We start from the raw sequence: 72089 nt of genomic DNA, 5'->3' as shown, positions 1-72089 counted from the left end.
GATACACAATTCAGCCAAAACAAACAAACAAACAAAAAAGGCTGGAATTTTGTCATTTGCAACATGGATGGAATTGCAGCTCATGATGTTAAAATAAGTCAAATATAGAACAAAGATCGCATGTTCTCACTCAAGTGTAGAATAGAAAAGATCTCACAGAAGAAAGTAAAGTAGTGGAGGAAGAAAAAATTTGACCAATGAGTTCTAAGTTATAGTCAGACAGGAGAAAGAAGTTCTGATGTGTTCTCTACAATGCCCAGTATCTTTCAAAAAAAAGTAGAAAAACAGATTTGAATATTTTTATAGCAAAAACATAACATGTGTCAAAGACAACAGATTGGTGCAAATTTGGACACTACACAATATCGACATGTCCCAAAACAGCACACAATCCAATGTGACTATACAAATAGTGTGTGTCAGGGCCCAGCACAGTGGCTCAACTGGCTAATCCTCCATGTCCAAGCTCTGGGATACCATACGGATGTCAGTTCATATTCTAGCTGCTCCATTTCCCATCCAGCTCCCTGCTTGTGACCTGGAGAAACAGTAGAGGATGACCCAAAGCCTTGGGACCCTGCACCCATGCAGGAGACCTGAAAGAAGCCACTGGCTCCTGGCTTTGGATCAGCTCAGCTCCGGCCACTGCAAGCCATTTAGGAATATCCACTTAGTGGATAGAAGATCTTTCTGTCTCTCCTTCTCTCTGTACATCTGCCTCTCCAATAAAAATAAATAACAACAACAAACAGCATGTATCAACCAAAGAACCAAACAAACAATGCCAGGTGGCCACCAAGAATTCCAGAACTGAAGTGGCTCAAGCTCTACCTCCTGATCTGGCCATCACCGCACCACCACTGTGTATTTTGAAGATGTATGTCCTCTGGTTTCTCTAGGGATCATATACATCTTTCACCTTTTTTTAGTAGAAACTCAAGAACACTCTTTGGGTTCAAAGATTTTAGTGGAAACTACACAAAGGCTGGAAATATGAATTATTCACCAGGTCTGAATGATTCTAATAGTTATAAACTTGCTTTCCAAAGGACCACGTGCATAGCAAGTGGCAGGGTCGCCAGGCAGCCCTCAGAAGAGCAAAGGGACAACAAGGGCACATGGCCTGCCTCTGACAGCACCTCTCAGTCTTACAACCATCCCTGCCTCTGTTCCCCAAGCTCACACACAGCCTTCTCCCCAGGACTGCGGTGAAGGGTGCTGAGAGAACCGTGGCTCTTTTGGAAAAATACAGATCAGGCGTAGAGGCTGGGCCCTGCAAGGAAGTTGGGGGCTTATGAGGTCGGATTCCTTTCCTAGAAGTGGGGAGGGAGCGTGTCAACTGTCTTAGTCGGGATTAAGTCCAGCTGTAAGAGAAAAACCCCAAAGTCACAGTGGCTTGGTGCCGTTTCCCACAATGGAATGGATTAAGTGACAGCAATGCCTGCCACTGACCGGATGCCTGCTGTGTGCCAGGCGCCACCCCTGATGCCTAACATTTCATCTTCACCAGAACCTAACAGGGAGGGTAACCTTTTTACCAACTAGGGGAAACTCCAAGAAGAAAGGCAACTTGCCTGAGGTCACAGAGCCTGCCTGACCCCAGAGTTCTTCAGGCTCCTCCAACAGCCCCTCAGGGGTCAACGTGTGTCCCCTCCTACCCCTCCCTGGTGGGCACCCATCCCCAGCTGGGGATGCAGGGCTCACTGCATGTCTTCCCAGACTCGTTTCCAGAACACATTGCGCTCAACTGGTGAAAATTCAAACCCCAACGTGTTTCCCACTCATCACCCCACACCACTCTGCCTGTTGACAATTTTTTTAAAGACCACAGAACAGCATGTTTGGGTTGTGCTTCTGGTTCACCAAGGACAACTCATCAACACATCCATGTGCTCGGCTATGGGACCTACACCAAGAACATCCACGGCCAGAACCCTAGCTCAGCAGGACACAGCTCCAGGCGGCCCCTGCCTCTCCCGCTAGGACCACTAGCTCCAGCAGCACCTGCAGCTGGTGTGAGCTCTCGGTGAGCTGCAGCCCCAGTGTCCCAGAGGAGCGTGGTGGCAAAAGAAAAAAAAAAGCTTTCCAGATGTGAGCACTTGCAAGCTCCCCTGCCACATCATGCTACCTCTCACTGCACCCTTTCATGTGGTTCAGAACTGCCACATTTCACACTGGAAGTCAAGTCAGAGACAGCAAGTAATTTGTCTCATGTCACACAGCATAAAATGAATGATAAGACTCCAACACAGGGCTTCTGTGAATCTAGCTTGCCCTTGTTCCCAGGCAGTCCTGTCTCCACAGTGTGCCCTCGTCCCAGTCCCTGCTGTCTGCAGTCAACTTAAGCCAGGGCTCACCTTCAGGCGCAGGTGCCAGAGATGGTGACCAAGGTGGGGAACTAGGGTCTGTGGAACAGAGGTGCCCAGAGAGATGGAGGCAGGAAAGAGTCCTCCTTGTGGACAGATACATAGAAGGCTTGGAAGAGCTTAGTCATCTCACTAGACTGTGGACACAATGCAGGAAGAAAACCTACTGAACAGGCCAGGAATAAGGGAACTGGGTCAGCAGCATGGTTCCTGCCATGCCAGAAACAAGGCAGGGTTGAGCTAGATTTGAACAGGGCAGAGAGAGTAGCAGGCAGCCAGGGGCGTGGACTGTAGCACTCCGTGGCCTGTGTGGACTGGAGCACTCCGTGGACTGCAGCACTACGTAGCATGTCTTCATAAACAGGTCAGCTGTCCCAGTCTTCCACATGCTCCACACTGTCATGCAGCCCTCCCCTGCCACCGCCACAGCTCAGTCCGTGGAAGTGCACACTGCAAGAGCGCTCCCCAGGCTGCTCTCCCGCTTCCGTGCAGCTCAGCACGACGGTAACTGGTGCCCTGTCGGCAGATTTGAGGACACGCACAGGCTGCCAAGTTCCCTCCAATCTCCCTAGATGTGCCAGGGAAACCCACACTGACTCCTGAATCCAGTGATGATGAGTTTTTTTCTCTCCATGTGCTGTGGCAAACTGTCCAGTTTCTCAGTATCATCAGCCCCGGGACTTGTCTAAAATGGTGTGGCGACAACTTATAACAGGAACCTTCTATCCCTAAGCACAGACGGTGAATGTCAGCAGATACAAGAGCAACAATTGGGAAGTTACCCAGCCCCTGGGCTGCATGAAGCGTACTGCCATCCTAACTGTGCACCTGCTGACCCTGACTCTGGCATCATGTATCCCTTCAGCATCTTTTAGAAGTTGGTTCCATGAAAGAGGCATAGTGGTGCAGCACGTTAAGCCACACATAGGCTGCATTTTCCACCAGAAAATCAGTTATTTGCACTCTGATCCAGCTTCCTGATCATGTGCCTGGGACACAGCAGGCAATGGCTCGAGCACTAGGTTCCCTGCCGCCCATGTGGGAGACCCAGATGGAGTTCATGGTTCCTGGCTTCAACCTAGCCTACTCCTGGCTGTATATGAGCATCTGGGGAATAAGCAGCAAATGGGAGATATTCTCTCCTCCTCCCCTTACCACCTGGCTTTCAAGTTTAAAAATTAATAATTAAATATTTTTAAAACAGTTTATAGTCATATTCACTTAAGATATGATTTGGGCCCAGTGCAGTAGCCTAGCAACTAAAGTCCTCATCTTGTATGTGCTAGGATCCTATATGGGTGCCGGTTCTAATCCTGGCAGCTCTATGTCCCATCCAGCTCCCTGCTTGTGCCCTGGGAAAGCAGTCAAGGATGGCCCAAAGCCCTGGGACCCGAAGCTGTGTGGAGACCTGGAAGAAGCTCCAGGCTCCTGGCTTCAGATAGGCTCAACTCCAGTCATTGTGGTCACTTGGGGAGTACATCATGGGACGGAAGATCTTCCTTTCTGCCTCTCCTCCTCTCTGTATATCTGACTTTGCAAGGAAAATAAGTACATCTTAGCTTGGTCTCACATATACCTTACTAGGTAGGACACAAAGTTTAGTTGCTCCTCACTAAGGTATTGAAGATTTCTCTGCACACTCCTCCTAAAACTGTTCAGTGCCTTAAGTTTGACATATGCCTTGTTAGAGTTATAAGCCAGTTTGGACTATCCTAAAATCTGCCAAAATCTTGTTATGTGAAACAGTCTGCATCCAGGTTAGTTCCAAACTAGTCAAGCATCAAAGGCGGTATTCAACTTGTATCACCTCATATCCTAACCCTGTCAAAGAAAACTACTTTGCCCCATTTGCCCTTCCTCCTCGATTCTAACACATGCACATCAGAAGCGTGGGGAGACAGCAGGGTCCCTTTTGCTGTTGTTGCTTTGGTTGCTGTTTTATGGACCTGAGTACAATTCGATTTCCATCTTCTAAGTCCCATGGGCAAGGCATAATTGCAACTTCTCACCTGCCCACCAGCTCCCTGTTAGGCACTTTCTTAGTACAAGCCAAGAGGACTACCCCATGACACCAACAAACCATGAGGCTGGGTTTTCTGCCTTTGCACTTGGTGTGTGGCTCACTGCTTCCGGTCAGTTCTGCAGAAGTTGACTGGCTTATCAGCTGCTTTCAAAGCATTGCAGAGCAGAAAGATGCACTGATTCATCTACCTAGGGAAGCTCCCTGTAGCAGGTTCAGCTGCTCAGCATATGCAGCACAATTCTGAACTAGAAACATATCACTAGAGTTTAGTAACCAATGTCTTACAGCCTACATGACTTTAAAACAGCACAACCCAATAGAATGCTTCATGATGATGGATGGGCAGTTAGCGTGACAAGAGAACCTGAATATTTAATCTTACTTAAACTTAACCTCAACTTTAATGGTTGCCCATCCCCAGCTGCTCTCAGACCAGACCAGTGCAGCTCTAGAAAAACCTGTGGCTCTCTGACCTTGGCTTTCTTTTGGGTTTGTCTGCTTCTTTGGCAAAGCTCAGAAACGAGAACTGGGGCCACAGCAAGAGCCCCTGTTCCCCTCTCTCTCACTCTAAGCCCCACACCCTTTCTGCATTTCCCCTTGCACCCAGCTTCTCCAGAGTTTTCTGGGACCAAATATTATTTCTAATAACACAGCTTTCTCATTCCAGTTACGGTTGCAAACCCCGCTGGGGAGAAGGTCTTGGACTACAACAAATGGCCTAGCCAAAGGTGTCAGAAAATTACTTCTCCAAAACCCTTTGGAGTGGACCTTGCAGGAAAATTAAATCAGTATCAGGTTGGCTTGAGTAAGTTATCACACAGGCCCCATGAGCTTCAGGCCATGTTTTGAGAAGGCTTTTTTCCCTGCTCCCAAAGAACGGACAAATTGTTAATCTAACGAGCAAAAAAAGAAAGGGCAGGAAGGCCTCTGCAGGGAGAATATTAATCAAGCCTTCTCAAGAGCAGGAGCAACCACGAGAAACACAAGCTGCTTCTTCATGGGCCAGGCAGCTCCTGAGTGAGGTTCCAGCAGGGTTGTTTTCCCAAGCATGCACATCGCCAGTGGAATCATGCTACATGCACATTCCCACCCAGCAGGGCCTCGGGAATGTTGCAACCACAGGTGCACTGAAGTTCCAGGCCCTGGTGCCCCGAGGTTCACAGAGCCCACTCAGCTCAGCCACATTTAGTGACTAGCTGACTGCCATACTCGCATCTCCCAGCAACGCCCTGTTGGTCAAAGGCTGGGCTTCTCTTAAAGTGAGTGTCTTAGAGCCTACCTCAGCAACTACAACCAGATTAACAGACCTTCCTGAAGTTGCCACAACCATCCAGGTTATAGAACTGACGACCAAAGACACTAACAAAGGAGATGATGTTAAAAATATAACCTTCCTGTGTTCCCCATGAGGCCAGGAACTGTGGATGGCATCTGCAATGCTTCCTATTCCCAACTACTCACAAGGTGGTGTCATGCCTTAACACCTCTCATTCCTGTCACTGTTCAGTGCCACAGCTGCGCAGCCTCGATTTCCTTGCCACTCTGCTCACTCCCAACCTGGCCTCCAGAAGTCTGTCACCCCTTTCTGCTGCAAATCATCCTTCGTACCCTCTGAAGTTTCCCACCTTGACCTTGTTTGGTTCCAAGTAAACAAAAGCCACATGAGCTCACTCTTGTAAGCCAAAGGTCTCCCAACTGCTGGTTCACTTCCCAAATAGCTGCAATGACCAGAGCTGAGCAGACCCAAAGCCAGGAGCTTCTGGTTCTCTGATGTGGGTTCAGTTCCCAGGCTTGGACAGTCCTCTACTGCTTTCACAGGCCACAACCAGGGAGCTGGATAGGAAATGGGGCAGCCGGAACATGAACTGGCACTCACTCATATGGGATGCTAGGGCTTGGATGTGGGGAATTGGCCAATTGAGCATGACGTCAGTCCCTCAGGTTGTTTTCTTTTTTTTTTTTTTAAGGTTTTATTTTTATTATTTTTTTATTGAAAAGGCGGATATACAAAGAGGAGAGACAGAGAGGAAGATCTTCCATCCGATGATTCACTCCCCAAGTGAGCACAACGACCAATGCTATGCCAATCCGAAGCCAGGAGCCTCTTCCGGGTCTCCCACGTGGGTGCAGGGTCCCAAAGCTTTGGGCCGTCCTTAACTGCTTTCCCAGGCCACAGGCAGGGAGCTGGAAGGGAAGTGGGGCTGCTGGGATAGAACCGGCGCCCATATGGGATCCTGGGTGTGCAAGGCGAGGACCTTAACCACTGCGCCACCGCGCAGGGCCCCTCAGGTTGTTTTCAAATTCTAAAGGCAGGACTCCGACAGTCTCCCCAGGCCCCACTCGGGTACTTTCTGCAGATGGCTTTCTGGGTGCTTCCTCTCCATGATGCAACAGTGCAGCGAGATGCGGCCCCTGGATTTACATCCATCTGGCCACCAACTGAGATTCAACTCTGTTCATTCTCCAGCTCCCCCATATACAAGATTTTATTAGCCCCGTTCGGGTCAAGAATGTCAAATCAACTACAGTACAAATAAGGAGATGGGGGCCAGGCATCCACAAGTCTCAATATTCAAATATCTTCAAAAAAAATCACAGAAAGGGCCTGGCGCAGTGCCCTAGTAGCTAAAGTCCTCACCTTGCACACGCTGGAATCCCTTATGGGCGCCGGTTCATATCCTAGCGACCCCGCTTCCCATCCAACTCCCTGCCTGTGGCCTGGGAAAGCAGTTGAGGATGACCCAAAGCCTTGGAACCCTACACCTGCATGGGAGACACAGAGCAAGCTTCTGGCTTCCACGTGGAAGTGATCCAGACTGTGTCCCACCAAGCAGTCTCTCTCTCTCCACGCTGCTTCTCTCTCTGCTCCCTTTTCTCTCCATGGGCACCTCCCTTGCTGAAATAAAAACCTCCTTGTGACCTGCTGCATCTGACTTTTGGGTTTGTGGCAATAAAAGCTAACACCTGCCACCATGTGGGAAACCCAGATGGAATTCCATGCTTCTGGCTTGCCTGGAATATTTGCAGAGTGAACCAACAGTTGGAAGAGTTCTGTCTCTCTGCCAGACAAAATCATAGCAAGAATGCTCTCCACAGTGCTGGGAAAATTGCAAATAAACCTGCCATATGACCCAGCTATCCCGCTCCTAGGAATATACCCAAAAGGTGTGAAATCTGCCTGTGAGAAGGGGATCTGTAATTCTATATTTATAGCAGCACAATCTACAATAGCAAAGACGTGGAAGCAAACCAGATGTGCGTCCAAGGAAGAGTGGTTAAAGAAACTGTGGTATATCTACTCCATGGAATATTATGCAGCTATTAAGAAAAACAAAATTATTCTATTTACAACCAGGTGGTCCCAACTAGAAACCATTATGCTGAGTGAAATGAGTCAATCACAAAAGAACAAATACCATATATTCTCTCTCATATAAGGAAGCCAACATGGAAAGGGTAACTCCAACAGTCCAATCTATGCTGGTTTTTTGATGTTTTTACTTCAGTTTGGTTGCTTCCAAATAATCTTTATTCTCTAGTAGAATTCATCATGTGCTTATGAAGTATATGATGGTACCATTTTTCCCCAGAGACTTCTGTGTTTTCTTTTTGTCATGCATGTGTTGGCTATTCAGTGGTGTTACTTTTTTTCAGGGTGATATACTTTGTTGTCGATGTTGTTAGTGTTGTTGTTGATGTGGTTGTTATAAATTGATGTCAATCTGAAACAGTAATATTATTTCAACCCCAAACAGCCTGTATCTCATGCAATAAGATATTGTGAAGTAATCAAGGAATCAATAATCGATATGAGTAGACTGCTTCTGATCTACATCAAAGATTGTAAAATTGTAAGGCTCTAAACAAGATGGAAGAATCCACCATAGAGGGGGGGAGCGGGTTTTGGGGAGGGGAGGGGGGAATCCCAGTGCCTGTAAAACTGTGTCTCATGATGCAATGTAATAATAAAAAAAAAAAAAAATTAAAAAAAAAAAAAAAAAAAAAAAGAATGCTCTCCACAGTCCAAGGTGGGCAGTTGACCCAGGGAGTGCTTAGTGGGAGAGAACAACAAGTGCTAACTGCTCTTTCATGAAGTGAGCTGCAAAGGTGCTAGTGTAAGGTACACTATAAGGCAGGAAGACGCTTTGCAATTTATTTATGAACCAAAGGGTAGATTCCTCTACGCTTTCAATTTGAGCCAGTTTTCAGGGTTTATTTCAGGGTCCCATAGGTTTATTAGATGAAGTAGACAGGGAATCATTAAGCATTCTGGTATGGTCTGGACTCAGTTGAGCACCACTCAAACTTGGGCTGCCTGTGATGTTAGTACAGTAACTGCTTAGGGTTTGCACATGTCTCGTACACACCTCCAGGATTAAGACAGAAAAGACACCAATAAAAACCCAAATAGCATCAAACTGGTCACTCTTGCAGCTTATTCAAATTGAAAAGGTTTGGGGTCTAAGAGTAAAGAGAAGGATAGACTCAACACACACACACAGCATCACCATCCCTTCTCGGGCAAAGTGGGTGGGCCCAAAGGCAAGGAAGCCACAGGGCTGATGGGAGACAATAGATATCCACAAGATGTTCCTTTCACCCCGTGACATGTCCTAACACCTGAGCACTCCAAACAAACTACTGTTTGGAGTGAAAGGTCACGCCTACTGATATGGTACTGTATTAGAAATGAAGACAGGGAACATACTTGCTTGTCACTTCATTTTAAAATAACAAGCAACATTTCCTAGAACAAGGACAGGCAATTTTTCTCTTGCTGCAATTTCTCAGTTCTGCAGCTGTGTGTGAGGGCGGCCGCAGATGACACACTAGCCCAGGCTTAGCAGCAGTGTGCTTCCAAACACACCTCCAATGGACTTAGCTACCAAGTCAACTGTGAACAAAACACAACCTATTCCAAGGAAAGCAAACAGAGACCAGCAAATTACCATCCACAGTGTGTACCATCCTTGGTAAGTTCTAGAAAGGAGAGAGTTGGGAAAGAATCAGGTGAAAGACTGATCCACAGAAACCAAGCCAGAAATAGCAGACGGCAGCATTAGCACTGAAGGACATTCCAACACCTACACACGCTGCACAGGCTCAGGGAATAAAGGGAAATGAGCACATGTCAGGGAGGAAGTATGTTTAAAAAATAGGTGGAATCACTAAATAGCAGTATTTTAAATTAAAACATGCACTGGAGAAGATTAACAAAAGAAAAGTAGTAAACTGCAATAGAGTTTATACAAAATGAAGAGGACAGAAGGAATGGTCAGTTTAAATGAGAACATATCCTGAGTGACCTATGGAGTAACAAGGAGCATGAGGTATAACAAGGCAAAAACCACGCAGGGGCCAGCACTCGGCCCAGCAGTGAAGTCACGTGTTGAGATGTCTGCACACCTTGCTGCTCAGCCTGGGTTCATCGCCTGCTCTGGCTCCCGGGAGACAGCGAATGACAGCTCATGTGATGGGTGACCTGAACTGAGATCCAGACCCTGGTTTGGGCCTGAGCCAACCCAACTGTTGAGCCATTTGGGGAGTGAACCAGTGGACAGAAAACAGAGCTCCCTCTGCCTTTCACATAAATTTTAAAAAATTTTTTGAAAGACATAGAGGTGAAAAGTAGAGAGGAAAGAGGACTGGTGATTTCAAAACACCTCTCTTAGTGCCTTACAGAATAAGCAGAGAAAAAGCAACTGAGAATTTGGGAGATTTGAATTTGATCAACAACCTGGCCTAACTGGTATTTTTGCTGAAGAGTACAGCCTGCAGAATATGCATGATTTTCAAATGAAGAAGGAATATTCACCACGAAATACCATATGCTGACCCAAGTTTCAATAAATTCAAGAGGACTAAACTCATCAGGGTGGGGAATTAGGAATCAGTAACACTGGGCCTGGTGCAAAAGCCTAGTGGCTAAATCCTTACCTTGCGACCACCAGGATCCCATATGCACATCAATTCATGTCCCAGGTTCTCCACCTCCCATCCAGCTCCCTGCTTGTAGCCTGGGAAAGCAACAGAGGATGGTCCAAATCATTGAGGCTCCACACTTGCATGGGAGACCTGGAAGAAGCTCCTGGCTCCTTGATTCGAATCACCTCAGCTCTGGTCATTGCAGCCACGTGGGGAGTGAACCAGCAGACAGAAGATCTTTCTATCCCTCCTCTCTGCAAATCTGACTTTCCAATAAAAATAAATAAATCTTAAAAAAAAAAATAGAATCATGCTGTGCAGAAACAGAGCACAAGCCACATATGTAATTTTAAATTTTCTACTAGCCACAAAAGTAAAAAGCAGGTGAATTTAACTTCAAGAAACATTTAACTTAACCCAATCTATCCAAAGTGCTTTCATTTCAACATGTAAGCAATATAAACACCACTTATCTACTTCTTTTTTCACACTAAGGGCTCCAAGATTCAGTATTTCATATCTAATAGCTCATTTCTGTTTGACCCAGCCATGTTACAAGCACTCAACCACCACATGTGGTGAGCAGCTACCACACTCAACAGAACAGGTCTACATGACATGCTAACAAATGTGTTCTGGCTGGTAATTCTAATACCTAAGTCATTATACCTTTTTCAAAGACAAAAAAACCTTGCTTTTAGACCAAACAAGACTTTTGAAATACTCCAGCCCTTCCAAAAGAAAGTGTTAACCCATTAATCAGAGGTGGCTAACCGTTAAACTTTCAACCCTTCCACTCCCACGCCCCTGGGAGTGGGCAAACCCTCTTCTGGCTTCAGCCCCTGTTCAGGTGGACAATCCCACAGCCAGAGAAGGCCTGCTGGCCACTTCCGAGTCCTCCTCTGTCTCCCAGACGCCTCACTGCCACAGCCCAACACCAACAGTCCATGGGAGTGCTTTCCCTACTCCACCTGGTTCCCTCGTGGGGATTTCTGACCATCTAGCTGTGTTCTCAGTGCTATTCAGGGGTCTTTAGATGATGTTTTTATATAGAGAATAAGAAAATCCCCAAACTCAAATGCATTCTAGCTGTCACTATCAGAATATAAATTTTTAAAGAAATCACACACACACACACACACACACACACACACACACTCTCTCTCTCTCTCTCTCTCTCTCTCTCTCTCTCTCTCTCTCCTCAAGAAAGAATTTTTAAAGAGATAATATTGTCTGAATTACATTTGTTGGCCTTATCGCTTGGGGCAAATGTGGAATTAAAAAAAAAAAATTCAAAGGAAAAACAAAGGGACCACAGACAGAAAAATGAGGAAGGAAACACTTTCCACAAATAAGGTCCAAGAGACCAGACAGAAATAAAAAAATTGGATGCAAATTTAAAGATAAGTCCTCAGGGACAACCATCGGATGAAAGAGACGGCCTTCACAGGTGCAGCAGGATGCACACCCTGGAGACGGCCCCAAGACATGTACCAACAGTCCCCATGATCACACATGGTGTAAAGGAACTGCTCCTGCAGTTTAAACCACTCGGACAACTGTTCCATTCTTTGCTTGAGACTCCAGAAAACTCTGGACTGACATATGAGCTTAAAAACAACGGTTCCTGTGCCAAACTCACCTTCTGTCCTGCTTTGTGACACCGAGGTCGGAATCTAGAAACATTGCTACTTTGCTACCTCGGACCATCATTTAGCACCACTCTCATAAAAGACTGGGCAATTTACAAAGAGAAGGGATTTATTTCTTACAGTCCTTTACACAAGAGGGTCCAAGGGCAAGGGCATCCTGCTGGTCACCTGAGGCAGAAAACAGAATGGAGGGCCCGGTGGCGTGGCCTAGTGGCTAAAGTCCTCACCTTGAACGCCCCAAGATCCCATATGGGCGCCGGTTCTACTCCAGGCAGCTCCTCTTTCCATTCAGCTCCCTGCTTGTGGCCTGGGAAAGCAGTCGAGGACGGCCCAAAGCTTTGGGACCCTGCACCCACGTGGGAGACCCGGAAGAAGTTCCTGGATCCTGGCTTCGGATCAGCATAGCATTGGCTGTTGCGCTCACTTGGGGAGTGAATCATCGGATGGAAGATCTTCCTCTCTGTCTCTCCTCCTCTCTGTATATCTGACTTTGCAATAAATAAATAAATTTTAAAAAAAGAAAACAGAATGGCAAGACAGCACACACAGGAGTGGGAAGGACTGAACTTGCCCTTTCATCAGGAATCTACCCCCTGGGTAATTAGCATTAACTCACTGATGGGGGCAAAGACTTCAGGATCTGAAGTCAGCTTCTCAACATGGCTGCATTGGAAATTAAGGTTCCAACATAGGAATTCTGGGGGATACACTACAAGGCCCTGAGGGGGTCCTGCAAGGGGAAGGGGTTTCACTTCTGCATGTTAGGGGTTTCCTTCCTTCTCCTACTGTGGCCCTGTGGGCACATGGTTGCCTTGGTAGCAGAAGGCTTCTGTGGTCAGAGAGGAGCAACAGACCCAATGGCCCGAACCCTCCAGAGCTGCACAGGTGCCCAGCAAAGCATCCCCCAAGCTCCACCAGCACCCGGCAACCTAGCAGGTTTCCTGGCACTCTGCTCAACACTCCAGGCTGTGGGACCTCAGGAAGCTTCTCTCTGCACAAGCCCTTCAAGGACGGCAGACTCAGCGCTGGGGGAAGAGGCAGGGGCTCTTCCAAAGCCATTCCTTCCTCAGGCCTGCCCCCACCCCAACACTCTCCATTTACCCCCTCAGGCAGCAGTATTTCCCTACACCTGCTTTTTTTTAAAATACTAAATGTGTCTTGTATTCTTTAGACATGCTGCTGCTCTATTAGTACTTAATCCCTCATTATTAGTCAATAATTATCCATTTAAGTCGTGCTTGTTCAAATTACTGATGTGGTTTCTTTCTCCTGAATGGATCCTAAACTCTGAATAATACCATAATTATTCATAAAATTTAAAAGAGGATGTATACTTTCTAAATCACTAAGAAAATTAAAGTCAGGAAATTACAGTCCATTTAGGAAATAGAGAAATCTGTGAGAAAGCATAAATCAATCACAAAAGACTGAAGTCAGTAATTAACATAAAAGCAAATAGACTAGCCCCTATTAAAATGCAAGGACTCTTCAGATGGATTGAAATGTCAAATCAAACAAAATATGCTGTTTAAGAGGCAACTAAAAACTACATGAAAGTAAAAGGACATTTTAAAAAGAAAAATTTATCAAGCAAATACAAACAAAAAAAGAATAACATTCAAATATCAAAGAAAGTAAAATTTAAGGCAAAAAGCATCAAAAGAACAAAAACAGTAGCTCTAGACCACTAAGTATTCTTTATGAATTGTACATTATGGACACAAACATTTCTATACTAAGCAGAAGTCCCAAAAGTTCCACACAAAGAAAATTGCAGTAACTATATAGGAGACTTTAAGACATCCACATTTTCCTATGATATTTATAAGCAAAACTAAGAAATTCTGATTTGAATAATATAACAGGTTAAAAAGATCTACATTTAATCTATCTCATTCAAACTGAATAAACCTTCACACCCACAACAGTAACAGATGCGAGGTTCCCAAACTTCAATAAATTCTAAAAACATGAACTACACAAACTACATTCTCTTTTCATGAGCTAAAAAGCCCCATAAGCAAAAACAACAAAAACACTTAGAAAATAAGCCAACCAACCAAATTTTAAGATATTAATAATTATTGAACCAAAAGATTAAAACACACTGATAAACTCTTATAAAACTCTTATAAAACATTAAAATGTATGAGATGGTAACATACATAACTCAAAAGCTTTTGACATGTTAATTTGTATACAACCAAAAGACATCAGACTCAAAACAAGAAAAATAAATCTAGAGAAAATAAAGAATAAATGCAAAAAAAGATACCAATACATTTTAACACAAACCACAAGTGATAAACCACTTTTTGAAAGATGTTCCTAAAATCTAATCAAATAAAAAAAGGACTGAAAATGTTTCCTAGACCTCAGAAATGGCAACAAGTTCTCTAGCATGTTGAATTTCACCAAATTAAAAATATTCTGGAAAATATAAATTTAATAAACAAACATGAAAGGAAAAACATGTTGAGAAAACAAAATTCACGTTTAAATTTAGTTAAGTTTAAAAATCATACACCATAACAAGCACAGACGAAACTGACAATTACCTAATTATTTCCCAAAAGGACTCTGAATTCGAACGTTTTACAAGCAGTCTTTTAACACGTCATGCAACAAATCATTCCTATGCCGTAACTGCTTCATGCACAGAAAAATATAGTTCTCATTTACTTTAGTTAGTAAAACTAACTAAAGTCAAAATTTGTGCAACAGCCCAGACGTCCTATCTCAAACAAACAAAAAACAAATGGGTACTTCCTAAATAAAAGTTCAGCAAATCAAATTCCAAAATATCAGCCGGGAATTTGCATTTCAGATGTAGGTTCCCAGGGGGAAACATAGCTGGGCCGCATGTTAGTCTGACAGTGGCTTCTGTCCTACCCCAGCAGGACGCTCCCTCAGGATGCTGCTGGTTTTGTCTTGGACACGGTGTGCAGCGCTCGTTTTAATCCGCCCACTCAGTGGCTGCCTGTGAGAGGCCACAAGCAACACAGACCCTGGTTCACACGGCTGCTGAACACATGCAGAGCGGTGGGTGCTGAGGAAGCCTGAGCTCCACGGGATCCTGACAAGGGTGACGCATGTCTGCCACCCGCTTATGTGGCAAAGGGGTGAGTTTATAAGGCACTGAGACTGCCAATTGTAAAAGTTTCCAATTCTTGGTACTATTTTTTTAGGCTACACATCTGTGTATTACTTCAAATTGAGGACAAAGTGAGTCTTTATTAATATTATTAGACCACTTATTTTAATTTCACATAATTCAAGACTACATAAAATGCAAATGTCAATCTACCTGATTCCCAGAGTCCAAAGATGACTTAAGATACTGAGTCACTAACATAACAAGGAAAACCACATGACCATCTTAACAAAGGCTCAGAAAGTATATGTGATAGGATATCAGAGCCATTTATAATTGAAAATTCTAAAAAACTAAAAATAGGCATCACCTTTCTAAGTCAATACAGCCAGCTTAAAACACTATGCAGAGTTCCTTTAAGATCCAAAAAACAAACATGTCTGCCATCATCACTTATAATTAACACTGTTCTAAACTTATCGTTTCAATTTTAGTATGTGCTCCCGAAGCGAACACCGTTCTAAACTTATCAACCAACAAAGCATGCAATAAAAACATTAAGGGAAAAAAAAGCTGTCAATATTCATAGATACATCAAAGTATTTCCTAGAAAAGCCAGACGAAATTACTGGAAAAAATACTAGAATTAAGTGACCAAATAGGAAATTTTCACTTTTTGGATTCATAAGACTAGGAAACTATCAACTTCACCAGCACTGCTTGGACGTGAGTTTGAGTTAATAGGCCATCTGGATTACTGTACCTACCAGGCTCTCAGATTCACCGCCTGCCCTAGCTGCAGCCTGGTAATCAACACATACTATGGTCACGGTAATGTTTCCAAGTCAAAGCTAACCTGTCACCCTTTTGCTTAGAATGTTGTAGCTTCCTATCATAAAGTAAAATTAAAATTTCTTACCATGCACAATCTTCTATTTGAGACCCTACTACAACAAGCCATTCTTCACTCTGGCCTAACTATCCTTTATTGCTCCTTAAACACAGCAAAAAGGCTCTGGGCTAGGTATTTTTTTCTCTACCTGCTTGTTCTTTCCTTGCCTCTCCCAAGAATGGCTCCTTCTAAAACATCAATCATTTTACTTTGTTACCCCTTCAAGAGATTTTTTTGTCACCCAATCCACCCAGAAATGGGCTCCTAACATCCTACTGAAAGTTTCTAAGTAGAATCTGAAAGTCATGACGACACATTTCCCTGTCTATAGCAACCACCCCTACTAGTGGCCATCTCAAAAGCACGAACTTTAAGGATACCTGTTCATCTCTAGTACCTGAAGTGTAAAATATGTAAATCACTCCACTAACATCTAGATTTAACTATCTGTCATTCTCTCAGCAAAGCTTAGGTTCCACGAGCAGGAACCATAAGTTCCTATTAACAGCTTTGTCACCAAGACCTTGGCACAGAGTACGTATTCACTAAGTAGCTGCTGAATGAAATGAATGAACCTCCCCTTCCCTCCCTTCAGTCACTAATATTCTAAACAGGATAGGCTTTTCTGGCAAGCCCAACACATCTACAGCCTAGAATGAGTCTGTAGCCAACAGATATTGTACTTAAATCATTTTATATGAAATGTTAAAAAATTAGATCTCCCCATTTCTGCCTATTCCCCTAATTCTACACTTATATGAATGATGTGCTGAGCTAAAATGCAAATTTTTAATAAGCTCTGATAGTCTCATTGAAACTGTATAAACGCCTTTGTCAAAAAAAAAGGTCAACAAAAGTTAAATCTTAAATCCTAATTGTTCAAGTGTGTAAGTAGTGACAGACAAGTGATCTTCCCTAAGTTAAAGTTTTAAAAAAAACAAAACACTGAGGTATTAGCAAGTGAACCCTGTCAGTATAGAGAGAAATGACCTCTTAGAGGACTCGTGACACTAGATCATCACTCTGAGTTGCCAAGAGGTGCTGACTACCATGACAGAGTATCCAGCTTGTTTGCACTCTAAAGACCTAACTATGTCAATCAAAGTGCTACATTCTTAATTTTTTATATTTTGTTTTTATTTAAGAGTTTGCTCACAGGCAGCACTTTAGAGTCAGGCTTTTTAAGTTAAAGGCCAAAACTAAAAAATTTTTGCAAATGTGACAGTGGTCAACAATGATCATCTTAATAATTTAAACCCTCACCCCTCCTGTGGAGTTAGTCTTTAACACAGAATGCAGAAGAGCATCATTTAAAATAAACAGCCCTAGGACCACAGATGGTGGGTATATTTGTCAGTGAAGATAAACATCAGTTTCAGCCTTGCAGAGTATGAAAACCAGCAACAAATCCTTTTTGTGATAGAGATGACACTTCAGAATTTTGACTTTAAAGTCTCTTTCTCCAGCAGCAGATCAGCGTATCTATGCTGAAGTTCCTTTTCTCTTTCCTGTTGTCGCTGAACATCTTCTTTTAGACACTGGAAGAGATCAGAACATTGAGTAATGATTTCATATGTAAGTACGCTGAAAATCAAAACCATCTTGCGGTATTTTGTCACCTTCTTAGGAGGTCACATACCCGAAGAGCAAGAAACACAGAAGACACTGTCATTACAAAACCAGTACTGCAGCCACTCCCTAACTTGGTTATTTGATTTCAATCTTGTAAAATCTGTTCCACCCCAAATAAAAAAAGTTCTTTTTATCAGTTCCCCACAGAGACACTCCCACAGACCCTGTTCACTCTCTAACAAGCATGGGATGTCCAGCACCCTAAACCCGGCCAAAGCAATTCATGTTGTAGAATGACTAACTTCATTCCCAGTTTCCTAACGCTACAAGAAGTCAGTTTATCTTCCACTGACAGAGCTATACAAATGGAATGCAATTAAGCTTCAAAGGCACAAATTGCAAGGGTTAGTTACTCCATTCCAAAGTCGATCTAGACACCAAACAGAAAATTTGCACAGGAAATAAACTCAGTGTGTGTCAACCACTTGCTGGTCTACCCATCTACGCACAGGCCATTCTAGATAGTCAAGATGCTATGGTCTTTCACTGGATAAAATCTGACACGATCAACTTCAGAACTGGCCTGTACATCAGCAGGGGAAAAGGAAAGCTCTGGTAAGACTTGGCAAACAATGCTCTGATGAGGGAATATACAGGTACCTCTAATCTCCGGGGAATGGCAGAATCTTCATGTTTCTTCAGTTCTTCAAAAGTGCGTAACTCCAAGTGTGCCTGCTCAATTTGGTCCCATAAATCATTCAATTGTTTCATAAGCCCCATAGCACGCGACTGGTAACCCCCAAGCAAAATTTTCATCTTCTTTTCCATCTTTGCAGCTCTCTTGGCTTCTGTGGTCATGTGACCCCTGTTTATCTGAGAAGACAGGGAAGGTCCTAATTAATACATTTGAAAAACATCAATTTAATGAAAATATAATGAAGACATTAAAATTTACAAATTCATCAACTATTTGAACACACCAAAATATATGAAATATTAAAATCCACAATGATGTAAAAATCATTTAAAACAACCAAAATCTGAGCTTCAAGCCTTACTCAGAATAACAATCTTTCTCTTAAAACCTACCCATGTCTCAAATTTCTCATGTTCATCAAAACTCAAAGAATATAAAAGCAGCTACCCTGTTTTTCAAGATGAAGTTCTATCTTCAAACACAGTATTAAAGCAAGCTTCATCCAATTTAGCTAACTCTTTAAAGATTTATTTTTTTTTTATTGGAAAGTCAGATATGCAGAAAAGAGGAGAGACAGAGGAGACAAAGATATTCTGTCTGCTGATTCACTCCCCAAGTGGCCACAATGGCCTGAGCTGAGCTGATCTGAAGCCAGAAGCCAGGAGTCTCTTCTTGCTCTCCCACACAGGTGCAGGGCCCCAGGGCTTTGGGCCGTCCTCGACTGCTTTCCCAGGCTACAAGCAGGGAGCTGGATGGGAAGTGGAGCTGCCCGGAATAAAACCAGTGCCAATATGAGATCCTGGCACCTGTGTAAGGTGAGGATTTTAGCCACTAGGCCACCGTGCCAGGTCCCAGTTTGGCTAACTCCCAACAGTGATATAGACTTGACTTCTAAGAGACAATTCCCACTTACTAAAACCTGCTGTCCTCTTGACAAACAGTATCATATTTAATCTTACATTCTCAAGTTCATATTTCCATTCAACAAAAATTACTATTCACCTACATTTTATAGGTAAGGAAATTTAAGCTGCAACGAAGTAACTGGACGCTAGGCCACACAACCACTAAGTGATGAAGTTATTCCAGTGTGTCTCACCTCAAAGTCCACACATTAGGACACATCACCACCAACACACTGAGTGTCTTCTGTCTAAAATTATAAATCTGCCTGGAGAAATTCAAGCTGTAGGAATGAATGGCTTATTGCCACCAAACAGCTCCCAGACACACACAAACAAGATGGAACAAATGGATCTGCTCATCACTCTTTCCAACACAGACAATAACCTCTATGTGGCCACAATACAAAAACCTTACCTGACACCTGAGAAAACCTTGTACTTTCCCCAGTTTATGTATTAAAATCCCTAATTCTTTTATTCTTAATAAGCAGTAAAGCCAAAGGAAAACAAGCATTTCCCAAAAAATTTTCAGTAGATAACAACATTGAACACAAAGTGAGTAAAACGTAACAGGCATTTCATTTGGAGACTATGAAGCTAGTTGTAGCCACAGACTTTAAATGGAAGCCAATAATCAGTTTTCTCTTGTATTCAGTCCTATTTATAATACTCTTCTGTTAATTATACACAGATCCCAATTGTAAGCACCTTCCTCCTTTCACTCACAAATACAAAAAAGGACAAGAGCCATGAGTGTGTGTGAGCGGGTGTCAGCCTGTCAAGCCACATGTGCGTGCCCATGGTTAGGGTAATGGTGTCTGGAGAGCAGGTTTCTTTTCGTCTTTATTTTTTCTATTTCTTTTAAATTCTCTACAAAGTACAGGTATTATTTTTAGAGAAACTCTTACAAATGTTATTTTTTTGTAACGCATAGAAGAGAAACTGTCTCAAAAAGATTGGCCAGAGACCAGTGGAAAACTGATGGTCCCCAGGAGATGAATCAGTGGAACCGTAAGTGTTTCCCTGGGTCATTACAATAGGGAGCTGTATGGGACTTATAAAAGTGTGATTGTTACTTTCAAGCTCAGTGAGCTTGTGAAGGTTACCAAGCTTAAGTAATTCCAAAATAAACACATTATCCTATGGTCTCTAATACCGTCTTCAGTTGAAGTCTGTTACTGCGGAGTTGGCAAACATTAAGAGCATCCCTTACTTACTCTTGCTTGAAGGCCCAGGATATTATCTTATGCCACTGGAAAAACAGGCTTAATACGCAAAGTAAAGAAAGTCAATGGCAGTTTTGCCTCCTAGTCAATCATTCGGCAATGCAACCCTCTACAAGTAAAGATGCAGTGCGTGGTGCCATGGCCTAGCGGCTAAAGTCCTCGACTTGAACACGCCAGGATCCCATATGGACGCAGTTCTAATCTCGGAGGCCCCACTTCCCATCCAGCTCCCTGCTTGTGCCCTGGGAATGCAGTTGAGGACGGCCCAAAGCTTTGGGACTTTGCACCCGTGTGGGAGACCTGGAAGAAGTTTCAAGCTCCTGGCTTCAGATTGGTGCAGCTCCAGCTGTTGCAGTCACTTGGGGAGTGAATCATTGGATGGAAGATCTATCTCTCCTCCTCTCTGTATATCTGACTTTCCAATAAAAATAAATCTTTAAATAATAATAATAAATAAATAAATAGGGTTAGTCATCATCAGATAGCACCCATGCAAAGCAAGCTAACCAGTGAGCAACAGTTTACCAAAAACCCTTCTAAGGAAAGTAACACAATACCAAAGCAACTGACAATCCCTGACATCAACACATATTAAGGGATAAAACAGACTACAAGAGAAAGTCTATGCTGAGGCATAACCATGAAAACAAAAAGTTCTATAATGAGACATAATTATGAAAACATGATTGGACTAAGCAGATTCCTACAGTTGTTAGAGACAACTAAGAAACCTGTCACATTTTTTAAGGATCACAACGGAATACAGAATTTGGGAACAGGATTACTCCCCAAGCCTGCCAAAACCTCTCCCCCACAGCGTCATTCTGAGAGGACTGATAGTACAATGCACCGCATTCTGCCTAGAACCATTCTCACTAAATTCCCACTCTTTCCAAGTACTAAGGACCTCTTCTTATGTAAAAATATCTGACTTTATAATGAAAACCACTGAGAAGCTAGAATCTATTACACAGTCATTGGGATAGAACCTCAGGAAAACCAGAGGTGCTAAGAAGAGACTCCAAACACACGGAGAAAGACTTTGGTGTTATCTGTGTTCTTAAATTACTTTTATTTCCAAGAAAGTCAATATTACACATTTCTTGACTCCACACACTGTGCCAGTAAAATAGAGAGAAAAGTATTACTTCTGGACCCAGTTTCTACCTCTAAGGAAAGCCTTTCCGTTTTATAGTGAACATGACAAAATCTACTTTCCAGCCAAACTTCCTCAGCATAGCAGCTTAGATACTATTTCAAATACTATTAAATTTAATGGCAGGCCTAAATTCAGACTTCTCATTTTGCTTTTGTACCTACTGGAAATTATTTCACTCAAAATAATTATGTCTTCAGATGATTTCCTATTTCCACTTAAAGTGGAAACAAATTAGAGCACTTCAAATTCTATTTGCACCTCCCAATTACAGTAATGACTCATTTATCTGGCAATGTCTGAAAACAACACAGTCAGCATTCTGCAGATAACCAAAGCCCACAGAGCAGAGAGCTCATCTAACCCAGTCCCAGCTGTGCGTTCAAGGCCAAGAACAGTGTCCTGTCCCCAGGAGATGACCAGTGATACACACTGAATGTGACAAGTAAACATGAAGCTCTTTTATTTCTAACCATTCAATGAAAAATTCCCTAGTCTTACAATCATACTTCCTTTTTAAAGGAAAACATGAAAATGAACAGGAAATAAGCTTTTCTCACTAATCGGGGTCTCACTACTAAACAGCAATCACTCTGCTCTCCCACCGAATGTCTGAAATGCTATTAGGAGCTACTAAACCACAAGCTTTCCTGCCACCTTGTTAGGACATCCACAACATGTGTGCTTGCAGAACTATCCTCTTCTCATATTAGCAGCCACTTCTATGTGCCATCACTGCCTATTGGAACACACAAAGGTTTGAAAGTTAATTCTGCTCCCAAAGCAGAACAGAACACATAGACTTGGTTACAATTCAAAAATCTTTTCCACTTACTTCTGATCTACAACTACATTCTGATTTTATTTACTTAACAGACTGCTAGCACACACATACTCCCTACCACATTCTACCCGAAATTGGAGATGGTTCTGCTAGTCTTAAATTAGCATCTTAAGGATTTTCAGTTAAGTGCTAAAGTTTCAAATATTAATCATGAATAATAGCTCCAAGACTACCTCTAATATAAACCTCAGGGCATATTTTTTTAATCCATTGAGAAGACACCAGCCACGACAAAGCTGGATCTCATCTTGCTTGATAGGCTGTGATGGGGCCATAATTTAGACTCACTGTTCTAAAGTTCATGGCAGCAAAAGCCAAACACACTAGCAGTCACAGTGTACTGTGCTTGCACAGAACAGCATATCTCCCTGAGCCTACGAGTGGAAAGGATAATTTCAGTATAGTGTTTAGTTTATACAATATAACTGGAGTTCCTTCCCCACAACAAACTTTGAATAATGTTTATAATTTAGCAATCAACTGAAATGATGAAAGAATTACCACAATTGAAATAAAATATTTATGTCTTTCAAACCAGTAAAACTGTGTCTTCTAAAGCGATGAGAAATCTAGTTCTGAATTAGGGATGGATACAAATAAAATAGGGGATTTGTTTGTTTGGGTCTTTGGGCTGCTTTTCTTTTTTTTAAAGATTTAATGAACTTTCATTTGAAATAAGGATACTTTACTAAATTAAAGGATTTGATTAAGTATTCTTTAAAACTAACCAGCCGAGTAAACAATAAAGTTAAGTTATCCAGGAGTCAAAAAAAAAATTACTTCAGACTGTTTCATGAATATTTTTCCAAAATCACCAATCCTTCAACAAAAATAGTTCAACGGAAGATTTCAGTTCCTGGTACTGAACTGAACAAAGAGAACCACATGTTTTTAATGGTTGCTCATAAACGACCCAAATAAATCTCCAAAAGAACAGCAGTGGTCCTTTCTGTATTTTTCCCTTCAAAACTCACAAGACCAATTCAATACAGAAATAAAAATTACTGTACTTTATAGCACCACTCACTTCGTGACACATTTATTTGCTGTCATGAAAGTTAGTACCCCAACAAAGTAAATGAGATTTAGAGAAAAAAGTTTCTTTAAATTTTAAGCAGCACAAAATGTTCTTACCATTTGGGGCAGAAAAAGTTTACCTACATCAAATGAGAAGATTTTCAAACTTAAGTGAGACCTAAGTATTTATATATAAATGTTACAAGAGAGCTTTCCAAACAGCTTTCCAATCAATTATGCTGCTGATCTTAGATCAGAATTACAGTGCTAACTACCACTTATAAGAAATGGAGCCTACACAACAGAAAATACAACTTAAAATTTAACCACTGAAGTTCTATTTTCGCCAACTTTAACTCAGAAAGAACCAAAACACAGAGCAATAGCACACCCTGCTGGAAGTTGATTATACAACTAAAGTAACCAGCAGCATTGAAATGCAAAAATTTTCCAACAGTATTACTTCAGAAACATTCTATTTCCCACTAACTGCAAAGATGGAAAAAAAAAAAAAGACAAAAGAAGTTCATGCAATTAACCATTAGGTGCCTACACTTGCAACCATAAAGATCAAACAGATTCAAAGTAACTTTCCTTTTTAAAAAAAAAAAAAATCTTTTTTTTCTTTAAATTGGAAAGGCAGATATAAACAGAAAGGAGGAAAGACAGAAAAGTATCTTCCGTCCACTGAATTACTCAAGTGGCCACAACGGCTGGAGCTGCACCACTCTGAAGCCAGGTCCCAGGAGCTTCTTCTGAGTCTACCACGTGAGAGCAGGGTCCCAAGGCTTTGGGTCACAAGCACGGAGCTGGATGGGAAATGGAATTGCGAGGACATGAACCAGCACCCATATGGGATCCTGGCACAAGCAAGGCAAAAACTTTAGCCACTAGGCTACTGGGCCCCAGAGTAACTGCTAAGGCAGATACTGTGGTGCAGCAGGTTAAACTGGGGTTTGGAATACCTGCATCCCATAATCAGATTGCCTGGGATTGTGTCTCACCTCCACTCCCCAATCCATTTTCCTGCTAATGAGTGTAGGAGGTAGCAAACAATAACCCAAGTAACCCATTCACATAGGAGACCCAGGTAGAATTCCTGGCTCTTTGACTTCAGCCTTGCCCAGCCCCAGCAACTATGGACATTTGGGGAATGAACCAACAAATGGAAGCTCTCTGTCACTGTGTCTTTCAAATAAATTAAGAAGAAAAAAAATATTGATTTTTCATGCTCATTTCCATAACCACCTCAAGTGGTTTTACTATTTCTATTTTAACTCTTAACAAACCTTCAATCCTGTTCTCTGTAAACTCGTAACAACATAAAACAGAAAACTGAGACCACTTTCTGAACACGGCTGCCTGAAGTTCGTACTTCTCCTTCCCATCCTAATTCAGTCTCAGAAACTTCCCAGAAAACCATTATTAAGAATCCACAGGCCTGGCATGATATCGTAGCAGTTAAAGTTCTCACCTTGAACGCGCCAGGATTCCATGTGGGCACCTGTTCTAATCTCAGCAGCCCCGCTTCCCATTCATCTCCCTGCTTGTGGCCTGGGAATGCAGTCAAGGACGGCTCAAAGCTTTGGGGCCCTGCACCATGTGGGAGACCCCGAGAAGGCTCCTGGCTCCTGGCTTTGGATTGGCTCAGCTCCAGCTGCTGTAGCCACTTGGGGAGTGAACCATTAGACGGAAGATCTTCCTCTCTGTGTTTCTTCCTATCTGTATATCCATCTTTCCAATACAAATATGTAAATCTTTAAAAAATAAATACAAAAAAATAAACAAAATAAAGAATCCACAAGGTAGTCTGGTGGGCTGTGAACCACGATTTACACACCACTGACAAAATGCCTATCCATATTCTGGAATTCAAGAAATGCATACTAAATAAATGAAATAAATAAAACTGCCTCTTGTACGTGTCAACGTTTTCAGACACAGGAAATCATGGAAGCTACTGTTAAGGTAATGCAGCTGAGTTCTCTCTCCAACGCAAACTTAAAAACCAGATGAACGATCAGGTGTCCAATGTTGTACAAGCGCCTTCTTGAGCTTAACAAGAAAATTTCTTGGTACTATCTCCTCATTCAAGAAAAACCCTTTCATTTTTTATCTACATTGTTCAGAGTGACTGGTGTTAATGTCGCAGCTGCTTGTGACTTGCAGCTGAAAGGTTCTGACTGCCTGTGGACCAACTTGCAGGACATTCTTCAGTCATGAAAACCAACAAGCTGAAAAACCAGTGAACAAAGATCAAACACCTCAGGGCAGTGTTCCCCAAGAACTAAAAGGCAGCACTTACCTTAGGTCTATTTCTGTGCAGTTCTCGTAAGAGGCACTATTTGGTGCATAATTTCAACCAGGGTACATTCAAATTGAAATTTTAAGAGTACTAACCTCAAGCCTCTTTTCAAGTGATTCGATTCTGTCCTTTTTGCTAGCTAGATTGGCCCGGGTGTAGCGGCTCTGCCCAGGAAGATATAAAACTTGGCTGTAGCATTCTTCCCACACCTGGTTGTAAGCTTCACTTGAGAGTTCTCCATGGCTCATCCCTTGTTTCACCACTTCCATCTCCTGCACCAGAACATCCTGGGCCTGTTTATAATAATGATTCCAGTCACTGAGTAGCAATACAAATACCTGCCATCACCAGAGAGCCTAAAATTGCTAGTTTTTGTTTCTCCTCCATACTTGAGTCAAAGACAAAAAGAGTTGGTTGGCTGGTTGCTTTCTGGAAGGCAGGGACCATATAAAAGGAAAATGAATCATGAATCCTGTAAATTCATGCAGATTAATTTTAAAAGGTCAAGCATCCATGTTTTCCCTAACAGTCAAAACATTCTTTGCTTTCAATTATTGTTTATTGTAATAGCAGCTACCATTTCTAAGGTAACTACTATGTGCCAGGAACGCACATAATCCCAAAATAGCCAACATCAATCTCACTGTAAAGCTGCTGAAGTTGAGGCTCAGATTAAACGGCTTGTTCGAGGCCACATGGTGAGCGAGCAGGAGAGGCAGGACCCCCACTGGACGGCAGCAAGGCTTGGCTCTGCTCCTTCCACTTAAGCCATCCCTCCTTACACTCAGGGTGTGAAGGGAAACCAGGCAACTTTCAGACAAACACCTTTTTCCTCATCCTGAAGAAATGCTTCTGACACAGTCAGAGAAAGAAATTGAAATCACAAATTACATAATGGATCACAAATCACCTTTAGTTCACTACCAAATAAAAAATTCAGGGTGGGCCCAGCGGCGTGGTCTAGTGGCTAAGGTCCTCGCCTTGAATGTGCTGGGATCCCATATGGTCGCCAGTTCTAATCCCGGCAGCTCCACTTCCTCTCTATCTCTCCTCCTCTCTGTATATCTGACTTTGTAATAAAAATAAAATAAATCTTTAAAAAAAAAAAAGAATTCAGGATGGCAGAACAACAGGCATGGAGTTGCACAGACCTGACTTCCAATTGCAACTTTATCATTTAGATGAATGTCTGAACGTGCTTAATTTCTGTTAGCCTGTTTCATCTGTAAAATGGATGTGGATAATACCTACAGTTATGAATAAACTGTAGACAGCCTAGGTCAACCTGAGCAGCGTGAACCTCTGTGAGCAGGCAGTATGAACCCTTCCCAGCCCTTCACGTCATGGATCACAAAAAACTGGCAACCACCTTTTGTACATTATGGAAGGCTTTTAATTTTTTACTAAAACTGGAAGAGGAAAATACTACCAAAATGCAGAAAATTAAAACAAATGACCAGCAAACCAAAAAACACTTTTTTAACTTGATAATCACGTATAGAAGAGAATGAATGCATAAAGCAATCTTTTCTTACAGGAAATAGTAGAAACCAGCTCATTTTAATGTACTTACTAAAAATTTAACACTTTATTAAAAGAAATGAATTTCACTTAAACAATTCACAGCTCATGCAGTCTAGGAGATCAGAGCTTATCTTTCAAATGTTCATAATGAATCTGCAGAGTAAACAGCTACCCTAATTTTCTTTAACAGCAAGAACATCTATTGTAAGCAGACAAGATAAAAGAGAATATCTAAACTACTTAGTTTCAAATAATTCAAAAAAAATTTAGAATATTTCCCAAACTGCGTTAGAGTGTCCTCCCAACAAAGCCTCCAAAGCAGCAATGAGTGTGACCCTCATTTCAAATCTCATTTGTATAATCAATTGAGGAAAACTTGTTTCCTAAATTCTTTTTCTCATATTTTCACTCTAAATAAGAGAAAACTACAGGCAATAATTTTGTAGCCCAATTATTAACTGCAAGCGATTAAAGGTACTTTCCACAGAACAGGCACTTTATAGATGTCAGATTCTCTACTGCAAAAACTAGTTAACTCAGTTCCTCACAATTCAGTGGCAAACTGTTCAAATGTGAACTGAAACCCTCCTTGCCCTCTGCACTGTCTAAGGATCCTGTGAGGTAGTGCTGCTCAGGCAATGAGGAAAACAAACGATGAGAAACTGAAAGGGGGCAGAGAGGAAAACTGTTCAGGAGAAGAAAGAGAAGAAGTCTCGTTTTCTCCCAAGTTTGAAACAGCCCATTCCAAATCAATGGGCCCAACACTGCCCCTCAGGGATAAAGGCTGAAGAAAAGGACTTTAATGTAATTGCTTCTTTCTGGAAGCAGTTTGGAGGTCGGGAAGTTCAAGATCAAAGGTGTCTGTCTAGAAGGGGCCTACTTGTTGTTCCCTAACATGGGGAAGGGCGTCAGTGAGGGGGTGGGCATAAGAAGGAATCACTCTCAAGTCACTTACTCCCAAGATGAGGCATTAACCTGCACCTGAGGGCAAAGCCCCTGAATGAATCATTTCCTAAATGCCTGCAACGTAACCCTGCCACAATGGTTGGAGGGGACACTCCACTACAGTGGACAACTATGGAACTGACCATATTTCTTTCAACCAGTGAAAAGATTTCCAGCACACAATCATAGCTTTTTGCTCTGTCCCAGCAGAAAAAGGAAAACACATACAGAAGACATAAACCTTAACAAATCGTTCATTTCTTTATGCAAAACAAGTTGTGGGATAGATATATTTAGCACAAATTATTTCCCTTTCCTAAATAAGTGAAAACTTCAATTTACAAATCAACTGACATATAAAGGAACGCCAGTTAAACTCATAGGAGACCTCTCACAGGAAACTACAGGCCCAAAGAGAATGGAGCAATATATTCCAGATTCTAAAAGCAAAAAACTGTCAGCCCAGGATAACATACCCAGCAAAACTTTCCTTTGTCTGTGAAAATGAAATAAAATTCTTCCATAGTCAAGAAAAGTTAAAAGAATTTGCCTCTTCCAAACCTGCCCTACAAATGATACTTTAAGATGTTCTCTTGACAGAGAAGAGGAATAACACTCAACAAAACCAAAGGCAAATGTGAAGAACATCCCAGTAAAATGACAACAGAAGACTAAACCAATGAACAACCCATTCCTAAAATGACAGAACCAAATTAGCTCCTATTTGTATTAACCCTTAATGTATACAGCTTAAACTCATCAATCAATGTCATAGAGTAGTACACTGGATTAAAAAAACAAAACCCATCTATTGTTGCCTATAGGAGACACATTTCACCAAAGATCACCGGAAACTGTATCTCATGGATTTTGATTTTTTTTTTGTTAGTTTCATCTCTTCAAATCACTTTCTTCTGATTAAATTCTTCAATGACTCATAGATCATAAGGTAGCATCATTTTCATCAAGAAGGTTCTTGATTTTCATTTTTTCAGCGACACATTAGTCATTCAGTAGCATGCTATTTAACTTCATGGTGTTGTTAATTTCTTTTTTCTTCCTTCCTGTTGTTGATTTTGTATTGTGGCTTTTTATTTAAGGGGATGTACAGTAACTGTGTAATGAAGACTATCACATCCAGATGTGAAGATACAATGCAGTATGCATCTCTACTTCCAAAGATGGACTCCTAATGAAACTGTTAACTATATCTTGACAACAGGATGCTGGGCTCTCTGCCATTGTCCATGCCCACGATGATGGACATATGACTGTGCATGAAGAACTATACTATAGCAATAATACAGGGAAAATCAGTGAGGGAGAGGGAACTGATAAGGGGATAAGGGAAATTCCAGGGCCTATGGAAATGTATCATAAAATAATAATAAAAAAAAGAAACAAAATTAAAAAAAAAAAACCCTTAAGTTTACAAATACCTTTAATTCAGACAGTCCTCACTTGGCGATAGTTCAACTCTTTAGCTTTACAATGGTACAAAAGCCAACAGGAACCCAGTGGATATTCCAGTTCACATTTTTCTTCTTTTAATCTTTTCCTGGGCTAACGACACGCATTATAACCTCACAATGCTAAACAGCAGCAAAAGCTGGAGTACTCAGTTAGCCATGTGGTCAGTACTTAACTACCCAGTAATCCACAGCGAACTGCACTGCTAAGTTGTCACATTCAGCATTTCTGACTTAACATTACTTCCAACTTACAGTGAGCTGAGCAGGACATAACCCCAGCATAACTTGAGGAGCACCTATGTATTAATAACCTTTAATATTAGTCTAAATAACTGAGAAAGTGAGCTCTATGTATTAAAGTCATTCTATTTTATTCAGAGACAGCAGAGATGAACAGAGAATGGCAATTGTAGCAAACGTCAATCAAGCCAAACACTCAGGAAACACCACCACCCTGCCACCATTGTACTTGTTTACCTGATCAATGTTCATTGCTGAGCATGAGCGAAGGGGCACTCAAAGCACGTTCTCCTAACACTTAATATGAGCACATAGCTCCAAAAACCGTATGTTTCAACTGTACATAATTTATATCAGTGTGGCAAATTACGTATGTATCTCTCCATGATACATAGCATCTAAACAAACATTTAAATTTCCTGGAAGAAATATTCCTGCTCCACATACCTTTTTCAGCTCTTCTTTGGAGAACTTTTCATAAGGATTATGTTCCAGATAGGTAATGTGCTCTGAATTATTAGTACCAAATCCTACAGTTTTGCCTTTTTTATTCCCAGATGGTTCATAAGGGTGATGGAGAAGATCATAATGGAGCATTGTAATCATTTCTTTTTTGATTAGTTCTTCGCTTTTCTGTAAGTCTGTCAGCGGTGGTTCTACATTTAAGGGTCTTAAAATAGTTTCATTTACCTAAAATTGTAAAACAAGTACAATTACCAAACACATTACTCCAAACTAATGTTCTTGCCAGCTGCAACATGAATAAATCAGCAAGACTCAGAGTTTCAAAAACAACCTATTTTTCCTTTGCAATTCTTACTGGTAACAGTGCAATATTTAAATATCTTTACTTTCCTAGGACCAGTATAAAAGCCTAGTGGCTAAATCCTTACCTTGCAACTGCCAGGATCCCATATGGGGGCTGAATCGAGTCCCCACTGCTCCACTTTCCATCTAGCTCCCTGCTTATAGCCTGGGAAAGCAGCAGATAGCCCAAAGCCTTGGTACCCTACACCAACGTAGGAGACCCAGAAGAAGCTCCTGGCTTCACATCAGTTTAGCTCTGCCACTGTGGCCACCTGGGGAATGAACCAGCAGACAGAAGAGCTTTCTGTCTCTCCTTCTGCTTGCATATCTGACTTTCCAATAAAAATAAATAACCCTTTACAAAAATTTACTTTTCGAGGGAAGGGAAGATGGCCGACGTAGGAGAAAGGCTATGAGGGAGAGTTCAGTGAGAGAAGGTTAGAGTGCTGCAGAGGCAGCGAAGAGGAGCGGCAGGAAACCGTAGGGAGAGGTCCGTGAAACTCCCTGGGACAGTGTGGAGCCAAAAAGTTCCACACAACTCGGAAGAACAACGAGAACGGAGCAGGGCAAAGGTAGAGAAGCCGACATCCCACTCCAGACCTGCTGAGTCACCTTTGAGAGCGGCCTGACGGGAGACGCGGCCAGCTTGGAGACAGGGAAATCGGAGGGATTGTCGCCGGCGGAATTCTTCAACAACAGCAGAAGCAGACTGCAGCAGCCGGACTTTGGTGAGCTGGGGATTAACGTGGCAGCCTCCGCATTCCCCACCCCCTGCTGAGGCTCCAGCCTCTGAGAACACAAGGGGCGCAACCTGAAACTGTCAGGTCTGTGCCTTGGGAACAGCGGTGCGTGTTGGTGGCTGAAAAGGTCCCGGGAAAGCGCCTCAGATCTTCCTGCGCTAAGTGGGCCAGTGCATCTCAGCGCGCGGAGGCTGCTGGTGGGAGTCTGGAATCCCCGACACCCTGAAACCCTGTGGGTGGGCGACAGCACCAGGAGGACTCTGAGCGCCGCGCCGGGCTGGGCTAGGCGGTCCCGCCTGCAGCAGCCGCCTCCGTAGCGCAGGAGTCAGGAGGGTGCTGAACTGGGAAGTGTAGCGCTGTGTGTCCCTGACACGCAGATGCCACTCCCATAGTGTGAACTGTCCATTCCTCGCCTCCCACCCCGCAGTCCTGAGTGTAGGCGACACACCGGGAGAGCTCTGAAATCTCCTGTGCCACACTGGCACTGTGCGATCCCGCTGAGAAGTTATTTTAACAGGGCGCCTGGGTCACACCTCCTCTACGGTCCTGTGAGGAGGAGCCACACACACACCACGAGTGGTGGAATCACTGCACAAGAGCCACGCCCAGAAAGTGCCTCAACCACAGTCTTGTGTGTGGGAGACACACCAGGCGGGCTCTGAAAAACCCTGCAGTCCCTGACAAGGAGAACGCAGGGAGAAAGCACATAAAACCTTCTACGTCCTGTGGATTCCCGTGCAGGGGGCGCGCCCAGAGAGCGCCTCCATCCCTCCACGCCCTGCGGTGGCACACCTGTAGAAGAGGTGCCCAGAGTGTGCCTGGAATCCACTGGGCCCCCAAGGTGGTGCTCTACAGCCCCGGGCCCTGAGAACGCACCAACGGTGCCTTGAAAATTACCACGCCCGGCAACACCACGCTTGCAGGCTCCAATCTCTACAGGAAAGCACCTGACAGCCCCTCAACACACGGGTCCATTTGCCTTACCAGAATACACCAACGCAATGGGAAAAACCACTAGAAAGAGCTGTGCTCCAGATGAAAGAGCCAGCACCCCACCAAACATGGGCCAAAAGCCATTATCAATATCGGCGATGCGAGATGAAGACATGGACGTGTTACCAGCAAAGGAATTGATGAAAATAATGCTAAAATTTCTCAGAGACGTGGACACAAAGCTGGAAGACTACCAGAACCGCATAATCACCGAAATACAACAAATCAAAACCAAACTGGATGCCCAAGAGAATAAAATTGAAAGCCTCATCAACAGAATAAATGCGGCAGAGGAAAGGATCTCTGAAACAGAAGACACACAAAATGAAAGTGCCCAGCGAATTAAACAGCTAGAGACAAACCTCAGCAAAACTAATAAAATGATGCAAGAGATGAAGGATTACCTTAGAAAATTGAATATTCGGATCATCGGCCTCCCCGAGGGAGTAGAAAGAGAATCTGGGATGCAAGCAGTGCTTGATGAAATTATACAGGAAAACTTCCAAAACACTTGGAACACGAATCCACCCCGCATACAGGATGGACAGAGAACTCCCAACAGACATGATCCAAAGAGATCTTCACCCAGACACACGGTGCTCAAGTTCTACTCCAATGAAGACAAAGAAGGAATCCTGAGACAAGTACGAAGTAGAGAAAAGATCACATACAGGGGAAAACCCATCAGAATTACTGCTGACTTCTCCGAAGAGACCCTACAAGCAAGGAGAGAATGGACAAAGATCTTCCAAGTCCTGAAACAAAACAACTGTCAACCAAAAATAATCTACCCAGCAAAGATCTCATTTGTATTTGAGAACGAAATCAGATACTTCAATAGCAAAGAAAAACTAGAAGAATATGTCTACACAAAACCAGCCCTGCAAAGTCTCCTTAGAAATGCGCTAGTCCCGGACAAAAAGGAGGCAAATCACAAACAAAGTTGGCAAATAAGAAGGTCTCCAAACTAAAGGCCGCACAAACAAGACAACTACATAGGCAACAACACATACACAACACAAACACATGGCAGGGCAAAATTGCAACCTCTCAATTTTAACTCTCAACACAAATGGTCTAAATTCACCAATCAAAAGACAGAGATTAATAGAATGGATCATCAAACAAGACCCAACCATCTGTTGCCTACAAGAAACGCATCTAACCAGAAAGGATGCAAAGAAACTGAAAGTGAAGGGATGGAAAAAGATATTTCACGCTAATGGACGAGAAAAAAAAGCTGGGGTAGCTATCCTAATTTCAGACGAGATAGATTTCATTCTAACTAACATCAAAAGAGACAGGGAAGGCCATTTTATACTGGTGAAAGGAATGATCCATCAAGAAGCAATCACCATCATTAATGTTTATGCACCGAATCTTAATGCACCTAGTTACGTAAAGCAATTACTTACAGACTTAAGGGAAGACATAGACACCCGCACAATTCTTGTAGGCGATCTCAACACACCTCTAACAACAATGGACCGGTCTACGAAACAAAAACTCAACAAAGAAACAACAGAGCTCACACAAACAATAGAACAACTGGACTTAGTAGACATATATAGAACTTTTTATCCTAAGGCCACAGACTATACATTCTTCTCAGCGGTGCATGGCACCTTCTCCAGAATCGACCACATGATAGGACATAAAGCGAATCTAAACAACTTCCAAAACATTAGTATCATACCATGTACCCTCTCAGACCACCATGGGATGAAACTGGAAATCAACAACTCAAAACTCCCCAAGAAGTATACGCACTCTTGGAAATTGAACAATATGCTATTAAACGAACATTGGGTCAGAGAAGAAATCAAAGATGAGATCAAAAAATTTATGGAAACCAATGAAAACTCTGATACAACATTCCAAAACTTGTGGGACACCGCCAAAGCAGTGCTACGAGGTAGATTCATCGCAATCGGAGCGCATGTCAAGGCCCAAGAAAGACGCCAAATACAGGAACTAACCTCACACCTCCAGGATCTGGAAAAACAGCAGCAGAAGAGTCCCACGCACAATAGGAAACAAGAAATCATCAAAACAAGGGAGGAGATAAACCAAATAGAAATCAAAAAAACTATACATAAAATCAACAAATCAAAAAGTTGGTTTTTTTGAGAAAATAAACAAAATAGACACTCCACTGGCCCGATTGACCAAAAAAAAACAAGAGAAAGTGAGAATTAATAGCATTAAAGATGAAAAAGGCAACATAACAACAGACACTGCAATCATTAAGAAAATAATTAGAAATTACTACAAAGAACTGTACTCCCACAAATTTGAGGACCACCAAGAAATAGAAAAGTTCTTGGACTCCCACCACTTACCAAAACTCAGTCCGGAGGCAACTGCAGAATTAAATAAACCCATAACCGAGGTAGAGATTGAAACAGTCATCAAGGATCTCCCAACGAAAAAAAGCCCAGGCCCAGACGGCTTCACTACAGAATTCTACAAAACATTCCGAACAGAACTAACCCCAATCCTCTACAAGCTCTTCAAAACAATAGAGGAGGAAGCAACCCTCCCAAACTCATTCTATGAAGCCAACATCACCTTAATCCCAAAACCGGACAGAGAACCATCAGAGAAGGAAAACTACAGACCTATTTCTCTGATGAACATTGATGCTAAAATTCTCAACAAAATCCTAGCCAATAGAATTCAAAAAATCATCAGACAGATCATTCATCCGGATCAAGTAGGATTCATCCCTGGGATGCAGGGATGGTTCAACATTCGGAAATCCATAAATGTTATAAACCATATCCAAAAACAGCAAAACAAGAACCACATAATAGTTTCAATAGATGCAGAAAAAGCTTTCGACAAAATCCAACACCTCTTCATGCTAAAAACTCTAGCCAAAGTAGGCATAGATGGGAAAATCCACAACATAATCAAAGCAATTTATGAAAAACCCAACGCCAGTATCATACTGAATGGAGAAAAGCTAGAACCCTTCCCACTGAGATCTGGAACAAGACAAGGGTGCCCGCTATCACCACTGCTATTCAACATAGTCCTAGAGGTACTTGCAGAGGCCATAAGACAAGAAAAAGAAATCAAAGGCATACGTATAGGAAACGAAGAAGTCAAGCTTTCACTATATGCAGATGACATAATCCTATACATAGAAAAACCAGGAGACTCAATACAGAAACTGCTAGAACTTATACGAGAGTTTGGCAGAGTGGCGGGGTACAAAATTAACGAACGAAAATCAACAGCCATAGTGTACGCAAATAACACCAAGATGGAAGAAGATCTAACCAACAGGATACCATTCAAAATAGCAGAGAGAAGTATGAAGTATTTGGGAATAAATCTAACCAAAAGCGTAGGAGACCTATTCGAAGAAAACTACAAACTATTTAAAAAGGAAATTGAACAAAACCTCAAAAGATGGAATAACATCCCGTGCTCCTGGATAGGCAAAATCAATATCATTAAAATGTCTATACTACCACAAGCAATATACATTTTCAATGCAATTCCAATCAAATTGCCCAAAACATTCTTCACGGAACTGGATACAATGATTCAAAAGTTCATCTGGAAGCACAAAAAACCACGAATAGCTAGAACCATCCTGAAAAATAAGAAGTCAGCAGGGGGAATCACAATCCCGGACCTCTGGACATACTATAGAGCAGTGGTTATCAAAACAGCCTGGTACTGGCACAAAGACAGAAAGGAAGATCAATGGAATAGAATAGAAGCACCAAAAGGGAACCCACACAAATACAGCCAATTAATCTTTGACAAAAAGACCAATGACAGCTCAAGCAAGTGGGAAGGCCTCTTTGGTAAATGTTGTTGGGACAACTGGCTGATAGCCTGTAGAAACAAAAAAATAGACCCACATCTATCACCATACACTAAGATCCAATCTACATGGATAAAAGACCTAAACCTACATCCAGAAACCTTCAAACTCTTGCAAGAAAATGTAGGAAATACCCTGCAAGACCTAGGAGTAGGTCCCGACTTTCTAAGAAGGACACCAAAAGCAATAGCAGTTGAGAACAGAATAAACAAATGGGACCTCATCAAACTAAGAAGCTTCTGTACAGCAAGGGAAACAATCAACAAAGTAAAAAAGCAACCCACAGAGTGGGAGAAGATCTTTGCACACGATATAGGCGATAGGGGGCTAATTTCCAGGATATATAAAGAACTTCAAAACAACCAAAAAACCAAAACAAACAAGCCACTCAAGAAATGGGCACGGGAAATGGGCAAACATTTCACAAAGGAACAAGTCCAAATGGCAAACAAACATATGAAAAAATGTTCCAGCTCCCTAGCAATAAGGGAAATCCAAATTAAAACATCGATGAGGTACCACCTAACACCAGTAAGATTGGCCCACATAAACAAGAACACCAACGACGCTTGCTGGCGAGGATGCGGGGAAAAGGGAACCCTACTCCACTGCTGGTGGAGCTGCAAATTGGTACAGCCTTTATGGAAATCAGTCTGGAGAACACTCAAACAACTCAAAATCTGCATACCATATGACCCAGCAATAGCACTCCTAGGAATATATCCAAAACACCTGTTTTACGACAAACCAACATGCATCCCTATGTTCATTGCAGCACAATCAGTAATTGCAAAAACATGGAAGCAACCGAAATGCCCATCAGCAGAAGATTGGATAAGAAAGCTTTGGTTCATCTACTCCATGGAATACTACTCAGCTATTAAAAAAAACAAAATGCAGTTCTTTGTGGCTAAATGGGTACAACTGGAAACTATAATGCTAAGGGAAATGAGCGAATCCCAAAAGATTAGATACCACATGTTTGCCTTGATTTAACCTGTAATTTTTTGTTTGGTTGTTTGTTATTTTTTTTTTTTTTTTGAACCTGTCATTGATACTGTCTCAACCCAGATGTTTCGAAGAAGGGAACTTGCATTATTTTTAACATATTGTTTACCCAATACTATGTCAATTAATTCCATAATGTTGTATATTGACACTGTGGCCTCGTTGGGGCTTTTAACTGACTGGATCTTTACTCTGTTAGACCTATTTTCAGACCATAGAAGGTCTCCCCAAGAGGCCACTGAACTTATCTGGACAATAAGACGCTGAACTTTATGCTAGGCATGTGTCTGCAAGCAATGAATCTCAACCGAACTTGAACTATGGTTATGCAACAAGGTGGAGGAATCCACCATGGGGGGAGGGGTATGGGAGGGGTGGGGGGAATCCCTAGCGCCTATGAAACTGTACTACACAATACAATGTAAGCAACAATAATAAAAAAAAAAAAAAAAAAAAAAAAAAAAATTTACTTTTCCAAAATGTATTTGAGATCAAGACAAAGGGGAGGGGCTGGGAGAAGGAAGAATGCTAGAAAAAGAGACAGTTCCACCTCTGTCTTATAATTCACTCTTCAAATGCCCATGATAGCAGGGAGTGGGCTGGCACAAAGCCGAACTGAATTCAGGAACTCAATTCAGGTCTTCCACGTTAGCGGGTCTCATGAGTGGCAGAAACCCAACTGCTTAAGCTATCATCACTGCCTCCCAGAATCTGTATCAGGTATCAACCCCATGTTCCCCAAAATAAAACACAGACATCTTAACCACTAAGCTAAATGCTCCCTACTCCCACTCCCAGTGATGTATTTTATAGACTGGAAGATGAAATTCTGTTTGATAGTCTTTATAGATAGTATAAAAATATCAATCCTATAAAGGGAAATTTAAAACTCCCTAAGCAAGAAATGCTAGCACTTACTTCTGATGGTCTTGGCAGATCTTTTTGGACAGCTTTGTGCATTCGCTTCATTTCTTTTGCACGCTCTGCATCTCGTATGGCCTAAAAAGTGATATTTATAACCATTACTGCAGCTATACAACAGTTAACACTTCTCAATAAAGCTGAAGATGCTCCAGTCTATAGGATCAGATACGTTCAAGAGCAAATACTGTAGAAATCTGTTTAATTTTATAGGAAGATAAAGTTAAGCAACGCAAACTACCCATTCTCATAAAAACTAGGAACCTTCAATGTCTACTAAAGCATTCTCCAAATGTACATGGCTATATCCACCAAATAAACACTCTTATCTACATATGAATCCTAAATTTAAGATCCCCTCAATACAACTTTTCTTTCACCAAAAGCTATGGACTTTCAATTCAAAGCTAGACATTGTTTCCTGATCTTCCAATTACAAACGTGGTAACATAATAAAATTTCGTGCCATTTCTAGGAGAATAAATGTAATTCTCACTGACAGTTCTCACTCCAATCCCCTAAACTGGACTATAACAGGATTTACTGAAAGAAATCACAGAATCCCAGCTGTACTTCAGCAGCCACCTCGCACACCAGGCGTATCAGCTCAGAGAGCTAACTCCTCTGATGGTTTCCTAAGTGCTAAAGTGGGGTTACTATCTCCCCAGTTTACACTACTTAGGCTATTACAAGCAAATGAAGACGTAACTAACTGTAAGATATATTAAATTATTCTGATACACTTTGTAACTTCCAAATCCGTCCTTTATTATCTTACACAGGTTTAAAGTCATTTACTCAACCAACCCAAGATGTGAGTCACTCACTGACTTTTAGGATACTTTAAGATATAAAAAAAAAAACCAAACTTTTAAGTAGAAGACCCTGTTCTTCATTGGTGAAGCCAGCAGAGCCTTCAGCCCAACTCACCCCTCCTCCCAGGAGTTACCCACCTGCTTTCGGGCATCCACATCAGCAGCATCTTCAATATAAGCATCGTCTACTTCCCGTTCCTCCAGCTCCTTCTCAGCATTTTCTGGTAGAACAATTTCAAAATCATTCTTAGGGGCAGGAAGGCCCAACAACCCTAAACGGAGATGCTCACGAGATTCTCTTTCCTGTAGAAAAAAAATTGGTTCTCCTCAATTCATGTGTTACATATTTAACAATATTTTATAAGATTTGCTTAAAAAAAAAAAAAAAAGCCTAACATTAATTCCAGAAAATGATCCTTACTGTCAGAACTGAGACAAGCATTTTGTTTCTTTTCTACCGTCCTTTCCTTTCTACCTTAACCACAAGTTTGACCTGCGGGGCAGCAATACGGCCTGGTAGTTAAGAACCCAGTTAGGATGCCCTACATCGGATCATGAGGGCCTCACTCCCAAATCCCACTCCTAATTCCAGCTTCCTGTCAACATGGACCCTGGGAGGCAACAAAAGCTCAAGTGATCAGGTTCCTGATATCTACATGGAGACTTAGCCTGAATTCCTGCCTGTTATCATAAAGAATGTGGGCAATAAACTAGCAAATGGGAGTATGCACTCTCTCTCTCTGCCTCTAAAATGTCAAACCAAAACAATAAATGTTGATTTGTGAACAATGCAGATACTTCTGAATATTCTAACAGAAGGTATGAAAACAATCTCAGTAGGGAGAGGGGAAAAAAATTAGAATTATCATTTGAAGAAATGTATTTCTTTGTTCTAACATTTATTTATTGTTTGAAATTCAGAGTCACAGAGACAGAAGGAGACCAAGAGAAAGATCTTCCATCTACTGGTTCACTCCTCAGATGACTATAACGGCCAGAGCTGGGCCAAGCAAAGCAGAAGCTTCATCTAGGTCTCCCCTGTGACAGGCAGGGACCCAAGCACTTGGCCCACCTTCCACTGCTTTTCCTAGGCCATTAGATGGGAACTGGATTAGAGGTGGAACAACCAAGACACAAACCAGTATATCTGGGATGCCAGGAACACAGATGGTGGTTTTATTCACTATACCATGATGTAGGCATGTACAATGAAATTTAACAACAAATTAAAAAAACAAGTTGAAAAGCGCATCTGTCATTGGAATAATAAAACCTAGGCTGAAAGATGCCTGAATCTGTGTGTCTGTTTTTAACAGAAATTTAATTCATAGCTAGCTCCAGGCTTCAGATCAGTTCAACTCTGGCTCCTGTAGCTACCTTACTAGTAAACCAAGGATGGAGACCTGTCTTTCCTTCTTTCTGTAAATCTGCCTTTCAGAGAAAAATAAATAAATATTAAAAAGAACGAAAGGAAGAAGGCAAGGAAGGAAGAAGGGGATGGAGGGAAGGAAAGGAGGAAGATAAGGAGGGCGCAAGGAAGAAGTAGTTCACAGATTCCAGAGAACTATCTGGTTCCCCAGTATTCTCCAGTACACTGTAGCTCACCTTTCTAGCCCCATCGCTTGTTACTCCTCACCTGTGTGCTAGATGTGAGGTTCAGAGGTGTTGCTGTGCACAAACATAATTTGTGATTCAAGGCTGTAGCCTCCATCTGGCACTACTCTCATCATCCTTCTGAACATACCTTCTCAATGAAGGCTTTCCTGACACCTAAGAAATGTGACCACTACTTTCTTTGACTAGCTCCAGGCATGTTGGTCCTATAAAAAGGCTTATGTTCCTCTAGTATCACAATTCCTTTTCATTTAGTTTCACATTATTCACTTCTCATGATATAAGCTACTTCAGACAAAGTACAGGGGACAGAACTGAGGCAAAATGGGTTAAGCCTCTACCTGTGATGTTGGCATTACATATGATGTCAGTTTGAGTCCCCACTGCTCCACTTCTGATCCAGCACCCTGCTAATGCACTGGGAAAGAGGAAGATGGCCAGTTGAAGTTCCTGGCAACAGCCTGGCCCAGCCAAAGCTATTATGGGCATTCCCTGTGTCAGTGGATACAAGTGCTCTCCCTTTCTCAGTTGCTCTTTCAAGCAGGGGAAAGAAAAAAATTTTTATAAACTATAAATTAACCAAATCTGTACATGAAGCTAGATCTCTCATGGTATCAGATAATGAGCAATTATGAAGAAAGGCAGTAACATGAGCATAAGCAAAATCTGTAATTTTTTAAATGTACTCTCTATATCACCTTGCAAAACATACACAAGAAAAATTATGCTGAAATCAGGCCTGGCGCCGTGGCTTAATGGCTAAAGTCCTCGCCTTGAAAGCGCCAGGATCCATATAGGTGCCGGTTCTAATCCCAGCAGCTCCACGTCCCATCCAGCTCCCTGCTTGTGGTTGGGAAAAGCAGTCGAGCATGGCCCAAAGCCTTGGGACCCTGCACCCATGTGGGAGACCTGGAGGAAAGTTCCTGGATCCTGACTTCGGATCGGCATAGCACAGGCCATTACTCTCACTTGGGGAGTGAATCATCGGACGGAAGATCTTCCTCTCTGTCTCTCCTCCTCTCTGCATATCTGACTTTGTAATGAAAATAAAAATAAAACTTAAAAAAAAGAAAAAGAAAAATTATACTGAAATCAACAAACCAATTTAACTTAAAATCTAAATTGCCTTTTTTTTTAAAGGGCTTATTTATTTGTATCAGAAAGGCAGATTTATTAAGACAACAGGAATATCTTTCATCCACTGGTTCATTCCCCAAAGGGCCACAATAGTTGGAGCTAAGCCAATACAAACCCAGGAGCCAGGAGCCTCTTCTGGGTCTCCCAGCAGGTACAGGGTCCCAAGGCCTGGGGCCATCCTGCACTGCTTTCCCAGGCCATAAACAGTAAGCTGGATGGAAAGAACGAACAGTGGGACACGAACTGGCACCCATATGGGATGCTAGTGCTTGCAGGGGACGAACTAGTGACTTGAGCCATTGTGTTGGCTTCAGATCTGGGCTGTCTCAACAGAGGAACTGAAAGCTCAAAATCTATGAATCACTTTTAGTAAAAACTTGTGTGTAGTCATAAAAAAAAAAAATTAGAATAAATGTATCATTCAACAAAGAGAACTATTAATTAATAAATGATTAAAAAGTAAAATCTTGGGCCCAGCGCGTGGTGGCGCAGTGGTTAAGGTCCTCGCCTTGCACGCCCAAGATCCCATATGGGCGCCGGTTCTATCCCGGCAGCTCCACTTCCCATCCAGCTCCCTGCTTGTGGCCCGGGAAAGCAGTCGAGGACGGCCCAAGGCTTTGGGACCCTGCACCCACGTGGGAGACCCGGAAGAGGCTCCTGGCTTCGGATCGGCATAGCATGGGCCGTTGCGCTCACTTGGGGAGTGAATCATCGGACAGAAGATCTTCCTCTCTGTCTCTCCTCTCTGTATATCCATCTTTCCAATGAAAAAATAATAAAAAAAATCTTTTTTAAAAAAGTAAAATCTTAAAGATTCCAAGAGCATTATTTTTACTACCAATGTTCCCAAATAAGAGAAAGCTGGCTGATGAGCCCAAAGGTTTCACTCTCTCACCAAGTCTTGCAATCACTCTTCTTACAGTACCCATAGCTATACAGCTTCTTAAGGTATATGCCATACACAGTGATGCATGAAATTTTTAATTTGACACACAAGAGATATTTTTTCAGTGAATTAAGAGGGAATTGGTATTTACCATCTGCTTCACATAAGAAGGGTCGCTGTAGTCAGCCATTCCATCCTCTGGGTTAATGTTTAACTTGTCTCGAAGAGGTGTTCTCCCCGGGGTGGAATTAACAACAGGTTTGGGAGTTGTTCCACTCCGGGGAGTCAGTCCTTCAGCTCCGTTAGAAGGAGTCCTAGAAAAGCAAAGCTCCAATTAATAAAAAGATCATTTATATTTACATTGTGCTTTCCAACATTTTTCATAAAAGTTACTTCAGAGGGAATGCAGAAAAAAATAGACTGCTGAAATTCTACCTTGCTTTTAAGTCTACTGCAGCTGGTATAAAATTTACAAGCAGTATTTTACAGTACGGCCCTGTTTTTTTTTCTGACCTCTAGTTATCACATCTGATATTGGCTCACCATCCTAATCTAGATCCACATTACTTCTTGTCACATTAGTAAGGCTAAAAGCATGCACAAGGTAAGGAGGCCAGCAGCACATTCAGTAGCCCCAGATGACTTGTTCTGGATTCTCCATCTTTATTTTAACATGTCTCCACCCTCCCTTGTACAATGCTTTCACACCACTATCATCGGTGCACACATTAAACAGTTCATCCATTTACATTTTGTTTGGATAGCAAATATCACAGTTTATAAGCACATCTAAATATATGCAAGCTTTGAGTGAAGGTTAAGAGATTCTCCTAGTAATAAAGCCCATAGACTTGCAGCAACTGCTCAAAGCCCTTGTTTTTGGTCATTGTTTACTTCCTGCCTCTTGGCTACGTTCCAGACTGGTGGTGCTGCCAGGTGGCTGATCTGGAATAGGTGAGGTGTTGCCATACAGGATATGGTCCCTACCCCAAGGAGCTTACACTCTAGTTGAGAGACAAGACACACACAGGAAAAGAGGGATTAGGTGCTCTTCCAAGCCTCCAAGAACTGTTAAAATGTTGGTAAGGATTGGCTGCCTATTCCTTTCATTCTGCTGTCATGCACAGCTTTTACAGTCTGAACAGCTTGGGAGACTCAACAACCAGTAGGAGGATAAATCCTAACACTTAAACATCAAATATTTCCAGCCTTTAAAAACACAAATTCCATTTTAATACAACTTGCTTCTACTATACTTGTTAGAAGTTTTTGAAAAACAATAGCTTAAAACAAAAGGACTGCAAATAAACACTGAAATTTGAATTGTTGATGTGCATGTGGAAGTGTTCATGAAATGATACCTGCAAATTACTTTAAAATTCCTTAGAAAATAAGATGGACTGATGGATAAATAAGTGATAAAGCAAACACAATAAAATGTTAATAATCACAAAAGCTAGATAGGGAGTCTATGGATGTTTACTTTACCATTCTCTCAGTTTCTCTTTCAACTTTTCCATAAAAAATGTTGCGGGATGCAAGAGTAACACATAAGTAAAATTAATTCAACAAGTTGATACTAAACATGAACCCATTTTCTCTTTAAAAATCAAATATGAAGGCCTGGCACAATAGCCTAGTAACTGAAGTCCTCATCCATGTACTGGGACCCAATAGGTGCCCATTTGTATCCTGACTGCTCCACTTCCATTCCAGCTCCTTGTTTGTGTCCTCGAAAAGCAGTTGAGGATAAGCCTTGGGACCCTGGGAGACCTAGAAGAAACTCTTAACTCCTGGTATCAGAACGGTTCATCTCCGGCCTTTGCAGCTACTTGAGTAAACCAACAGATGGAAGATCTTTCTCTCTGCATCTCCTTCTGTCTGTAAACCTGACTTTCCAATAATAAACAATTTTTTTAAAAATCGATTATGAAGGGACCAGGACGATGGCTCAACTGGCTAATCCTCCCCCTTCAAGTGCCAGCATGCCATAGGTGGCTAGTTTGTTTCAGCTGCTCCACTTCCCATCCAGCTCCCTGCCTGTGGCCTGGGAAAGCAGCAAAGATGGCCCAAAACCTTGGCACCCTATAGAGAAGAACAGGAAGAAGCTTCTGGCTTCGGATCAACTCAGCTCCATCCATTGAGGCCATTTGGGGAGTGAACTGGCAAAGAGAAAATCATTCCTTGCATCTCCTTCTTGTCTCTCCTTCCTGCCCTTTCAATAAAAATAAATCTTGAAAAAAAGAAAATATGAAATATTCAGAAATAAAGTGACAGTATCTAACTTTGAAAAAAGAAGGAAGCTCCACAGTAGTTAATTATTTCCTGGTTACTACTGTGTTATTTATTAACATAAGTTAAAAAAGAAATTAAAAACATTAGCTGAACATTAGCAGACACGTGTTGTCCAAGGATTGGTACTCTTTCTGAAATATTAAACGTGTGAACTCCCAATACCTGAACGGAGTTGACAGAACTGTGTTTGGAGTCTGAACCACCTGTCGCTGAGGCGTCACACCAGAGAAGTCACTCTCATGCAGTGGAGTGTTAAGTCCACCTTTTAATGGGGTGTCCACATTGGTCAAGGCCATGAGGTTCTGGGCTTCCTGAAGAGCAAGAAGGCAAAACAGTATGTTTCACATTTAGGCAGGCTAGCAGAATCCTCCCTTCTGTTGCTACAACACAAACTTTTAAAAAGAATTCTTACACATTTTCTCAATGAAATCAAGACAAAAATGAACACTGGACCTTGGCAGATTTCAGCACTTTCATCCTTCTGTCTACCTCACACATCACATCAGAAGATCTGGAGAAAAGTTTTATATGTCAGTGCATGCTATCGTCACCTCATATATGAAGTTGCCATTATCTAAAAGCTTCTGCTATCTGTGCCTAATCCCTTTACAATTATAAAATAGCTAAGAACCCAAATTTCCCAATCTGAATTAGGCCAAATGTCTATTCAGATTTTAGACAGGCTTCATCACTGATTATCCCGATTCCCAAGTGCCTGTCCACTTCACCAGACACATGGGTATAGGTGACTTCCAAAGGCTTGCCTCAGCTCTCAAGCAGGCTTTACCACACTCATTTCAGTCCTCCACCATAACCCTGTCCTCACCGCTACCCTTGCAATTACAAACTCAATTCCCAGCTTGGACTCCACAGGAGACTATTTCCTAAAGATGGTCCCAGTTGTTATCTGTTGTGCTCTATGTTTTTCTCACAACCAAAGTTTGATACTCCTTCCCTCAAAAGGCAGAAAATTTGTGTCTCCTCTCCCTTGAATCTGCATTGACTTGTGATTCAACTACAGCCAACAGAGCACAGCAAAAGTTACTGCTTGACTTCCAAGGTTCATTTAGAAAAACAATGCAGCTTCCCAAATCACACAGTACAATATTCAAACTGCCACCTGAGCTATTTTATAAGAATTTAGCTTCTCTCAAGGCAATATGTTGTGAGAAAACCCAAGCCATATGGACAGACTGAGGACTCAACCACCAGCCAGCACCAATTTCATGACAAGATGAAGCACCCAAAAATAAAGCCACTGACAACCGCCAAGCATTTTTGAGGCCCTGAACATCACAGAGCAGACAAGCCACTCATTCCATGACCTATATGAGTTTCAGACCCACGGAAATCATGAGCACATTAAAATGTATTAAGCTACCAAGTTCTGAGATAAAATGAAAAGAAATACAAGATTTATTCTATTATTCTATAGATCTTTATGAAGATCTTTTTCATGTTCTTTTTTGCTATTCCAAGTACAAAATACTTCCTGAAAAGCAGCTCATGCAAGCCTAGAACTTTGCCTAAGAGAGGTAAGGATCAAAGGGCAGAATACCTGAAATTATAGCCAATCATAAGTGCCAATATTACAAACATGCTAACTATAAACTGCCATACTTAACACTTCCCAAAAAATAACTCCCCCAAAAAGGGAGCATCCCATATAGGAACTTGCTTCAGTCCCAGCTGCTCTACTTCTGATCCAGTTCCCTGCTAATGACCTGGGAAAGCAGAGGAGGATGATCCAAGTACTTGGGCTCCTGAACTACATCACACTCAGACTCCGAAGAAGCTCCTGGCTCTCAGCTTCACACTGGGCCAGCTTTGCATCTTGCAGCCAGTTGGGGGTAAACCACCAAATGGAAGACTTCTCTCTCTCTCTTACTCTCACTCTCACTCTTTCAAGTAAGTGAATCTTTTAAAAAATGTGTAGAACAGAACTAGAAGTAAAAGTGGCAGAGGTAAAGCAGCAAGTGCTGCACTCTGAAGGTGTATGATTTGTTAAAGGCAGTCAGACACGCAGGAACTGCTAAATTTCAGCGACTCCTTCTATTTCCCTGCTCCGTGTCCAGTTCTCCTGCTTTAAAGCCAACTGTGGGACTATCACTAGACAACCAATTATCAACTCACAGGAGCAGCACCCATCCACCACCACACTAAGCAGGCAGTTCAGCACAGAGGGTTACACTGCCACTTACAAAGCCAATATCCCACATCTGAGTATCAGTTCCAGTCCTGGTAGCTCTGTTCCTGATTGACCTCCTTGTTCATGTACCCAAGAAGGCAACAAAGTGCTTGGGTCCCTGCCGAGATGGATTTACTGACTCCTGCCCATTTTGGGAGTGAACCAGCAAATACAAGATCTCCTCCACCATCCCTCCCTGTCTCTGTATTCTTCTGCCTTTCAAGTAAATAAAATAAACTTTAAAAACTCTTTTTAAAAGAGGGGCATGTACAGTTTTATAGTCGGTAAAACACAGCCTGTGACTTTGGCATCCCCAAAAGGTACAGGTTCAACTTCTGGCTACTTCACTTTCCCTGATAATGTCCTGGGAAAACAGCCAAAGATGGTTCAAGTGTCTGGGCCGCACATACAGGAGACCCAGATGGAGTGCCTGATCAGTTCTGGCCTTTGACTCCATCTAGTCAAAGATGAAAGATTTTTGCCTCTTTCTGTGTAACTCTTTCAAATACATAAATCTTTTTTAAACAAGACTTTGAAAACCCTCCACAAACTTCTATACCAGCCTGCTTTGCTCTAAACTTCCAGATTTCCATGCAAACTCCAAGTCACTTCCCCACAGTAGGGGGGAATTGATGGCTTTCTCCAATCCTGACTCTCCTTTTCAGACATTCACTCCATAGCTTTCACACAACTGTGTGTAACCACTGTGACAAACTCTTCTGTGACCGTCATAGTGGTTTGTTCCTCTAGTTGACCCATGACTGATGCACCCTGCAACTCTTATCAGGAGGTGAGAGATAACAGTAAAACTCTTCACGTGAGAAAATGGGGAAAGGATAGATATTTCTACCTCTCAGAAAAGAGGAGACGGTGAGGCTTAGATGCAGACAAGGGACAGAACCAGGAAGGCACATCCTGTGGGGTTCTGCACGTGCAAGTACCATACCACACCAACATCACCAGGGAAGGGGGGAATACAGCATTCTTACAAAACTACAATTATTATTGTCCCCGTTAGTAATAAGCGTCATATATTAAGTGGATCTTGTCCTTATTCTGGGCTGACTGGTCCCTCTAGATTCTCTCTGAAGGTAGTTAGCTTTTCTCTTTCCCTACATGCTAAACAGGCTTACCTGACACTTTACCTTGCCTTCAACACCATGAAATACATTCCTGACTCATACGCCAAGGTCCAAGAGCATAAACAGAAAGCCACAAGACTGTTTTTAAAAACTTGTGAAATGCTAGACATTTTACTTTTTACCTGTTAAACCCTGTGTCCAAACCTCCTCAAAGTCTCAAGAGTTGGGGTTGGACATTTGGAATAGCAGTGACTGGGTTCAGTTCTCCACCTGGGCTTCTGCTTCTGGCTTCCTGGCAATGCAAACAGGCAGGGAGTGACAGCTGAAATGGATGGAATCCCTCCACTCAACTGAGAGACCCGGGTTGAAGTCTCACCTCCCAGGTTCAGCCTGGTGCACTCAGGGCCATTGGAGACATGTGCACAGAAAGCCCACACATAAAATTCTCCTTAACTCAAACAAACTTTTTTGTATTAAAAGCCCTGAATCAGCTGATAAATAACTAGTGCATAAAAATTTAGTGAGATTTCAACAAACCACAGAAAGTAAGGAAAGAAAAAAAGTGAATCATAATATAAAACAAAATCTGTGCATACACAAAGAGGAGTTACAAAAGACAAGAATCTTTACTGCCTGGAACTCTGGAGCCTTTCTGCCTAACCAGGCTAGCAGAAGGCTGACCAGGTTTATGCTCTGTAGGCAGGACACTGAAATGACTACTCAGAGGAATCTGATTAACCTTACACAAAAAATCTGGAAATACCGACACCAAGAATTCCACAGGGGCCGGTGCCATGGCATAGGGGATTAAGGCTCCACTGTAGCACCAGCATCATACGGGACCTGGTGCATGTCCACTGCTCCACTGGAAAGCAGCAGAGGATGGCCCAAGTCCTTGGGCTCTGGCACCTACATGGGACACCTGGAAGAAGCTCCTAACATCTGGCTTCAGATCAGTTCAGCTTCAGCCATGGCTCAGCTTAGGCTGTTGTAGCAATTTGGGGAGTGGGTCAGTAAGTAGAAGATATCTCTCTGTCTCTCTTCTCTGTAACTATGCCTTTTAAATAAAAATAAATCTTTAAAATAAATAGGTCAAAAAAAATCACCAAAGGAAACATCCTAGCCAGATCAGTCTCTGGGGAGGCCAGGCAGTCAAGGAGTCCAGCCCACATCCAAGGATTATGCTGTCAGTTCCAAATGCCCCCAAATGTTCTAAATAAAGCCGAAGATCACCAGACACCTGAGAAAACATTCAATATAAAAAACAGAACACAACCCACAACCAGGTGCAGGTACGTACAACTGAGCACACTGGCTCCCTGGGGAAGAAGCTTAGAGGACCTCTAGGACCACCCCATCCTGGAAGTTAGCTTCTTTGACCAACACAGGTTCTACAGCCAGGCCGCGTGGCTCTCTCCAGAATGGTCTGGGTGTGAAATATGCTGGGTGAAGGCCCTCGGGCTGCCTAGGGCGCACCCTGATGATTAGAGGGTCTTGATTTACAGGGGGATGATGGGATTGCATAGGTGGCAGTGGGAGATGACCTATGGGTTTTAAGCCCAGGTTAGGAATTACAGCTAGCCTTTTCTCTCTCTTCCCCCCCTTCCAGCCTCCCTTCCCCTTCCCCTTTTCCCGCTGATCTCCACCACCTTCCCCGCCCACCCCCCCACCCTCAATCCTGCCCCCGCTGGAATAAACCTCCGAAGATACGTCATTGCGTCTGGTGTTTTCAGCTCATGGTAAAGAACCAGGTTGCGGGAATTAGCTGCGCGTAATAATATCGTAGTATCGTATGTACTAGAACTAGAACTCTAACCTGTTTTAAATAACTAACATTAGGAATTACAGCTAAAGGATTTCCATAGATAAGTCCTTGACATATGTATGTACCGACACCAAAGTGGTTTGGAGGGGAGAACAATAGTGAGAGAACTGGGTCTGATATCAGAATCTGTGGAGGCAATGTGGGCTCACCCCTGTGGAACTGCAATCTCTGCTGGCTCGCCCAAGAACTACAGATGGGGTCAGGGCAGGCTCGGGAGCTAAGGGGGCGCTCCAGCTGAGTTGGGGTTCCCACTGGTGAGAACGAGAGGATTGAGGACAGCAGGTGTAGCTGTATATGCCTACAGCCTGCACTGGCGCGGGTGTGCACTGGGACAGTGCAGTGACAGATTGGGCTTGACTATAGTCCCCACTGGTGTTCGTGAGAGCCAGTTTGGGTGTAGAACAGGCCAGAATAGGTGATGACTCCTGCTTAACCACCTGAAAGCTTTGTCTGGGCATGGACAAAGTCTGGAAACTCTGGGCTGCAACAACCAACAAGAACCAGAATAGGTGTGGCTGGCTAAGCAAGGCCACTGTTCGTGTCAGGAAAGGAGGTGGACAAAGTAAACCTGGGCCAACGACCCACTGGTGTGCGCAAGAACTGTCACTGGGAGGAGACTCAATGGAAGAGCTTGGGAAACTCCTTCACTGAGATGCAGTCCCTGCAGGTGCTGTGCAAGGAGCAAGGTAAGGAGCAGCCCAGACCATGCTAGGTTACAGTACCCATTGGCATACATGTGGGTCAGGTCTGGGGACAGACAGTCTGGGCCCGCACATAACACCCACTGGCAGATCTGAGAACCAGGGAAGAGGGCAGGAGGAGCCAGATCAGGCTGCACCACCAGCCAGTTCACATTAGTACTGGGACAGCAATCAGGCTGGGCTGGGATATGCTGCAGCACCCACTAATAGAAGCTGGAACAGGGAGCAGACTAGATTAGGCCAGGTTGCACATTAAGACTGCCAACAGTGAGGTGAGGTGAATCATGCCAGCCTGGGCCCAGTGGGAGCTGGGTGTGTGAGTCCCAGGAATAGGGGATCTGACAGGGCTCGGGTAGCTTGGCTCAGGTCATGGGGCCCACCTATGTGGTGGGGGATGAGTTCCTGAGCCTTGGGGATGGGGAAACTGGTGGGGTTTGGGTCACTTGACCCAGATCCTGGGGCCTGCCTTTAGGTGGATGTTGGTTTTGTGATCCCTGGGGGTGAGGGATCGGGCGGGGCTTGGGTCTCCTGGCCAGGGTCCCAGAGTACACCTACCAGGTGGGTGTTGGGTTCAGGAGCCCCAGGGTAGGGGACTCAGCAGGGCTTGGGTCACCTGACCTGGGACCTGGGGCCGACCTACAACGTGGGTGCCAGGTTTATGAGCCCCAGGGGTGGGAGATCTGGCATGGCTTGGGTCACCTGGCCCAGGTCTTGGGGCCCACCTACTATGTCGGTGCCAGGTTTGTGAGCCCTAGGGGTGGTGGATCCAGCAATGCTTGGGATGCCTGGCGCAGGTACTTGGGACTCGCCTGCAAGAACATGTCCTACTTAATGAAAAAAGAAAAGTGGTGGACACAGGCCCTGTTGTAAAAGGAGAATATGGCAGCACATTTGGTGCTGTAGCAGAAGGAGAAAAGAACAAACTAGACGACTTTCCCAAACAAATGACGACAGCAAAAAATTTCGGTGAATGGAGCCAATGGACATTGGCAGGGTGACATCATCCTCAGATCGGTGAAATCGGCAGCATTTCAGAACTATCCAAACCACACAGACTCCTTGGAATATGTACACATTGAGACTCTGGGTTGATGAGGTGGCGGTTCCTCATCGCTGGGTACTGGGACACATGGAAAGCCGCGAATGGTTTCCCCTTTTGTTTCTTCCCTCCTCCAGGAACAAGAAGAAATAGCAAATTTGGAAGCAATGAATTTGCCCAATTTTCCCTAAAACTCAATCTTTCCAACACTGATCAACCACGTATCATTATTTAAAAAATAAAATTTATTTAAAAAAAACAGAAAACAAACAAAAAACACAGAGAGAGCAAATAATAATTTCAAAGTAAAAGATATACAGGACTTAAGAATGAGGCAACAAAGAAAATATTGCACATATTTTTTTAAAAAGCGCCTAGAACTAATGCATATACAATGATACAAAAAAATTTTAAAAACTGAACAAAGAAAAAAGTGACAGACTCTCCTAGCAATAAACAACAACAACAACAAAAAATCAGTAACAAAAAAACTAGAGAGCAAAAGAAAACACATGAGATCAATGAAAAGGGAGAATCCCTTTTTTTTAATTTAAAACAATTTTCTACACAGGGCTGGCATTGTGGCATGGTGAATGAAGCTGCTGCCTTCTATGCCAGCATCCATACATATACTGCTTCATATTCTAGCTGCACCACATCCAATCCAGTTCCCTGCAAACAGCCAAAAAAAAAGTGCCAGAATACATTCAATTGCTTAGGTCCCTGAAGACCAGATGAATTTCCAGCGCTTGGCACAGACCTGGCCCAATCTTGGCCAACTCTGACTTTAAAACAAATAAATCTTTAGAAAAAAAAAATCCACCAAGTACCTTGCACAACACATTTAAAAAAAAAAAAAAGAGCCTACACCAAAAAAACATGCATGGAACACAAGAGATCATACCAACATCCACAGGAAGGAAAAACTTTGGTTTCCTATAAACTACCTGAACAGCACAGGTCGCAATAGCAATAGTGGAAGCCAAAAGATCTTGGAGTGTTACCTTCAAAACTGAACACCATTTTAATCTGGGATTCTATAACCTATCACACTATCAATCAAATGAAGAGGTTTACAAACATGCAAAGTATTAAAAATAAGTCTACAAAAAGTATCTATCAATAATGAAATGTTGAAGATGTCAATTACAAAATTAAACAAAAGAAAACACTACCTCCATGAATGCTTTCTCCAAAAGCTACTGAGGATACGTTCATCAACAAGGGAGTGAACCAAGGAAGCTAACATGAGAACACAAAAATACATCCACGGGAATGTCCAGAGTGCAGTGAAAGGAAATCAACAAGCCTTCAGGCAGTAGTTCTGGGAAAGAGTTCTTCAAATGGGTTAAGCCACTGTTTGAGATGTTGGCATTCCCTTATCACTTATCAGAGCTTCACTTCTGATCCAGTAGAACAGGACAGGTCCTTTGAGCCCCTGCCACCCACTGGGAGATCTAGATGGGGGTCTCTGGCTCCTGGGGAGCTCCTGGCCTTGGCCTGTCCAGGATTTAACCACTGTAGCCAAGCGAACCACTGGCTGAGAGACCTCCACCTTCCTCTCTCTCTGTTGCTCTGCCTTTCAAGTTAATATTAAAAAAAAAAAACAAAAAAACAAAAACAAACTGTAAGAATATGTAAGCCTGATCAAATGAATACTAACAGAGTCCATAAAATCTGATGTTGACTGATGCCGAGTAATCAAAAAAATTAGCAGCAAAATAAAACATCTACTTACAAAGCACAGAGTGATGCTATACAGAGCACACACACAAACAACAACACGCACTTGTGTAGCTTACCCAAACTGCAAGCCACATCATGGTTCAGCAATTAATTGGGTATAGAGTCCTAAGGCTAACCACAAAGGTAAAACTAACCAAAATTAAAGCTAATCAAGAATACATTCTAACTGTAGTAGAAGATGGTATAACACAAAACGTGTGTACTCATGACACAGCAGATGCGACAATGTCCAAATTTTACATGGAAAAACCAACAATGTCTAAAAGTGACAAAAAACACCCAGTTACATGCACAAATGAAGCAATGACAGATATAACTATTTTTGTCACTAAACCTTAGGCAATTATAGCTCCTGAATCAAAAATTTTACTGTGAATCAAAGCCTTAAAGTTGTATTTCTGATCATCAGAGAAGAGGAAATGAGATGCAAGGCTGCTAAGCTTCTCAGCAGGGTTTTGTAGGCGTGCACATTTTGGCATGCACATTTTGGCATGCATACACCCGGCACACAGAGCTGTGTCTATCCGATGTGTTAAGGAGACAGGGAAGCCGTACTGTTGACACTATGCCAGGCTAAGTATAGAAATGCAAGAAAGTTCTAAATCTCACTGACTACACATCTGATTTCTTTCCAGGTCTGTAGGTGACATGAAATTTTAAAACATACATGCTAAACTTTACTGACAATACCAAAGAGCTGGCCTCCAACAGCTGTGAATTCATGAATGCAGGAATTAAACCATCTGAACAGTCTGCAAGTCATTTGACTTCTCTACCAAAGACACTCCAGGGTCTATGGCTTCAGGACCCAATCTCAAACTAATCAGGTCACTGAGTGATCTTCATGAGCCTTTTAAGGACCACAGACAAAATGGAAGACCCACTCTAGTAACTGGACGCCTTACCTGCAGAATTCTGTCCTGGGACGCTGGAGTCCGTGGTGTTCTCAGAGCGATGCTGTTGTTGGTGACATTATATTCAGACAGCAGAGTACTGGAAGCCGAGTTGGTTATGCCAGATTCCTCAGCAGTCTGACGGGCAATTTCACTTGCCTGGCCTACTTTTACAACTTCTTGGAGTTCTGCATCTGAAATCTAACAAGACACAGTGGTCACAATAAGCAATATTTTAATCAATAATCAATTAGTTTAATGTTTATATTCTAGGAAGAGTTATTATTGAAGCTGTATGATGAATACACAGGGGTTCCTTGCACTATTCACCTTTGTGTGGCTCTAAAAATTTCCATAATGAAATTTCAAAAAGTGTGATGAAGGAGCTAGCATTGTGTTACATTAGATTAAACCACTGCCTGTAGCGCCAGCATCTCATAGGGGTGCAGGTTTCGAGTTCCAACTGCTTCACTTCCAATCCAGCACCCTACTAACATGTCTGGGAAAGCAACAGAGGATGGCTCAAGTCCTAGGGCCCCTGTATGCACATGAAGACCTGGGTAAAGCTCCTGGCTTCACCGTGGTCCAGGCCCAGCTGATGCTGTCATCTGGGTAGTGAATCTTCAGATGAAGGTATCTATCTCCCTCTAACTCTTTCAAATAACAAACATAGTGAAAAAACTCCTGATACTTCCATGCCAAAGTTTTTTCAAATTAATGTGCCAAGAACATAAACGAGGGCCTGAGTTGTGGCACAAAACATGAAAGCCTCCAACACCAGCTTTCCCCAATGGAGCAGCTTGAGTTCTGGCTGCTCTGCTTCCTATCCAGCTCCCTGATAATGCACCTAGGAAAGCAGCAGGTGGCTGCCCAAGTGCTGGTTCGCTGCCACCTACAGAAAACAAATAAATGAAGCTGCTGACTCCAACCTGGCCTACCATTGGCCACTGCGGCAATCTGAGGCAAAAACCAGCAAATGGAAAAGTTTCCTCTCTCTTTCTCTAACTATGACTTTCAAATAAATAATCTATTCCCCCACACACAAGGAAATCTTTTTTAAAATTACATTAAATAATAGTGGTTAAGCAAAACTATTTATCAGGGCTCAACAAGATAATCTTCCACCTGTTGGCATCCCATACAGGCCCCAGTTCTAGTCCTGACTGCTCCACTTCTGATCCAGCTTTCTGCTATGGCCTAAGAAAGCAGGAAAGGATGGCTCAACTCCTTGTGCCCCTGCTCCCAAATGGGAGCTCCAGAAGAAGCTCCAAGCTCCTGGATCAGATCACCTCAGCTCTAGCCATCGCATCCATTTGGGGAGTAAACCAGTGGATGAAAGATCTTTCCCTCTCCATCTCTCCCTCTCTGTAAAATCTATCTTTAAAATATCTATAAATAATTTTTATAGATTTATCACATCAGTATTAGTGCAAAAAAGACTGAAAGTCAATTAAAATAACACAGTGAGTACATTAAATCACAAATCCTAGGAAAATCTAAAGGTGTTATTTTAGTAATTTTGCCAAAATAAGTATCTTAAGGAATCCTAAAAGAGATATGCAAAATTTTAACTTAAGAAATATCACTACTGAAAAAGCAGCATATGATAAAACCAGTTTATGTCCAAGACTCCTGTGTTGGCAACAAACATACTTATTTGAGAAAGAAACCCTTCTTGTTTCTCAATCCTTGCCTGTGTCCCACTAAACCTGTTTGACTCTACAGAGCTGTAGCGCTCAAAACAAAACAAGCATTTATTCCAAGTTTCCATGTCTCTAACCAACTATAATTAACACAAACGACTAAAGACTAAATTATACTGAATAAGGGAATGTTTGTATCTCTGTCTTCTCCACAACTCCCACACTGATTTCACAGCCATTGTTTCAAAAAGAGAAGCAAGGTACACAAAACAGTCCCGGAGAGAAAGGCTTCACGTCCACAAAGCCAAAGCATACTGTCAGCTGCAGAAGAGGCCAGGCGCCCCGCCTGCTGACGGCCGTGGCTAGGAGCTGCCAGTGACTGGTTAACACCTAATGAAAACCTGCTGCTTATTCATCACCCTGGATCTGTGGTTCATCCCTAAGACTACAAATTTCCAAAGGACATCTAACACAAGAGTGGTACATTGACCCTCAAAAGCTTGCTGACCAAATGATGCATGCATATACATTCACACAATGAAAAACTTATCAGATTACCTGAGGTGCAGGAAGTACTAATTTGCTTCTCTTCTTAGTAAATTCAGAAACACCACTAGTTTGAAGAATAGCTGATGGCAAATCAGATTCTTTTTTCCTTTTCAAATGCTGTTTGTCTTTTTTTCTATCTCTTCCCTCTTTTTCACTGTCACAGGTCAAGGTAGAAGAAGGAATTGTAAGTTATACATAAGCAAAAACAAACTAAAGTCATAAATATTCACACACTTCAAAAAAACAGTCCCATTTCCAACAACTAAATGAATATTAAATTGTTTCCTAAGATTACTTAAGTAGATGACACTCAAGGGCTTTAAAAAAGCCCAGAGCTAGGGCACCTTCCTCGCCTTCTTTTCAGTGTCTTTCTTCCCCTCTACCCAGTCTATTACTTCCAAATAACTCACTTTCCTCTCCAACATATCTAAAGCAAGATCGTGATTTGACAAATAAATACAAGGGAGCAGATTCCAGAAAATCCTAATTTACAGTGACTAACACATGTTTGGCTAGCAACACTTCATGTCAATAGACATGCAAAGGCATCAAGCAAATAGAAAGCTAAAAAACTCCTTGATGATCATAAAATGCTTACCCCATAATATTCACATACAAGTTTTAAAGAAACCCTAAAAGCCTCTGACAATACGAAAAATCCTCAGGGCCAGCACTGGGGCATACCTAGTTAAGCTGCTGCCTGCAGTGCCAACATCATATATGAGTGCCAGCTTGAGTCCCAGCTGCTCTACTTTTAGATCCAGCTCCTGCTAATGACCTAAGAAAGCAGTGAAGGATGGCCCCTGCAGCCACGTGAGACCTAGAAGAAGCTCCTGGCTCCTGGCTTCAGCCTGACACACGGGCTGGTGCGGCCATGTAATGAATGAACTAGTGGATAAAGACCGCTCTCTTTTTTTCCTCTCTTCCTTCCTCTTCGCTCCCCCTCCCTTTCTAGGGCTCTTATTTTCAAACAAATAAAACATTAAAAAAAACTTCTAAGATAAAAAAATTTATAAACATGCTTATCTATCCCAATCAAATGAAAATATTCAAGAACGCACTGGTAATTTTTTTCCATTTAACTTTGATTAAAAACAGGATAAAATTTTTCACCAGAAATGATCCTCTCCCCACCGCACGAAAGAAATCACTTGATTCTGACAACAGATTCCTTCAGGTTCTTAGTAAAACAGCTATCTGTTCAAAACATACATATGTGATAAAATGTGACTCAGTAAGGGAATAGTCCACTCAGAACCAAACACTACAATTCAAGAGCCAGAAACAGCATATAGGGCTAAAAACATGACAGCCAAGGTCACTAGTTTTCTCAGAAAGGTGAACCCACAGTAAAAGTACACGAAGGCCACCCTCTGCTAAAGAACAAACTTCTGGCTCCAATAAAGATATCAGGTGGTCCTTCACAGAATCTCTATCTTTCCACCTCCCATGTCAGAACAGCAGCTTACGATCTCAGCTCTCCGTCCAGATCCTGTTGCCTCAGCTTCCTGAAATCTGCATCAAGAGCCTGGTAGTTCTCCTCAGAAGTGTCATAAAAACCAAGTGCAGGCTTTTTTTCAAATGGGATTTCAGCGTTATAATCAACTCCTCTCTTCTTCTTTCTTTTCTTCTGAATTTCTATGCCAGCTGCTCGCAGTTCTCTCCTTTTTTGGAGGGCAGCAAGACGCCTGAACAAGAACACAAGGTCACACGGGTCAGGGAGGATTCACTAACATTCAGAAACCATCTGGTCACTTCAGACAGAAGGATTTCTTTAACTCCTCAGCTCACACCATTCCAGAATAAATTCTAGTTTTAAAGGTATACAACGTAGGCATATACAAAATACAAAAAGAAAAATCAAAAGGAACGATGATAAAACTTATCTCTAGATAAGAATATGCTTACTAAGTGTAATTTAAATAAATGTCAAGGATTAGACTAGCAGCTGTGAAATTTAAATTCTATAACTCTAAAAAAAAATAAAAAATAAAAATAAATAAATAACTCTATAGCACTACAAAAAAGTCCTAAATGAAAATTAAAAGACAATATTAGGAATGCTAAAAGTCCATGAAAAGTTGCTTGTTTTTCATGCGCTGTAGTGCAGGTGTTTGGAAAGGTACAATGCTGGCTGGCGGGTTACAGCACTGTGGTACAGCAGTTATGCCAACATTTGCTTGCAAGCACCCCACATTTGAGTGCTGGTTTGAGTTCCAATTCCTTGCTTCCAAACCAGCTTCCCACTAATGTGCCTGGGAACACAGCAGGGGATGGTGCACGCACTTAGACCCCAGCACCAACACGGGTGAAAAAGTTCTGGGTTCTTCAGCCACCAGATTCAGCTGATGCAGTCACTTTGGCAGTGAATCAAAGGATGGAAGATCTCTGCCTCTCTCTTCCCATCATTCTGCCTTTCAAATAAATGAAAAATATATCTTACCCACACCCCAAAAAAAAACACTGGCTTGGGATACTTACATCTAATCCATATTAGGATAGCTGGGTTCAAGACCCAGTTTTGTTCCTAATTCTGGCTGTCTGCTAATTTTCACCCTAGGAGGCAGCAGATGATGACCCAAGTAATTGGGACCATGCCACCGAACTGGAGGCCTGGATTAGATTCCTGCCTCCCAGTAGCAGCCTGGCCCAGCCTCGGTCACGGCAGGAGGCTGGGGAAAGAACCAGCCAATGAGAGCTCTGTCAGTCTCTGCCCTCCAAACGGGCCTGATGATGTAGCCCGGTGGCTGGAGTCCTCGACTTGCAGGAGCTGGGATCCCATATCGGTGCCAGTTTATATCCTAGCAGCCCTGCTTCCCATCCTTGCCTATGGGCTGGAAAAGCAGTCAAGGACAGCCCAAAGCCTTGGGACCGTGCACCTGTGTGGGAGACCTGGAAGATTGGCTTCAGATTGGCTCAGCTCCGACCACTGCGGCCATTCGGGGAGTGACCACATCTCACACCACAGATAGAGGACCTTCCTCTCTGTATATCTGACTTTCCAATAAAAATAAATAAATCTTTTTTAAAAAATGCCCTCCAATGGGCCCAGCGCAATGGCGCAGTGGTTAAGGTCCTCCTCACCTTGCACGCTCGGGATCCCATACGGGCGCCGGTTCTAATCCCGGCGGCCCCACTTCCCATCCAGCTCCCTGCCTATGGCCTGGGAAAGCAGTCGAGGACGGCCCAAAGCTTTGGGACCCTGCACCCGCGTGGGAGACCCGGAAGAGGCTCCTGGCTTCGGATCGGCATAGCATTGGCCGTTGCGCTCACTTAGGGAGTGAATCATTGGACGGAAGATCTTCCTCTCTGTCTCTCCTCTCTGTATATCAGCCTTTCCAATAAAAATAAATCAAAAAAAAAAAAATGCCCTCCAAGCAAAGAGCAAAGGGAAATAAATAGCTCCCAAAAAATGCAAACTAAATGACAAAAGCTTTATTTAAATAAAGATTAAAGAACCACAAATTTAATTAACAAAAACCATTTATGCATTTCTAATTAACACTATATACTTTTTGGCTTTTTTAATGGCAAAGGCACAGAAGGACACAGTCTTCTGCACTGATGACAGGAACATAAATTGGTATAGTTTCCCAAAGAGAATTTGGAACTACATCTTAGAAACCTAAAGTTTTTCATGGATTATCTTTTTTAAGCTAGTAATACCATTCATCAAGGTTTAACCTAAAGAAAGAAACAGGAACACAAGAAAATGACCTAACTACAAGACATCTAGCACCCTTCCTTTCACAGATAAATCAACACAATCTAAACATACATCAGTAGGAATTCTAAATTTCTTATTTATTTTTATTTGGAAGGAAAAAAGAAAGAAACGGACACAAGTCTGCTTACTGGTTCACTCCACCAAATGCCTGCCACAGCTGTGGATGAAGCCAGTAGTCTACGCAGGTGCCAGACACCCAAGTGCATGAGGCATCACCCGCCAATCAAGGCACTTCAATATGAGATGCAGGTGTACCAAGAGTCAATCACTGTGCTAAACACTTGCTCCATCAGTAATAAATAGGTTCACTCAAGAGGTATAAGATTAGATACTATGCAGCAGCCACTAATACATCCTTAAGAAAGGCATTAAATCTGTTCTAACTGGCACGTAAAGAGGCCCAAGACGTGCTGTGCAGAGTTTACAGAGCAACATACAAAAATTCCACACAGGAGTGGGTGTTGAGATGTAGTGGGTTAACTGTAGATTAGGATGATCACATCCCACCCCACAGTGCCTGGCTTTAAGTCTCAATTCTGCTTCCATTCTAATGAGTCTAGAAAGTAGGAGACGTACCCTGCCACCCATGTGGGAGACCTGGGTGGAACTCCTTGCTCCTGGATCCAACCTGGCCTGACAATAGCTGCTGTGGGCATTCGAAGAATCAGTAGGTAGTAGACCTTGTTCTATCCCCAAACTCCTGTCACTCTTTCAAATAATCAAACACATACCTAACAATCAACAGGAAGTACTTCAAGAAGAGTCAAAGGCAAAATGGAACTCAAAACATGTTTGCTGGGGCCAATGTTGTGGTGCAGCAAACTAAGCTACCTCGTGCAATGCCAGCATCCCATATCAGAGTGCTGGTTTGCATTTTCACTGCTCCACATCTGATACGCCTCACTGCTACTGTGCCTGGGGAGCAGCAGAAGACAGCCCAATTTCTGGGATCCCTGACGCCCATCTGAAGACCTGAATAAAATGTCTGGCACCTAGCTTTGGTTCAGTTCAGCCCTGATCATTGCAGCCATTTGGTGCGTGAACCAGAAAATGAAGCTCTCTCACTCTCCTCTTTTTCCCCACTGCACCCCACATTCCTTTCAAATAAACAAATAAACAAGTAAGTCTGTTTTGGGGGCTGGCACCGTGGCATGCCAGCAAAGCCAGCAACCCATAATTTTTTAACCTTAAAAAAAATCATCAACAAAAATGCTTTGAGTTACAAAACATATCTATAATTAAACAATCCCTTTAAGTAAATAACCCTGCACTGTACATCACATCTACCCAAGATGAATATACAACACAACTTAACAGGCTAATCCTCACAACTTCACATGCTGGCATCCCATATGAGCACCAGTTCATATCCTGACTGCTCCACTTCCAATCCAGCTCCCTGCTTATGGCCTGAGAAGGCAGTAAAAGATGGCCCAAAGCCTAGAGACCATGCATCTGTGTGGGAGACCCAGAAGACACTCCTGGCTCCAGATTAGCTCAGCTCCAGCCATTGCAGCCATTTGGGGGAGTGAACCAACGAATGGAGGATCTTTCCCGTTCTGCCTCCACTTCTTTCTGTAAAACTGCCTTTCAAATAAAAATAAATAAATGCTTAAAAAATAGTTTAGGGCCCAGCGCAGTAGCCTAGAGGCTAGAGTCATCACCTTGCACACGCTGGGATCCCATATGGTTGCTGGTTCTACTCCTGGCAGCCCCACTTCCCATCCAGCTCCCTGCTTGTGGCCTGGGAAAGCAGTTGAGGACGGCCCAAAGCTTTGGGACCCTGCACCCATGAGGGAGACCCAGAAGAAGCTCCTGGCTCCTGGCTTCAGATTGGTGCAGTACCGGCTATTATGGCCAATTGGGGAGCAAACCATCGGACAGAAGATCTTCCTCTCTGTCTGTCTCTCTCTCTCTTTATATCTGCCTTTCCAATAAAAATAAATAAATCTCAAAAAAAAAAGAAAAAGTTGTTCTATCACTTCTTGGCCTTTTGGCCAGGATCAAGTGAAGAAGTGTTTGTTCTAAGCAGCATTTTCAGAGTAACGAGGAAGCTAAGAAATATTACCAAACAGAAATTGAATCCTTCCAGTTATTATTCACCAAGAGGTTTGGCTCATAAAGCACAGTTTTCTTGGCCCTTAGACACATAAACTAATGTTGAAACATGGATGGAGACAATCATACCTTGCTTCTTCCAACTGTTTCTCTCTGGCTTTCCTCTTGGCCTTCTTTCCCTGAGTATTAGCTAGACGAGCTCTGGCTTCAGAAAGCATCTCAAGTTCATCTGCAAAAATAAAGAGAAGAAAACCTGAGTTCTCCAACACCATGCATGTAACAGATGTACCCTATTTCTTAAATATACTCATTACATAGAATAGCGTAATACAAATAGCCTAAGGTTTGAACCCAGAGAACAGGCTAAAAATCAGGCCCACCATCTGCTAGCTATGTGATCTTACTTCCTGAGCATGCTCCCCTCCAAGACTGGAATAACAATTACTACTTCTCAAAGATGTTGAGAAGCACTCAGTACAATGAAATACATAAACCACATAGCAAGTATTTAGTACATGGCAGCCCTAATCACTGTAACCTCCACCATTACCAACTAAGTGGTACAGTACAAATTATGACACATAGAAACTATGCAGAACTGCTCATTTTCATTAGAAAATCTTTTCGCATGAATATTTCCTCCAGCATATTTTCCACATCTCTCCAGGATAATAAATGCTATTCCTAATGCCTAAGACCAATTCCTATACAAGGCTGTCCAATGAAATCACATAAATCTTAAAATGACCCAGATTCTAAAACACCGGCCTTCCTTACATCTCATCTCTACCACAACCCCCTTCTCACCTCCAGACAGAATGAGTCACTATCTGTAGTGTGGGCCTAGGTATTGGCATTTTGGAAAGTTCCACAAGAGGTCTGTGTTGTAGCAAAGTAGGGAGTCATGGCCTGAAATGCCAGCATCCTGCTGCTCCACTTTTAATCCAACTCCCTGTTAATTGCTTGAGAAAAGCAGCTGAAGATGGCCCAAGTGTCTGGGTCCCTACATCCAGAAGGGAAACCTGGACGAAACTCCTGGCTTTGGCCAGGCTCAGCTCTAACCACTACAGCCATCTGGAAAGAGCCAAAAGACACAAGATCTCTGTGCGTGGCCCCCCTCTCTCTAATTCTGCCTTTCAAATAAAAAAATCTTAAAAAAAAGTTTTTTTTTTAAAGATTTATTTTTATTGCAAATCAGATACACAGAGAGAAGAGACAGAGAGGAAGATCTTCCGTCCATTGATTCACTCCCTCAGCAGGCGCAACGGCCGGAGCTTCAAAGTTTTTTTAAAAACTCAATATCGGGCCCAGCGCGGTGGCGCAGTGGTTAAAGGTCCTCGCCTTGCACGCCCAGGATCCCATATGGGCACCGGTTCTAATCCCGGCAGCCCCGCTTCCCTTCCAGCTCCCTGCCTGTGGCCTGGGAAAGCAGTCGAGGACGGCCCAAAGCTTTGGGAACCTGCACCCGCGTGGGAGACCTGGAGGAGGCTCCTGGCTTCGGATCGGCATAGTATCGGCCCGTTGCACTCACTTGGGGAGTGAATCATCGGACGGAAGATCTTCCTCTCTGTCTCTCCTCTCTGTATATCCGCCTTTCCAATGAAAAAATAATAAAAATAAATCTTAAAAAAAAAAAAAAACTCAATATCCAAACGATACACACACAAAAATTAAAAAAAAAAAAAAATAGCCAGTGTCAACACATTGCTTCAATTGGATAATCCTCTACCCACAAGTATCAGCATCCCATATGGGTGCCCACTCATGTCGCAGTTGCTCCACTTCACATCCAGCTCCCTGATTATGGACTGGGAAAGTAGTAGAAGATGATCCAGGTCCTTGTGATCCTGTACCCACGTGAGAGACCCAGAAGAACCTCTTGTCCGCTGGCTTCAGATCAGCCCAGCTCCAACCACTGCATTCATCTGGGAAGTGAATAGCAGACGGAAGATCTTTCTGTCTCTCCTTCTCTCTGTTTATCTGGCTTTCCAACAAAAACAAACAAAATAACCTCTCAATATCCATTTAGTGTTCTCTTCAACCACACAAGGAAAAGCAGGTATCATTGTCCAGTTGACAGGAAAAGGTATCAAAGCTCAGAAATATTGTGACTTGCCTAAGGTCAAATAGCTAATAAGTGGCAGGCATGGGTCTAAAATCCAATTTCTCTGATTCTTGATTGAATGCCTCATCGAATCATCATTAAGTCTCCATCACAATCCTGCAGGGTTGCCATCTCAGAGGTTAAATGACCTGCCTAAAGTCAAACAAGTAGTTAATAGGAGGACTGAGGGCCAAACTCCTGAATTGTTGCCTCTCTGTGGAAGGGGAATGATGATCAGGAAACTCAAGGGCTAACTCTAGCTTCTGGGAAACACGCCCAGTGGCATTACATTGCTTAATTTATTAAGCATTTAAAGAAGCAAAAGATAAAGGAGCAGTGTTCAAAACAGCTGGTCATCTACAATAGGAAAATTGGACCCACACCGAAAGATACTTAAAGTAAGAACTGCTGATAGAATCTGGACTATAAATAAAAAGTCAGGATTCAAAAGTGAGCTGAAAAATTAAAAATAGGCCTGCTAAGTTTATAGGTACCAATAAAACAAACTCCTCCCAAGCACATCCTTACCCTCATCCATATCAATTGGATCAGGTCGTGCTGGTTTTGTTTCTGGATTTGGGTCTATTTCTCCGGGTTTAAGTTTCCGTGGGTCATCTGTTGTTTCTTCTTCATTGTCTCTTTGAGCAGTTTTATCCCTAGAAGAAAGCTCAGATTGAATCAGCTACAAAATTGTATTATTTCATATTATATTACTGGCCTTCCTTGCTCTGTTTTTTTTTTTTCCCCAAAAATATCCCCACTGGATATTTACAAAATAAAGCATTTATAGTCTTGCCTCATCTGAAATTAACATTCTCTACTGAAGTGTTTCAATTCTCTGTAAGTCTCTTAAACACAAATACAGCACATCATGCCAATAAAAAACGTCCTAAGAATCAAAATGCTTCACCCAGTACTCAGCTTTCCCAGATTTTCTATGAACACATAGTATCTATATATTTTTTTAATTCTTTCAAAATGTATGTAACAGAAGACATAATTCTGACCTACCATATGAGATTTGGAATACACTTTGGATCTTTGGTCTTTATTTATACCCACAATTAAAAACTTAAAGACAGGAAATGCTAAAGGCTTGTTGAATCTCACTCAGAACACACACATATTTCTCATCACTTCTGAAGGTTCACTTACAGGAGAAATTCGTAATGTTCTAAGCACTGGGCCGCGGTTCTTCCGATGATTGGAGCAATGGTCCTCCACTGAGTTGGCATCAACTTAGCCAAGTGTAGGAGTTTTTCCTCTTCTTCTCTGGACCATTCCGTTTTCTTAATGCTTGGATCTAGCCACTCATACCTATTAAAAAGATATCATTTCATACTCTAACCACTCACTAGCACAAATATGTCTGAAAAAAAGTCTGAAAAATACATACTCTCATCCTTCAATTACTGCAGCTATTCTCTGTGACAACAGAATATTCACTGCTTGGTTAACCTTACATTACCCAAGAGGGCCATCTCTCTAGTCTACTATATTTTAATTATGTAAAACTAGCAATGCTTTAAGAACTTAACTGAAACAATCACGTCTTCTTTCTAAACTAACATTTATTTTTACTTTTAACTTAAGTAAACATCCATTATCTTTCTTAAAGCCCCATTCAAACCATCTTTTCTAGTCAGTCTACTCAGCTGGATGAGAAGTTGGCAAGCATATTGTGAATACTATCAAACACTGGCCTGGTGTTAAGTGCCAGTAAAAGAAGCAAGTTAGAAGCCCTTCTTCAGCATGGGAACCATCTTCCTTTTGAAGTCCAAACCCTGCATTCTGCTCTTTAGCCCTATACTGAGGTCTGAAAAATCAGGTCACTCTTTACAACCGAGTATGCCCAGAGCACCGATGGGTTGGGGCTGAGACCAAATCACTCATGCCAAGAATACATGTAAATACTTTAATGTGTCCTCTGACTTAAAATGTGACACCATAGGTATACTGTCGGCTTATGTCATGGTTTAGAGTAGCAAATACATTTTTTCAACCCTGCTATAAAAAAACAACTACTATATGCTTGCCTAGAAAATTAACCATTCTTTATCATTTAAAAACATATTTTTATAAACTTTTGAAACACTACTTATTTATAAGTGAGGCCCATCTGTCCCTAACAGATTTTATACTTACAAAACACTCTCAAATACATCAACTCATTTAGATGGGGCCTCATATCTTCGCCAGTCAGAGCCAAGTGTTATCATCTCCAACTGGGAGCAAACATGGGCCTGCTAGGGAGAACAGACCATCACACCAGAAGCAGTGACATCAAAAATTCAGATTTCCACACTCTGCTCCAGCACAATGTCTGTTTCCTTTGGTATATTTCGAAGAATGAACACATCCTCGCATCATAAAGGTAATTATCCCCCACTTTTTCTCTGGCACATACCATCTGGCTTTGCACTGCTTTGCTGATTTTCTATGCAGCAGTGAGGCAATCCTAGACCATTGGTTTTTCCCATATTTCATTACCGCTGCTTTCAGTATTTCATCCTAAAAGAAAAAAAAAAAAAAAAAAAAAAGCACATTCCATCAAAATATTTCAAGTGAGCAAAAACAAAATTTAAATGAACTCTCAAAGGGTTGCTGGAGGAATAGACATACACACTCGGTTTTTTCAAAAGCACAGGTGTTTAGCCTAGCAGTTAAGATGCATTCCCCATCTGAGTATCTGGGTTCAAGTCCCACTCTGGCCCCTGGCTCTGTTTTCCCACCAATGCAGACCCAGGAGGCAGTAGCGATAGTTCAAGTTAACTCAGTTCCAGTCAAACACATGGGAAACCTGCACAGCATGCCATCTCCTGATCCTGGCCCTTGCCCAGCCCAAGACCCTGTGGGCATCTGGGGAAGTGATCAGCAAATGAGAGCTCATGATTTGTCTTTCAAGTGAAAGAATAATGAACCGGGCCTGACACTGTGGCACACCAGGTTAAAGACCCATTTGTCTCCCCTCCATCCCACATTGTCTTGCACTGGAATGCTGATTTAAATCCTGGCTGCTCCACTTCCACTCCAGCTTCTTGCTAAAGAGCCTGGGAAAACAATGGACAAAGGCTTAAGTACTGAGTGCCTATCACTCACATGGGAGACCTGGATGGAGTTCCTGGCTCCTGGTTTCAGGCTGGCCCAATCTTGGTTAACAGCCATTTGAAGGGAACCAGAGAATGGAAGACCATTCTATGTCATTCCACTTTTCAAAGACATAAATAAGTACTGTGACACAACAGATTAAGCTGCTATTTGAGAGCCTGGCATCCTGTATTTCCGAGTGCCTGTCCTACTGCCAAGTGCTCTGTTTCTAATCCAGCTGACAAATGCACCAGGAGCACAGTGGAGGCAGCTCTGGAGTGTGGGCACCTGCCGCCACCTAGGAAGGAGACTCAAATGGAGTTCCTAGCACAAGTAAAGCCATGTGAGGAACAAGTCAGCAAACAGAAGCTAACTTCTGCCGCCCCCATCACTCTGCAGCCCAAGCACAAAAATCTTTAACCTTTAAATCTAAAAATCTTTAAAATATTTCAAATAATGTCAAAGAAATGAAAAATTTTTTAAACTAAAAAAAAAAAAACCTCATTGACCATAATGATAATCAGCAAGCAACAAGTTAAATGCAATAAATTAGGAAATCCCTTAACACATTTTTTTTGAAGATTTACTTATTTTTATTGGAAAGGCAGATATACAGAGAGGAGGAGAGACAGAGGAAGATCCTTCGTCTAATGATTCACTCCCCAAACAGCCGCAACAGCCGGTATGTACCAATCCAAAGCCAGGAGCCAGGAGCCAGGAGCCTCTTCTGGGTCTCCCACGCGGGTGCAGGGTCCCAAGGCTTTGGGCCGTCCTCAACCGCTTTCCCAGGCCACAAGCAGGGAGCTGGATGGGAAGCAGGGCTGCCACGATTAGAGCTGGCAAGCATATGGGATCCTGGCGCATTCAAGGCAAGGACTTTAACCACTACACTAGAGCACCAGGCCCCCCTTAACACATTTTACCTTTCCCTTAAACATATACCGAACAAAATGGAAGTGGGAACAGCCTCAGCTGAAAAACCCTACTCGGGACAGATCATCAAAAAATATTCTCCAAAATATGGCTGTCACTTTTCTTCAAGCAGCTGCAGCTCAATCATTTACACATTAATTCAAAACACACTTTCTGAACACCTACCTTGCACCAGGTCTTGTGTACTTGGAGCAAGAGAATTAAATTGGACATATTGAGAATTCCAGAAGCAAGCTGGGATTAGATGAAACCATTCTCCAGTCCACACGTCCTACTTCCAATTTAAGCACAGCTTTTCCTTCCACCCCACTATGACCCAAGAATCCACAACTCAGGTCTAACCTGAAAATCAAATATTTCTCCCCCACTGGCCAGCCAACTATCTCCAGACTCCCAATACCATTTCCTCAGCGCTGCCATCCCAACATGAAATGTATCAATCCCAGCACAGCCTGGTAAGCCAGGGGATGCTAGAGGCACACATAAAGGCACCTACACTTTTACACTCTTCCACACTGAACTTGAGCTAACCCCACTCCACTCTCCAGCTAGCAGATCTGACCACTGCACAGGAATCCCCTTGATGCTGTAGTCTTTCACTTAGAAGTCAATTGGCCCGATTCAAGCAGCCTAGTTCCCTCTGAAACATCACGCAGTGACCACATTTCCAACCAAGGATAGATACACTGCAGCTATCCACTCTCCTACATTCAACCCGCAAACACATAGCAGACAACCTATTTCAGGTACCAGCCCGGGTCCCACGGACAGCAAGACCTGGTCCACCTGCAGAGCTGTCTGCAGAGGTAAACAGCAGCTAGCACTTGCTCAAAGTGCCACCATGCTCTTGTTCTAAAGGTCCCAAGTGGATTAATTCACTTAACCCTCACAGGAGCCTCAGGCTGTGAGAAAAGAAAAAACTTGCTAGCTTCATCCCCAAGGAAGTGACACTTGCAAAACGTCAGGGCCAGCAACAAGTTATGAGATGGCCACCCTTGGCCACATCTCATGGGATGATCCAGCAACGACCCCCTTCACACCACCCAGGGTTTCTGAACCAGGCACGGAGGAACAACTGCAGAAAGTCATGGAGCGTGCAAACCTAAGATGAGCTCTGACTTCCTCGCGAGGTGCACGCAGTCTGAACACACCAGGCAAGGAAATCTCCTTCCTACCCCGCTCCCCTTCTGGCTCACCAACGGCACCATCCACCACATTGCTGCGGCAGTCTGCCCCATCTGGCTTCTATCCCAGCAAGCGCGGGAGAGACGGGAAAAACTAAGTGCCAGACGTTGGGATCTGTCAGGAGGGCGCACAGGCCATGCCTCCCTGCCCCGACTCCTAGAACCGGCCGCTTCCCTCTGCAGGGAAGTCAAAACCAAACTTGCGGCCGCACCAACTTTAGTTTCGAGCATCAGAGAGGGAGCAGGAGCTGAGGGAGGAAGGGTCCCAGAAGATCACGTCTTCTGGATGTCCCAGTTCTCCTGCCACACAGTGGGGACCTCGGGGACAGGGGGCTGGGGGGCGCGTCCTCGAAGCAGCCAACGCTCGCCGGGGCCTGACGAGTGCCCGTCGGCGAGCTCGGGGCGCAGCTGCCAGGTACCGGGGGCCGCTCGTGCCGCACTCGGCGGGGCTCCGGGCAGCGGCCCGAAGGGCGCACGGCCCGCAGGGCGCACACCCCGCAGGATACCCCGCTCGGCCGCCCGGCCTCGGAGCGCGCGCCTGCGCACCAGCCGCCGGAGGGGGCGGAGGGCACCGGACGGCGGGAAAAAGAGGCTCACCTCGGTGTTTCTCCACACGCCTCCCTTGATCATAATTCGAGGCATCTTGGCGACGGACTGTCTCGGCAAACGGCCGAGGGGAGATTCAGAAAAGTAGTAACGGCGCTCCGGTCACGGGACCCAAAGCAAGCCACTTCCTCCAAGCGCGACCTTCTGCTTTGAAGAGATCTGCGCAGGCGCGAGGAGGCGGAGGAGGGAGGCGGTGGCGAGGCGGCGAGTCTCGCGAGATCTCGGTATCTGCGCGGAAAGCAAGGCTTCCTCCAGGCGCCGGCGCTCCGAGACTGACAGAAAACCATCCAGCGGCGGCGGCCCGAGCGCGGTGCGCATGTCCGAGTCGGGCTGCAGGACGCCGCGGCTCTCGCGAGATGCCAGCGGCCGAGAGTGGCCGCGGCCTTGGCGTCCGGTCGTACCCACCTGGCGGTGGGGAAGGCTTGATGAAGCGTGTCACTAGTAGGAACTGATCAGGAAGGGGGGAAAAAACAAAAAAACAAACACTTATTTACGGCTCTAAGTCCCAACCTGTGAAATAGAACAATAACAAGAGTCCCGCCTGCTAGAAGTCTCCCGTTAAGAACTAACCGAGACCCCAAGCCGAGCACAGGGTCTGGACCCCAAAAGCGGAGGCCGCGCCAGCTCCGCCACCCCCGGGGAGCCCGCCCAGACCCACGGGGACCTTTCCATTCTTCACACTCCCGTCTGTGAGGTTACAATAACGAGCGTCCATGCTAGGCACTGGCCGGTGTGACGTCAGGCAAACTGGAACCCTGAACAGTGGAGCTAACTACTGCAGCAATTCTGAGAGGCAGATTTAGTTGCGACAAAACAAACCTAACCTTAAGTAGGCGTTGTCAGCCAAGCCCTCTGCCATCCCACTTCTGAGTTACTCAGACTTTGTTGTTTGTTTTTGCATCATTTCAGAACATTTCTCTGACGTCAGTTCTGGTAAGTATTAAAATATTGAGTTAATGCATGAAGATATACTCTGGGAATTTATATCGTGTCTTTCAAGGCTTCTTAATTTCTTCGTTTTCATCTTCTGCAAGAGTTAAAGTATTTTTCTGATTATTTTTCATCTTGAAATATTTTTTACGTGTTTTAAAAATCCTGATATCTTTTTTTTTTTTTTTAGATTTTTTCTATTGGAAAGGCAGATTTGTAGAGAGTAAAGACAGAGAGAAAGCTCTTCCATCTGCTGGTTCACTTTCCAAATGCCCACAAGGGCAAGAACTGAGACAAAACCGGGAACCAAGAGTTTCTTCCCTGTTTCCCAGGCAGATGTAAGGTCCCAAGGCTTTGGGCTGTCCTCTACTGCTTGCCCAGGCCAAAAACAGGGAACAGGATGGGAAGTACAGCAGCCAGGTCACAAACTCATGCCCACTGAGGATCCCAGCACTCACAAGGTGGAGTATTAACCAATTGAGTCATTGCTCCAGTCTCTTCACTTATGTCACTATTGGCAGAAAGAAATTATTCAGGTGTAATATTTTTCTTAAAATGACTACACTCTTTTTTTTTTTTAACTTTTCCCCCTTTATATTTGACGATCTTTACATAGTTGATTAGGGCAGAAAGGGTCAAGGGCTACAGGAAAATGGGTAAAACCATTGTTTCCGCATTATTGCTTTTTTTTTTTTTAATTTTCTGTATCTGAGGTAAAGGGAGAGATAAAGAGAGAAGCCTCCCACCCATCCCAGGTCCCCGATGTGGGGTATGCTCTGGTGATCCTGCTCAAGTGGTTTTGATAATTCAACAGTTATGAATTGCTCCCAATCTTGCCATTCCAAGCACGATGAAATCACTGCAGAATCCACTGGTTGA

The 72089-nt window shown here is 43.0% G+C and overlaps 1 protein-coding gene across 2 annotated transcripts; it reads right to left on the bottom strand.

The window, feature by feature from the left end:
* Positions 1 to 17067: 17067 nt before the first annotated feature.
* CDC5L (cell division cycle 5 like) lies at positions 17068 to 70468 on the bottom strand. Of its 2 annotated transcripts, XM_040983474.1 has the most exons (16): positions 70272 to 70468; positions 66878 to 66981; positions 65626 to 65787; positions 64999 to 65126; positions 62496 to 62595; positions 58051 to 58269; positions 56591 to 56735; positions 54402 to 54590; positions 45078 to 45226; positions 42772 to 42934; positions 39122 to 39286; positions 38166 to 38246; positions 30303 to 30545; positions 25770 to 25967; positions 18185 to 18397; positions 17068 to 17490 (listed from the first exon to the last, which is right to left on the bottom strand). In XM_040983474.1, the coding sequence occupies exons 1-16, from the start codon at positions 70314 to 70316 to the stop codon at positions 17386 to 17388; spliced, it is 2409 nt and encodes an 802-aa protein (XP_040839408.1). In that variant the 5' UTR covers positions 70317 to 70468; the 3' UTR covers positions 17068 to 17385. The 2 variants fall into 2 exon arrangements, with proteins under 2 accessions (XP_040839408.1, XP_040839409.1); XM_040983475.1 differs by lacking the exons at positions 65626 to 65787; positions 66878 to 66981; positions 70272 to 70468 and adding an exon at positions 64483 to 64623 and having other exon boundaries at positions 64999 to 65084.
* Positions 70469 to 72089: the final 1621 nt, after the last annotated feature.

Source organism: Ochotona curzoniae, unplaced genomic scaffold (assembly GCF_017591425.1).
Source record: "Ochotona curzoniae isolate NIBS_2020 unplaced genomic scaffold, NIBS_Ocur_1.0 contig_3819, whole genome shotgun sequence".
Lineage (NCBI taxonomy): Eukaryota > Metazoa > Chordata > Mammalia > Lagomorpha > Ochotonidae > Ochotona > Ochotona curzoniae.
The sequence above is the reverse complement of the archived record's forward strand: the minus strand, read 5'-3'. Positions and strand labels throughout refer to the sequence as shown.

What these genes read in the sequence shown, in the direction of transcription:
- CDC5L (XM_040983474.1), bottom strand. Translation starts at nt 70,316, where the DNA reads ATGCCTCGAATTATGATCAAGGGAGGCGTGTGGAGAAACACCGAG. An exon ending in CCCAGGACAGAATTCTGCAG is followed by an intron (nt 45,227 to 54,401) that starts GTAAGGCGTCCA and finishes CTTGCTCTTCAG; the next exon opens with GAAGCCCAGAACCTCATGGC. An exon ending in ATGTGGATGCCCGAAAGCAG is followed by an intron (nt 38,247 to 39,121) that starts GTGGGTAACTCC and finishes ATCACTTTTTAG; the next exon opens with GCCATACGAGATGCAGAGCG.